This window comes from Microtus pennsylvanicus, chromosome 6, assembly GCF_037038515.1.
Source record: "Microtus pennsylvanicus isolate mMicPen1 chromosome 6, mMicPen1.hap1, whole genome shotgun sequence".
Lineage (NCBI taxonomy): Eukaryota > Metazoa > Chordata > Mammalia > Rodentia > Cricetidae > Microtus > Microtus pennsylvanicus.
Window position 1 is genome coordinate 3,855,238 of NC_134584.1, and position 72,089 is coordinate 3,927,326.

At 38.0% G+C, this 72,089-nt stretch overlaps 1 protein-coding gene across 1 annotated transcript; it reads right to left on the reverse strand.

Annotated features, from left to right (window-relative positions):
- Positions 1-31,461: 31,461 nt before the first annotated feature.
- LOC142852746 (vomeronasal type-2 receptor 116-like) lies at positions 31,462-59,069 on the reverse strand. The gene is made up of 6 exons (XM_075977784.1): positions 58,870-59,069; positions 48,433-48,724; positions 46,941-47,741; positions 45,653-45,880; positions 45,127-45,256; positions 31,462-32,369 (listed from the first exon to the last, which is right to left on the reverse strand). The coding sequence occupies exons 1-6, from the start codon at positions 59,067-59,069 to the stop codon at positions 31,462-31,464; spliced, it is 2,559 nt and encodes an 852-aa protein (XP_075833899.1).
- Between the last annotated feature and the right edge of the window lie 13,020 nt (positions 59,070-72,089).

Here is a 72,089-nt window from a genome sequence, read left to right on the forward strand (position 1 = left end):
GAAAGGGGGCACACACCAGCCATGGATGAGGTTACCCAGCTTCTCCGACCTGGCAACCCAGGGACTGATGAAGCCACCCTTGGAAGAGGGGAGCACAGCATCCCCTGCATGGCTCCCCAGGGCCTGACTGAATCAGCAGAACCCAGGTGTGAAAGAGGGAGAGCAGTGTCCTTAGTATAGCTCCCCAGATTTTATCCAGCCCTGTGAGAGGGATCACACCTTCCTCAGCCTGACTACTCAGTGCATGTCCAGCCCTAGGGATTCCAGCCAGGGAAGAGTGGAGCACAGCATCCCAGCAAGGCTCCTAGGTCCTGTCTGGGTCTAAAGTGGCCAATCATACAAGGGGAGACATAGCATCTGCAGCCTGGCTTCCCAGGGCCTGACTGGATGTGTGTAGTGAAGTCATGGGAGAAGGGGTGCAGTATCCCCAGCCTGACTACTCAGCACACGGCCAGCCTTGGGGAAGCCAGGCAGGGAAAAGTGTTGGGGACGCAGCCCCGCCGCTCCTTATTACTACATGCAGAGACCAGCCACAGTAGCCAGTCTAGCAACTGTAAGTTCCAAGCTAATGAGAGAACTGTCTAAAATAAATAAATAGCAGCTGGAGAGAGAGCTCAGCAGTTGAGAGTACTGGCTCCTTTTCCAGAGGAACCCAGGTCAGTTCAGTACTCACATGGCACCTCATAACCATCCGTAACTCCAGCTTCAGTGAGTCTGGCACCTTCTTCTAGCTCTTCAGGCACCAGGCACACATATGCAGACACCATACACATGCAAGTAAAATAACAAAACTAAGGGAGTCATAGAGGAAGGCACCTCACTCCGGCCTCCAAAACACATGAACACACACTATCGCACAAACACTGCACAAATACCTTCCAACATATGAAAAAAGAAACTGATAGTCTTAATCTTCAACAAAATCTCAGCCAGGGAACCAATCACATGCAGGGTTCCATCTTTCTTTCTAGGATCAAAGTTCAGGCTTGTTTGTATTTGATAACAGAACGCCATCATTTTCGGCAACACCTAAAGAAATAGAAGAATTCACTTCAATCTGCATGAATCTACATCTTATCACCACCATGTTAAATATGATGTGCATTTTCAAATTTAATTTTCAAAATTAAAGACATTTTATTTTGTTTAATTCATCAACTATAAGCTCAAGAAGAAAGGTATCAAAGATAGTTCAATCTTTTATGTAAAAAACTATTTAAAGTCATGAGTTGTAAGTAATAAAGATATAAATTGATAAATATTGAGGACATATTAGAACATCAAATAATACAAGCTACTTTTTGGTTAAGAACAACTGTATACATCTTTCCTTTTTTTATCGATTTTTATTGACTCCTACATTATTCTCTGGTCACCTCCCTGCCTATCCTCTGCCCCCTTCAACCCTCCTCCAAGGTCCCCATGCTCCCAATTTACTCAGGAGATCTTGTCTTTTTCTACTTTCTACTTCCCATGTATATTAGATCTATGTAAGTCTCCCTTAGTGTCCTCATTGTTGTCTAAGTTCTCTGGGATTGTGGTTTGTAGGCTGGCTTTCTTTGCTTTATGTTTAAAAACCACCTAGGGGTGAGTACATGTGATAATTGTCTTTCTGGGTCTGGGTTACCTCACTCAAAATAATGTTTCCTAGCTCCATCCACTTTCCTGCAAAATTCAAGATGTCGTTACTTTTTTCTGCTGTGTAGTACTCCATTGAGCAAATGTACCACATTTTTTCTTATCCATTCTTCAATTGAGGGGCATTTCCAGGTTCTGGCTATGACAAACAATGCTGCTCTGAACATAGTTGAGCACATGTCCTTGTGGGATGATTGAGCATCCTTTGGATACAAATCCAAAAGTGGTATTACTGGGTCTTGAAGAAGGTTGTTTTTTAATTTTCTGAGAAATCGCCACACTGACATCCAAAGGGGTTGTACAAGCTTGCATTTCCACCAGCAATGCAAAAGTGTTCCCTTTTCCCCACAACTTCTCCAGCATAAGTTGTCACCAGTGTTTTTGATCTTGGCCATTCTTACAGCTATAAGATGGAAACTCAGAGTTGTTTTGATTTGCATTTCTCTGATAACTAAGAATGTCGAACATTTCCTTAAGTGTCTTTCAGCCATTTTTTAGATTCTCCTGTTGACAGTTTTCTGTTTAGGTCTGTGCTTCATTTTTTATTGGATTATGTGATCTTTTGATGGCCAATTTCTTGAGTTCTTTGTATATATTGGAAATCAGACCTCTGTCTGATGTGGGGTTAGTGAAGATCTTTTCCCATTCTGTAGGCTGTCATTTTGTCTTATTGACCATGTCCTTTGCTTTACAGAAGCTTTTCAGTTTCAGGAGGTCCCATTTATTAATTGTTTTTCTCAGTGTCTGTGCTGCTGGGGTTATATTTAGGAAGTGGTTCCCTGTGCCATTGCATTCAAGTATATTTCCCACTTCCTCTTCTATAAGGTTCAGTGTGGCTGGCTTTATGTTAAGGTTTTTGATCCATTTGGACTTGAGTTTTGTGCATGGTGATAGATATGGGTCTATTTTCATTCTTCTACAGGTTATGTCAGCACCATTTGTTAAATATGCTTCCTTTTTTCCATTTGATATTTTTTGCTTCTTTGTCAAAAATCAGGTGTTAGAAGGTGTGTGGATTAATATCCAGGTCTTAGATTCAGTTCCTTTGGTGGTCCTGTCTATTCTTATGCCAATACCAGGCTGTTTTCACTACTGTAGCTCTGTAGTAGAGTTTGAAGTCAGGGATTGTGATGCCTTCAGAAGTTCTTTTATTGTACAGGATTGTTTTAGCTATCCTGGGTTTTTTGTTTTTCCATATGAAATTGAGTACTATTCTTTTAAGGTCTGTGAAGAATTTTGCTGGGATTTTGATGGGAATTGCTTTGAATCTGTAGAAAGCTTTTGGTAAGATTGCCATTTTTACTATGATATTTCTGCCTATCCAAGAGCAATGGAGATCTTTCCACTCTCTGGTGTCTTCTTCAATTTCTAGCTATTTGTGGCTATTGTGAAGTTTCTCTGATTTCTTTCTCAGCTCAGTTATCATCTGTGTATAGAAGGGCTACTCATTTTTTGAGAGTTAATCTTGTATCCTGCTTCATTACTGAAAGTGTTTATGAGTTGTAAAAGTTCCTTGGTAGAATTTTTGGGATCACTTATGTAAACTATCCTATCATAAGCAAACAGTGAGAGTTTGACTTCTTTCCGATTTCTATACCCTTGATCTTCTTTTGTTGTCTTATTGCTCTAGCTAGGACCTCAAGAACTGTATTGAATAGATATGAAGAGAGTGGACAGCCTTGTCTTGTTCCTGAATTCAGTGGAATCGCTGAGAGTTTCTCTCCATTTAGTTTGATGTTGGCTGTTGCCTTACTGTATATTGCTTTTATCATGTTTAGGTATGTTCCTTGTATCCCTGCTCTCTCCAAGACCTTTATCATGAAGGGATCCTGCATTTTGTCTAAAGTATTTTTGGTATTTAATGAGATGATCACGTGGTTTTTATTCTCCAGTTTGTTTATATGGCGGATTACATTGACAGATTTTCGGATGTTGAACTATCCCTGCATCTCTGGGATGAAGCTGACTTGATCATGGTAGATGGCGATTCTGATTTATTTTTGTATTTGATTTGCCAGTATTTTATTTAGGATTTTTGCATCAATGTTCATGAGTGAGATTGGTCTGTAATTCTCTTTTTTAGTAATGTTTTTCTGTTATATGGGTATCAGGGTAACTGTAGCCTCATTAAAAGAGTTTGGCATTGTTCCTTCTGTTTTTATTGTGTGTGGAAAATTTGAGGAGTATTGGTATTAGTTCTTCTTTGAAGGTCTTGTAGAATTCTGAGCTTTTTTTGGTTGTGAGAATTTTGATGACTGTTTCTATTTCTTCAGCAGTTATAGGTCAGTTTAATTTGCTTATCTGGTCTTGATTTAATTTTGGTAAGTGATCTTTATCCAGAAAGTTGTCCATTTCCTTAAGTTTTCTAATTTTGTGGAGTACAGGTTTTTAGATTTTGACTGATGATTCTCTGTATTTCCTCCATGTCTGTTGTTATGTCCCCCTTTTAATTTCTGATTTTGTTAATTTGGATATTCTCTCTCTGCCTTTTTGGTTAGTTTGGATAAGGGTTTGTCTATTTTGTTGATTTTCTTGAAGAACCAACTCTTTGTCTCATTGATTCTTTGTATTGTTTTCTTTGTTTCTATTTTGTTGATTTCTACTCTCAATTTGATTATTCCTGCCATCTAGTTCTCTTAGGTGAGTTTGTTTCTTTTTGTTCTAAGGTTTTCAAGTTAATTCACTAGTGTGGGATTTTTTCCAGCTTCTTTATGTAGGCATTTAGTGCTATGAACTTTGCTCTTAAGACTGCTTTCATTGTGCCCCATAAATTGGGTATGTTGTGTGGTCATTTTTATTGAATTTTAGGAAGTCTTTAATTTCTGCCTTTATTTCTTCCTTGACACATTGATGAATCAGGTGAGCATTGTTTAATTCCCATGTGTTTATGGGCTTTCTGGAATTAGTATTTCTGTTTACTTCTAGTTTTAGACCACGGGGATCTGATAAGGTACATTGAGTTATTTCAATTTTTTTTTTGTATTTGTTGAGGTTTGTTTTGTTACCAAGTATGTGGCCAATTTTTGAAGGTTCCATGAGGAGTTGAGAGGAAGATATATTCTTTTCTGTTTGGATGGAATATTCCTTAGATGTCTGTTAAATTGATTTGAGTCATAACTTCTGTTAGTTCCCTTATTACTTTGTTCATTTTTTGTCTGACTGACCTGTCCAGTGGTGAGAGGAGAGGATTGAAGTCTTCCAGTTTTAGTGTCTGAGATTTAATGTATGATTTAAGCTTTGAAAGTGTTCTTTACATATAAGGGTGCCCTTGTATTTGGGGCATAGATGTACAGTATTGAGATTTTCTCTTGATGGATTTTTCCTGTGACTAATATGAAATGATCTTTTTTTGTCTGAATTGATTGAGTATAGCTTGAAGAATATTTTGTTGGATATTAGGATAGATACACTCACTTGTTTCTTAGGTCTATTTTATTGGAAATTATTTTCCCAACCCCTTATTCTGCAACAATGTCTGTCTTTGAGGTTGAGATGTGTTTCTTGTATGCAAAAGGAGGATGGATTCTGTTTTCGTATCAAATCTGTTATCCTGTGCCTTTTTATAGGTGAGTTGAGTCATTTATATTAAGGGATATTAATGACCAACATTTGCTATCTCCTCTTAATTTAGTTTCCATTGCTGGTGATGTTAATTTGTGTGTTTTTCCCTTTTTTGGGATTTACTGCTATGAGATTATCAATTATCTGTGTTTTTGTTGGTGTAACCAACTTCCTTGGGGTGAAGTTTTTCTTCTAGTATTTTGTGTAGTGCTAGGTTTGTGGCTAGGTATTGGTTAAATCTAGTTTTTCATGGAATATCTTGTTTTGTCCTTCTGTGGTAATTGAAAGTTTTGCTGGGTATAGTAGGCTGGGCTGACATCTGTGGTCTCTAAATATCTGCATAATGCTTGACCCTGATCTTCTGGCTTTCATTGTCTCCAATGAGAAGTCAGTTGTAATTCTGATAGGTCTACCTTCATACGTTACGTTTTTCTTTGTAGCTCTTAGTATTCTTTCTTTGCTCTATAAATTTAGTGTATTGATTATTATGTGGTGAGGGGTCTTTTTTGGATCCAGTCTATTTGGTGTTCTGTAGGCTTCGTGTATACATAGGCATATCTTTCTTTAAGTTGGGAAAGTTTTCTTCTATAATTTTGTTAAATATATTTTCTGTGCTTTTGAGTTGAACTTCTCCTTCTTCTATACCTACTGTTCTTAGTTTTGGCCTTATCATGGTGCCACATATTTCCTGGATATTTTGGGTTAAGCTTTTGTTAGATTTAATGTTTTCTTTAACTGATGAGTCTATTTCCTCTATTGTATCTTCAGTGTTTGAGATTCTTTCTTCCATCTCTTATATTCTACTGTTCATGCTTGTGTTTGTTGTTCCTGATCATTTTCTCATGATTTCTGTCTCTATAATCCCCTTGATTTGTGCTTTCTTTATTGTCTGTATTTCAGTTTTCAAGTCTTGAATAGTTTATTTTATATGTTTGATTGCTTTTTCTTGGTTTTCTTTAAGGGATTTGCTGATGTCTTCCAATTTTTTGTTTATCTTTTCCTTCATTTCTTTGAGGGAATTTCTCATTTCATCTTTAAGAGTTTCAAACATTCTCTTGAAGTTATTTTAGGTCATTTTCTTCTGCTTCATCTATATTTGGTTATTCAAGTCTTGCTGTTGTAGGGTCTTTAGGTTTTACTGGTATCGTGTTTCTCTTTGTGGTGTAGCATGTGTTCTTACCTTTTCTACTCATCTTTTCCTCTAATAGGTGTGGGTGGGACTGTCTGAGAGTCTGTTGATTAATTTTCTAGATGCCAGTGAATCCAAAGCTCAGATGGTTGTTTCTCGTGTACAGTCAGTGCCACAGTTCTAGTTACCCTGGTTTTTACTCGGTATTCCTGGAGATAACTCAGCACTCCTGAGCTTTGCTCTGCTCCCTTGGAGTTTGCTGTCTCAGGCTGGCTTTGACCTAGGTTACCTGTTTTGACCTGTTTCTGTAAATCCTGGTCTGGATCCTCTCCTGAAGAAGTCCCTGCTTGGAGTTGGTCCTGCAAAGTTCTCTGGCTCCGGTCTACTGCCTAGGATTTCCCAGGCTCAGGTGCACCCAGAACTGCAGAGATCCTGGCTCAGGCTTACTCCCTCAGAGGTCCCAGATTCATGCTAGGACCTGCAGATGTTTCAGGTTCCTGCCTCTTACCTTTGATGTCTCAGACCAGTGCCCAAACCCACAGAAGTCCTGGTTCAAGCCTACTCCTTCTGAGGTCCCAGACTCATGCCTGACCCTGCAGAGATCTCTGGTTCCTGCCTTGGAGGTTCCAGATTTACACCCAGACTGGCAGAGGTCCTGGCTCAAGCCTAGTTCCTCAGAGGTCCTAGACTCATGCCCAGATCCACAGGGATTCTGGCATAGGTCTACTTTCTTGAAGGTGCCAGATTCATGTCTGGACCCTAGTGGTCTCTGGATACACTCAGGGTTACTCCCCTAAACCTGTTCTGGTAGAGTCCGCTATCTCTGATCTGCTCTGGACCAATCCTGATCACTGGCTCAATCCTGATCAGCCAGCCCAATAGTGTTTTATTTAATCCTCATAAGTATATATGTTTTCTTAAATTTAAATTCCTCTTTTCTTTACTCATGTTCTTTTCAGTCTTGATCCAAGAAAAACAATAGAATATAAAGAGTTGTTTCAATTTTCCAGTATTTAGTGAGACTTGCTTTGTGTCCTCATACATGATCTATTTTAGGCTAATTTCCACTGGCTACTGAAAAATAGGTATATTCTGTATTTGGGCAGAATGTTCTGAATATCTGATTATGTCTACTCAAATTCTGGTGTCACTTAATCTATGTATGTGTGTGTGTGTGTGTGTGTGTGTGTGTGTGTGTGTGTGTGTGTGTAGTTCTTCCATCTAAAGGTCAGAGAGCCATAATGTATCCACTACTATCACTGCATTGAAAGAACAAATTTTGTATCTAGTAGTATCTGCTTTGCAAAACTGGGTGAGTTAGTGTTTGATGCATCTATATTTAGAATGGTAATTATGTTTTGATGAATAGTTCTTTTAAAAGTATGAAGTAACATTTTCTTCAAAATTTCTTCTAACAATTTTTTGTTTTACAACTATTTTCTCAGACATTGGAAGAGTGAACTTTGCTTGGTTTTTGTTCTGAGTTGCGATAAAGATCTTTCTCCACTCTTTTACCATAAAATAATCCCTATCATTGATGGCTAGGTATGTCTTTAGGAGGTAGTAAAAGGAGGGATCTTATTTTCTTTTTTTTAAAATACCAATAGAAATTTCCACAACCTTCCTTCCTCTCGCTCCCTGCACACAACCTGCCATCCCTCCCCCCACAATCCTAAGAGAAGACAAGGCACCTGGCTCTGTGGCAAGTCCAAGGCCCTCCCTACTACATCTAGATTGAGTAAGGTATACATCCAAAGAGAATAGGATCCCCAAAAGCCAGTACATGCAGTAGAGACAAATTTCAGTACCACTGTCTGTGGCCCCTCAGTCTGCCCTAACTGTCAACCACATTCAGAGGGACTAATTTGATCCCATGCTCCTTCACTCCCAGGCTAGTTGATGTTGGTGAGCTTCCATTAGTTCAGGCAAACTGTCTGAGTGGGTGAAGCCCTCATGGTCTTGACCTGCTTGTTCATATTCTCACTCCTTCCACTCTTCAACTGGACCTTGGGAGCTCAGCCCAGTGCTTCGAACTGGTTTTCTGCCTTTGTTTCCATCTGTTGTTGGATGAAGGCTCTATGGTGATATTTAAGATAATTATCAGTCTAAATACAGACAGGGCAAGGCCAGTTCAGGTACCCTCTGCTTTATTGCTTAGGTTCTTAGATGGGGTCATCCTTGTGGATTCGTGGAAATTTTCTAGAGCCAGGTTTTTTGCTAACCCCACAATGGCTCACTCAATCGAGATATCTCTTTCCTTGCTCTCGTATTTGTCCTTCCTCCATCTCGAGTATCCCATTCTCTCAAGTTCTCCCCAACCCTCCCTTTCTCCCCTTCCTTCTACCCCTAACCTCATGCTCCCGAATTTTGCCAGGCAATCTTTTCTGTTTCCGATGCCTAGGCTGATCTATATATGTTTTCCTTTGGGTTCACCTTATTTACTTAGCTGATGGAGGAAGGTCATTGGTTTAGTAATAAAGAAACTGCTTGGCCTCATAGGTTAAAACATAGGTGGGAGGAGAAAACAGAACAGAATGCTGGCAGAAAGAAGCTGAGTCAGGAGTCGCCATGATTCTCCCACTCCAGACAGATGCAGGTTAAGATCTTTCCTGGTAAGCCAGCTCGTGGAGTTACACAGATGATTAGAAATGGGTTAGATCGATATGTAAGAGCTAGCCAATAAGAAACTGGAACTAATGGGCCAAGCGGTGTTTAAAAAATACAGTTTCCGTGTAATTATTTCGGGGCATAAGCTAGAGCTAGCCATGTGGGCGGCCAGGTGCCGGGGAAGCAGCCCCGCTGCTCATATTACAACAGAGTGGCACCAATGTCCTTTGTCTAGTGGCTTGAATCCACTTATGAGAGAGTACATACATATTCATTTTTTGGGGGTCTGGGTAACTCACTCAGGATAGTGTTTTCTAATTCCATCTATTTGCATGCAAAATTTAAGATGTCATTGTTTATTTGCCGTTGAATATTACTCTAATTTGTAAATATCCATTCTTCAGGTGAGGGAAATCTAGGTTGTTTCTAGGTTCTGGACATTACAAATATTGTTGCTATGAACATAGCTGAACAAATACTTTTGTAATATGATTGAGCATTCCCAAGAGTGGTATTGCTGGGTACTGAGATACATTGATTCCCAATTTTCTGAGAAACCACCATACTGATTTCCAAAGTGGTTGCACAAGTTTGCATTCCCACCAGCAATGGCTGAGTGTTCCCCTTACTCTACATCCTGTCCAGCATAAGCTATCATTGGTGTTTTTGATCTTAGTCAGGTGTAAGATGGTATCTTAGAGCTGTTTTTGATTTGCATTCCCCAGATAGCTAAGAAGGTTGAACATGTCCCTAAGTATCTTTTGGCCATTTGAAATTCTTCTGTTGAGAAATCTCTGCTTAGTTCTGTACACCGTTTTTTAAATTTGAATATTTAAAATTTTAATGTCTAATTTCTTGAGTTTTTTTAATATATTTTGGAGATCGGTGTTTTTTCTGATGTGGGGTTGGTAAAGATTTTTCCCATTCAGTAGGCTGCCTTTTTGTCTTATTAACTGTGCCCTTTGCTTTACAGAAGCTTCTCAGTTTCTGGAGGCCCCATTTATTTATTGTTGTTCTTATTGTCTGTGCTACTGAGGTTATATTTAAAAAGTAGTCTCCTGTGTCCATGCATTGAGGGCTATTTTACACTTTCTTCTCTCTTGTGATCAGTATGGTCAGATTTATATTGAGGTCTTTAATCCATTTGGACTTGAGTTTTGTGCATGGTGATAGACATGGATCTATTTTCATTCTTCCACAGGTTGACATCCAGTTTGTTGAAGATGCTTTCTTTTTTCCATTGTATAATTTTAGCTTCTTTGACAAAAATCAGGTGTTAATAGGTGTGTGGATTAATATCTGGGTCTTCAATTTGATGCCATTGATCAACATCTGTTTTTATCCCAATACCAAGCTGTTTTCATTACTGTAGCTCTGTAATAGAGCTTGATGGTGATGCCCCCGGCAGTTCCTTTATTGCATAATATTGTTTTGGCTATCCTGTTTTTTTTTTGTTTTTCCATATGAAGTTGATTTTTGTTTTTCCATGGTCTGTGAAGAATTGTGTTGGGATTTTGATGGGGATTGCATTGAATCTATTGATTGTTTTCAGTAAGATTGTCATTTTTACTATGTTGATCCTTCCTATCCAAGGATGTAGGCATTCTTTCTTCAATTTATTTTTTTCAAAGACTTAAAGTTCTTGTCAAATAGGTCTTTCACATCCTTTGTTAGCGCTACCCACAGATATTTTATGTTATTTGTGGCTATTGTGAAAGGTAATGTTTTTTTCTGATTTCCCTCTCAGCTTCTTTAACCTTTGTGTATAGGAGGGCTACTGATATTTTTTGAGTTGATATTGTATCCTGCCACTCCACTGAAGGTAATTATCAGCTGTAGGAGTTCTCTGGTAGAGTTTTTGGGTTCACTTGTATACACTCTCATATCATCTGCAAATAACTAAAGTTTAACTTCTTCCTTTCTAAATAGAATCCCCTTGATCTCCTTATATTGTCTTATTGCTATTGCTAAAACTTAAAGAACTATGTTTAAGAGATATGGAGAGAACAGGCAACCTTGTCATGTTCCTGATTTTAGTGGAATCACTTTGAAATTTTCTCCATTTAATTTGATGTTAGCTGTCAGCTTGCTGTATATTGCTTTTATTATATTTAGTATGGTCCTTGTAACCCTAATCTCTCCAGGACCTTTATCATGAAGGGGTGCTGAATTTTGTTGAATGCTTTTTCCACATCTAATGAAATGATAATATATTTTTTTCTTTCAGTTTATTTATATGATGGATTATCTTGATAGATTTTCATATGTTGAACCAGCCCCGTGTCTTTGGAATGAAACCTACTTGATCATATGGATGATTTTTTTGATGTGTTCATGGATTTGGTTTGCCAGTATTTTATTGAGAATTTTTGCATTGATGTTCATGAGTGAGATGGTCTATAATTTTCTTTCTTCGTTGAGTCTTTGTGCAGTTTTGGTATCACAGTAACTGTAGTGTAATAAATAGAGTTTGACAATGAGCCTTCTGTTTCTATTATGTGTAACACTTTGAGGAGTACAGATATTAGCTCTTCTTTAAAGTTCTTGTAGAATTCTGCACTAATACCATCTGGCCCTTTTCTTTTTTTTTTTTTTTTTTTTGGTTAGGAGGTTTTTGATAACAGCTTCTATCTCCTCACGGCTTATAGTTTTATTTAAATTGTTCACCTGGTCTTGATTTAATTTTGGTAGATGGTATCTATCTAACAAATTGTTTATTTCTTTTACATTTACCAGTTTTGTGGAGCACAGGTTTTTGTAGTAAGACCTAATGATTCTCTGAATTTCTTTAGTGTCCATAGTTATGTCCCCTTTTTATTTTTGCTGTTGTTAATTTGAGTGTTCTCTGTTTGCCTTTTGATTAGTTTGGATAAAGGTTTGTCAATCTTGTTGATTTTCAGAAAGAACTAGCTCTTTGTTTCATTGATTCTTTGTTGATTTTCTGAGTTTCTGTTTTGTTGATTTCAACACTCAATTTGATTATTTCCTGCCTTCTATTCCTCCTAGGTGAGCCTGCTTTTTTTTCTAGAGTTTTCAGGCATGCTGTTAAGTCACTGATGTAAGCTTTCTCCATTTTCTTTATGTGGGCACTTAGTGCTATGAATTTTTCTCTTAGCACTGCTTTAACAGTGTCCCATAAGTTTGGATATGTTGTGCCTTCATTTTCATTAAATTCAAGGAAGGTTTTAATTTCTTTCTTTAATTCTTCCTTGACCCAAGGGTTGTTCAGTAGTTGACTCTTCAGTTTTCATGAGTTTGTAAGCTTTCTGGGAATACTATTGCTGCTGAATTCTAACTTTACTTTATGGTGTTCTGATAAGACACAGTGAATTACTCCATTTTTTTTTATATCAGTGGATGTTTGCTTTGTTACCAAGAATGTGGTCAGTTTTAGAGCAGGTTCCATGAGGGGCTGAGAAGAAGAAATATTCTTTTTTGTTTGGGTGGAATGTTCTATAGATGTCTGTTAATTCCATTTGATTCATTACATCTTTTAGTTCTCTTATTTTTTCTGTTAAGTGTCTGTCTCTTTGACCTGTCCATTGTCGAGAGAGGAGTGTTGAAATCTCCTATTATTAGTGTGTGATTAAAGTTTTAGTAATGTTTCTTTTATATATTTGGTTGCTCTTGAATTGGGGGTATTGATATCCAGAATTGAGGCTTTACCTTGATGAATTGTTCCTGCTAAATGTATAAAGTGTCCTTCTCCATCTCTTTTGATTGATTTTATTTGAGATCAATTTTGCTAGATATTAGGATAGCCACACCCGCGTGTTTCTTAGGTCCATTTGATTGGAAAATCCTTTGTCAACCCTTTACTCTGATGTCGTGTTTGTCTTTGAGGTTGAGGTGTGTATCTTGTTCCAGTGAAAGGATGGGGACTCCTGAGCCAGAGGAAAGCCACTGCCTCTGCCTTGGCACTCCCAAGCCCAGAAGGCAGAAGAGCCCAGCCTGGACTGAGGGTGGCTCGATGCTCAGCACACTCAGCCCCAGGGGAATCCTGTCCTCTTCAGGGTTCTGCACCCAAAGGACCAGAGAGGCCCCTCCTTAGCTCCTCCAGGGCAAGGTCACCTGCTTCCCAAAGGCAAAGAATCCCAAGATGTGGTCCTGGCTGCCATGCCATCCCCCCTGGTGCCACTGGTGTTTTTGGTGTCTGTGGTGAGTGACTGCAGGGCAGTCTCCCAGAAGACTAAGGTGCCTGGAATGGTGAGGGTGGAAGAGGCACCACCACTGCTCACAGAGTAGGAGCAGCAGACACCTTTCTTCCACAGCAAAGCTGGAATTTCTGACTGAAGAGTGCAGCTGGGCTGACTTCTCCTTCCAGGTTCTGCTCTCCATGCACTAGCAGCTGTGATTGGTAAACTCACAGCTGGAGCCCTGTCTGTGGGTCTTTCCTGAAGAGCCCTCTGGCTTGTGCACCATGCTCTTTGGGGATACCCCCAAGAAGACCAAGCAGGAGATAAATGCTCTGTGTTACCAGGTCCAGGTCTACCTGGGCCAGAGCCTAGACAAGTGCAGTTGGAAGATCATTTCCCAGGTGCTCTTTACCAAGACCCACAGGGAGAAAAATGCAGGGAGAGTGTCTTATGGCTTAAGCATAGGGATTGGGCATTTTTTCTGGGAGACTAATCACTCACCTCTTCTTCCTTTTGTTCAGTTGGTGCTTGCATCTCAAGGGGCTATTCTTCTTTTGATTCAATCAGGTGGTGTTATGTATACAGTTTTCTATGTCCTAACAGTGATAATGTACATGTATGAAATTCCCAAGTGTGGATGGATGCTTAAAAGAAATCCCACACTATCTCAGAATTGAGAAATAGATGGTTAATTATTTAGGACTAGACTCACAAATCAGAATCCTCTGTTTGAATGGAGATCAGAAAACAAAATCCCCAATGGGAACAGAGAGTCCTGAAAAGAGGCTGAAGCATGCTCCACATTGGCATATTTACTATAAGAGGCCACATCCTAGTGGGCTGGTCACCACCAGCTATAAGACTTCCTACAGCACATACCCACCACCACCTCACTGTAAGGGTACTGAGATCACACAATCCTGTCACTGCATTCTCTTTTGTGTTTGTTCTGTTAATCTGAACTCAGGGCCTAATATTTGCATAGCAAGTGCTTTGCACACTGATTGAGATCCAATTCCAATATGAACTTATTTATAATGTGTACATCAATTTAAATATAAAACATAGTAAAGTAACTATCTTAGTTAGTGTTCTGTATTTAAGCTCTATCATATATGCTGTTATTATCTTAATTATGCACAATAATAGAAAGATCATCTGCAAGTCATACCACAATCATACAATAGTTTGTTTGTTGAGCAGCAATCTCCAAACGTGTATATATATATATATATATATATATATATATATATATAAATGTATAAATGAAGGGAAACTTTTTTATCTAGATGTGTAGTTACACTTTCAAATAAGTTATATGTAATTATTGGTCCATGCTTAGTGTATGTCATGACTTTTGGAGAAACAATCTAGGGAAGGAGAAAAAGCTACCTATTGAGAGATGCTTAAGCTTTTCAATTTCATTTGATTTACTTTTTGGTTAGTTTGGATTAAATGAACCTATATTTATTTATTTCTTAAACAGTTAATAATAATTTTCAAGGACTAGAAATTTACATTATATTGTTACATGAGCTGTATAGGTACAATACCTTGAACAAGATTAGAAAAGTATGTACATTATATTTAATTAATCACAAATTAATCACAAATTTGTATCAATATGTAAAATTTGTATAAAATATACAAAAGTAAAACCTATGTAAAAGATTTAAAACTAATAGTTGCTTTTAAAAATTACATTCAATAATCTACCTTTTTATCTTATCAGATTTATATTCCCTTTTTTCCTTTCCTTTCATTTTTTCTTCTCTCTCTCTCTCTCTCTCTCTCTCTCTCTCTCTCTCCCTCCCTCCCTCTTTCTTTCTTTCTTTCTTTCTTCCTTTCTTTCTTTTTTCTATTCTTTGATATAGCATTTCTCAATAGCTTTGGAGCCCATTCTGGAATTTGCTCTGTAGACCAGGCTGACCTTGAACTCACAAAGATCCACAGGCTTCTGCCTTCTGAGTTCTGGGATTAAAAGTATTTATCATCACTGCTAGTCCTTTTTCTTTTTCAAAACAAGAACCAATCTAATTTCCTTTGTTTAGCTTTTTTCCTCATAATTATCCATAACAACTTATAATGGTTACATTAATCAAAAACAAACATCAATTATCCATTTTTTTGTTTAATGTGGGCATAGTTTTCTAGTCTACTTTCTGCTGATTGAGGGCACTGGTAATCTTATCAGTACCCAAAGAAAATATAAGATTATGGTCAAGTCATTACTGTAGCATTCTTTGAGACTGGATCATCTCAGCCAGCAGTCTTGAAGCTTTTCTGGATACAGAACTGAGAGGAAACTGCAACAAATGTACTGTCAAACATTGGGTCATCTGGGTCAACTGCTCCCACTGAAGATTAATCAGGGGGTCTTCTTTGAACAAACCTTATTGTTTTTAAAGAAAGAGTGAATCCACAGTTAATCAAACCTTATTTTTTTAACTAAGAATGAATTCACAGACTCTCATTTCCTGTGGAAGGAAAAGCAAAACTTATTCTCCAAAGTAACATATCATTTCACTTAAATTTTGAAGTCAAGACATTTTGGTCAAACCTTATTTTTCTTAACCCAGAATGAATCCTTGGGAAAGAAAAGCAAAACTTCCTCTTCAAAGAAACATTTATTATGAATTAAATTTTGAAGTCAAGACATTTTCAGAATATATAAATTAGATTAATCCATCAGCATTAATAAGCAAATGACTTTTAGCAGCTGTTGCTTCTTCTTCAGCAAACAATTCAAAGACAACACAATAACATACAGTTTCCAGATTCTCTTTGTGTTTTCCATCTTTACATGGAAGCTAACCTGGGGTAGATGAAAACTGGGAGTGTTAATCTTTCTTCCAAACCCAGGTAGCTAAGTTTGGGTTCCAATGCCTAGAGCTGGAATTTTAATAACTGCCATGGCCTGGGATGGTGGATAAAAAGCCTCAGATAAATGGCTATTTTATAAATTCATACCACAAAAAGTTGGGTGCCAAATTAGGCATGATTAATAAAATCGGGGACAGAAATTGGGGTTCAACCTGAAGATTCAAAAAGCAAAACAGCCAACCACTGACTTTTACCTTGAATTTAGTCTGAAATGGAAATCCTACCTTCTAGAATCTCAGGGTGAGAGCACACTGGGATTAAAGACATGTACCATCTGATTTCCATGGAACTAGTATGGCTACTGTGATTAAAGCATGCGCCATTGTAGTTACTGGGATCAAATGTGTGTGTTACCATAACCTGGTCTGTAAGGCTGACCAGTGGAACTGTTTTATTCTCAGATCTTCAGGCAGTCTTTACTTATTAAAATAAAATGAATGCCACTACAAACATAAGGACCAAAGCTGATCAACATGCAGAGAATAATTGACATCAAAACACTCAACCTTATTGGAGGTCCACATTATATTTCTTATCTCAAGGTGTGAGGATCTATGCAGAAAATGGGACAGAAAGATTATGAAAGCCATAAGAGGTGAATTACTACAAGAAAACTGTTTTCAGACAGGATAGTTGCATGTTAAGAACCTAAAATAGAGCCAGGTGTTGGTGGTGCATGTCTTTAATCCCAGTTCTTAGGAGAAAGAGGCAGGTAAATCTCTGTGAGTTTAAGGTCAGCCTGGTCTACAAAAGCTAGTTCCAGTACAGGTTCCAAAGCTACAGTGAAACCCTATCTCAAAAAACCAAAACAAAACAAAACAACATTACCTTTGAATTTACCTTCACAGAAATTCTCTGCATAGTACTGAATGAGGCCAAAATCATGGTAGAACATACAATGAATGGGCAACACAAACTTTCTGTTTGAATCCTTGCTGCTTTCAAAAAGTTCATGGGAGGCGGACGCGCAGGCGAGCGGACGGCCTCCACAGCCGGCAGGGACTGGCAGGGACCGGCGTGGTGGCAGAGGATGCAGGCTGCAGGTGGCCGGGACTTTCGTGGCAGCAGAAGCAGGCTGCAGGAACCAGCGCGCAACACCGAGAGCAGATCGCCCCACTACAATTAAATCAAAGAGGTAGGCCTTTGGTTGGCGAGGTCCCTGGCAAAGGAGGAGCTGGGTCCTATTCCTGAAGACCCTTCTGAGGGGTGAGAGGGATCTTGGCCCCCTGGCAGGAGCCAGGAAACAGAGTGAGGGCATTTTGTAAGAGGAGCCCCTGGCCAGCAGGGAAACCTGATCCAGTTTTAAAAGTCCCATTTGATAGCATCGATAGGAGGAGATGGGCAGGCTCCAAGGCAAGAATTCACCCAATAATCTGAAAAACAACATGAAAACACCAGAACCCAATGATCTTACAACAGAAGGACTTCAATACCCTAACACAGAAGAAGTGGAAAAAATTGACTTTACGAAAGCAATGGAGTCCCTTAAACAACATGTGAAAAAAGGCCCTTATAGAAATGGATGAGAAGTATAACCAAAAGTTTGAAGAAATGAGTAAATACATACATGATTCCCTGGGAAACCAAGAAAGAAAGATCAAACAGGTGATGGAAACAGTTCAAGAATTGAAAACTGGAATGGAAGCAAGGAAGAAAACACAAACTGAGGACCAGCTGGATATGGAAAATCTAGGTCAACGAGCAGAGCCTACAGAAACAAGCATAATCAATAGAATACAAGAAATAGAAGAAAGAATCTCAGATTCTGAGGACACCATAGAGAAAATAAACGCACTGGTCAAAGAAAACTGCAAAGGCAACAAATTCTCATCACAAAACATTCAGGAAATATGGGACACAATAAAAAGACCAAACCTAAGAATAATAGGAATAAAAGAAGGAGAAGAGTCACAGCTCAAAGGCCCAGAAAATATTTTTAACAAAATTATGGAAGAAAACTTTCCCAACATAAAGAAAGATATTCCTTTGAATATTCAAGAAGCATACAGAACACCAAACAGACTGAATCAAAGAAAAACATCCCCTCGCCATATAATAATCAAAACACAAAATATACAGGTTAAAGAAAGAATGTTAAGAGCTACAAAGGAAAAAGGCCAAGTAACTTATAAAGGTAAACCGATCAGACTTACACCTGATTTCTCTATGGAAACCATGAAAGCCAAAGCCAGAAGGTGCTGGACAGATGTACTGCAGAAAATAAGAGACCATGGATGCAAACCCAAACTACTATACCCAGCCAAGCTATTGTTCACTATCAATGGAGAAAACAAGACATTCCAGGATAAGAACAAATTTAAACAATACGTAGCCACAAATCCAGCCCTACAGAAAGTAATAGAAGGAAAATCGCAACCCAAGGAATCCAACATTGCCAACACTGCCTACACTAACTCAGGTATCTAGCGACCCTTCACCAGCACAACTCAAAGAAGGGAGAAACACAAACTTTACTACCAAAAACAATAAGAATGACCGGAGTAAACAACCACTGGTCATTAATATCGCTTAATATTAATGGTCTCAATTCACCTATAAAAAGGCACAGGCTAAGAGATTGGATACGAAAACAGGATCCAACATTCTGCTGTTTACAAGAAACACACCTTAACCACAAAGACAGGCACCTACTCAGAGTAAAGGGATGGGAAAAGGTTTTTCAAGCAAATGGACCTAAGAAACAAGCAGGTGTGGCCATACTATTTTCTAACAAAGTTGACTTCAAACTTAAGTCAATCAGAAGAGATGGAGAGGGACATTTTATACTCATAACAGGAACAATTCATCAGGATGAAGTCTCAATCCTGAATATCTACACCCCTAATATAAAAGCACCCACGTACGTAAAAGAAACATTACTAAAACTCAAGGCTGCCATCAAACCGCACACACTAATAGTAGGAGACTTCAACACTCCTCTCTCACCAATGGACAGGTCAATCAGACAGAAACCTAACAGAGAAATAAGAGAATTAATGGAGGTAATGAAGCAAATGTACTTAACAGACATCTATAGAAAATTCCACCCAAATAAGAAAGAATATACGTTCTTCTCTGTAGCTCATGGAACCTTCTCGAAAATTGACCACATACTCGGAAACAAAGGAAACCGCCACAGATACAAAAAAATATCAGTGTCCACCTGTGTCTTATCAGATCACCACGGATTAAAGTTAGAAGGCAACAACAATGCTACCCCCAGAAAGCCGACAAACTCATGGAAACTGAACAGTCAACTACTGAACTATACCTGGGTCAAGAAAGAAATCAAGAAAGAAATTAAAGGCTTCCTTGAATTTAATGAAAATAAAGAAACAACATACTCAAACCTATGGGACACGATGAAAGCAGTGCTAATAGGAAAGTTCATAGCGCTAAGTGCGCACTTAAAGAAAATGGAGAAAGCATACATCAGGGACTTAACAGCACACCTGAAAGCTCTAGAAAAAAAAGAAGCAGACATGCCCAGGAGAAGTAGAAGACTGGAAATAATCAAACCGAGGGTGGAAATCAACAAAATAGAAACACAGAAAACAGTCCAAGGAATCAATGAAACAAAAAGTTGGTTCTTGGAGAAAATCAACAAGATTGACAAACCCCTATCCAAACTATTTAAACGACAGAGAGAGAGAACACGCAAATAAATAAGATCAGAAATGAAAAGGGGGACATAACCACAGACACAGAGGAAATTCAGAGACACATTAGATCTGTGTATGCCACAAAACTAGAAAATGCAAAATAAATGGACATTTTTTTAGATAACTACCATATACCAAAGCTAAACCAAGACCAGGTGAATGATCTAAATAGACCTGTTAGTCGCGAAGAACTAGAAACTGTTATAAAAAATCTCCCTTCCAAAAAAAGCCCAGGACAAGATGGTTTCAATGCAGAATTCTACCAGAACTTCCAAGAAGAGCTAATACCTTTACTCCTTGATGTATTTCACAATATAGAAACAGAAGAGTCATTACCAAATTCCTTATATGTAGCTACAGTTACCCTGATACCAAAACCACAAAAAGATCCAACCAAGAAAGTGAATTACAGGCCTATCTCACTCATGAATATCTACACAATAATTCTCAATAAAATACTGGCAAACCGAATCCAAAAACACATTAGAAAAATTATCCATTATGATCAAGTAGGCTTCATCCCAGAGATGCAGGGCTGGTTCAACATATGAAAATCTATCAATGTAATCCACCATATAAATAAACTGAAAGAAAAAAACCATATGATCATTTCATTAGATGCTGAAAAAGCATTCGGCAAAATTCAACACCCCTTTATGATAAAAGTCTTGGAAAGATTAGGGATACAAGGGTCATACCTAAATATAATATAAGCTATTCACAGCAAGTCGACAGCTAACATTAAGTTAAACGGAGAAAAACTCAAAGCCATCCCACTAAAATCAGAAACACGACCAGGATGTCCACTCTCTCCATACTTCTTCAATATAGTGCTTGAAGTTCTAGCAATAGCAATAAGACAACATAAGGGGATCAAGGGGATTCGTATCGGAAAAGAAGAAGTTAAGCTCTCATTATTTGCAGATGATATGATAGTATACATAAGCGACCCCAAAAACTCCACCAAAGAACTCCTACAGCTGATAAACACCTTTAGTAATGTGGCAGGATACAAGATCAACTCCAAAAAAAATCAGTGGCCTTCCTATACACTAAGGATAAGGAAACAGAGAGGGAAATTAGAGAAGCATCACCTTTCACGATAGCCACAAATAGCATAAAATATTTGGGGTAACTCTGACCAAGGAAGTGAAAGATCTATTGGACAAGAACTTTAAGTCTTTGAAGAAAGAAATTGAAGAGGACACCAGAAAATGGAAGGACCTCCCTTGCTCCTGGATTGGGAGGATCAACATAGTAAAAATGGCAATTCTACCAAAAGAAATCTATAGATTCAATGCAATCTCCATCAAAATCCCATCAAAATTCTTCACAGATCTGGAGAAGACAACAATCAACTTTATATGGAAAAACAACAAACCCAGGATAGCTAAAACAATCTTATACAATAAAGAATTGTCTGGAGGCATTACCATCCCTGATTTCAAACGCTACTACAGAGCTACAGTATTGAAAACAGCTTGGTATTGGCATAAAAACAGAGAAGTCGACCAATGGAATCGAATAGAAGACCCTGACATTAACCCACAAACTTATGAACACCTGATTTTTTACAAAGGAGCTAAAAGTATACAATGGAAAAAAGAGAGCATCTTCAACAAATTGTGCTGGCAAAACTGGATATCAACCTGTAAAAGAATGAAAATAGATCCATATCTATCACCATGCACAAAACTCAAGTCCAAATGGATTAAAGAGCTCAATATCAGTCTGAACACACTGAACCTGATAGAAGAGAAAATGGGAAGTACTCTAAAACACATGGGCACAGGAGACCACTTCCTACATATAACCCCAGCAGCACAGATATTAAGGACCTCATTGAATAAATGGGACCTCCTGAGACTGAGAAGCTTCTGTAAAACAAAGGACATTGTCACTAAGACACAAAGGCAACCCACTGACTGGGAGAAGATCTTCACCAACCCCGCAACTGACAAAGGTCTGATCTCCAAAATATATAAAGATCTCAAGAAACTAGACCGTAAAAGGCTAATCAACCCAATTATAAAATGGGGCACTGAGCTGAACAGAGAATTCTCAACAGAAGAACTTCAAATGGCCAAAAGACACTTAAGGTCATGCTCAACTTCTTTAGCGATCAGGGAAATGCAAATCAAAACAACTTTAAGATACCATCTTACACCTGTCAGAATGGCTAAAATAAAAAACACCAATGATAGCCTTTGCTGGAGAGGTTGTGGAGAAAGGGGTACACTCACCCATTGCTGGTGGGAATGCAAACTTGTGCAACCACTTTGGAAAGCAGTGTGGAGGTTTCTCAAGAAATTCAGGATCAACCTACCCCTGGATTCCACTCTTGGGAATATACCCAAGAGAGGCCTTATCATACAACAAAAGTATATGCTCTACTATGTTCATAGCAGCATTGTTTGTAATAGCCAGAACCTGGAAACAACCTAGATGCCCTTCAACGGAAGAATGGATGAAGAAAGTATGGAATATATACATATTAGAGTACTACTCAGAAGTTAAAAACAAGGACTTCTTGAATTTTGCCTGCAAATGGATGGAAATAGAAAACACTATCCTGAGTGAGGTAAGCCAGACCCAAAAAGAGGAACATGGGATGTACTCACTCATATTTGGTTTCTAGCCATAAACAAAGGACATTGAGCCTATAATTAGTGATCCTAGAGAAGCTAAATAAGGAGAACCGAAAGAAAAACATATAGGCATCCTCCTGAATATTAATCTTCATCAGGCGATGAAAGGAGACAGAGACAGAGACCCACATTGGAGCACTGGACAGAAATCTCAAGGTCCAAATCAGGAGCAGAAGGAGAGAGAGCATGAGCAAGAAACTCACGACCGCAAGGGGTGCACCCACACACTGAGACAATGGGGATATTCTACTGGGAACTCACCAAGGCCAGCTGGCCTGGGTCTGAAAAAGCCTGGGATAAATCCGGACTTGCTGAACATAGCGGACAATGAGGACTACTGGGAACTCAAAAACAATGGCAATGGGTTTCTGATCCTACTGCACGTACTGGCTTTGTGGGAGCCTAGGCAGTTTGGATGCTCACCTTACAAGACCTGGATGGAGGTGGGGGTTCCTTGGACTTCCCACAGGGCAGGGAACCCTGATTGCTCTTTGGGCTGACGAGGAAGGGGGACTTGGTTGGGGGAGAGGGAGGGAAATGGGAGGCAGTGGCGGGGAAGAGACAGAAATCTTTAATAAATAAATACATTTAAAAAATATGCAAAAATCCAAACCAATGTAAAATATTTTTTTAAAAAAAGTTCACGGGAGTGATCTCCATTGTTTGAATAAATTTTGAAATATAGTAATGCCAAAATCAAATGCTCACTTAATCTCTGATGATCACAATTCAGGACTTCTGTATCTTGAGTCTCCAATCCCTTCAACACTTCTCTCAGAAACCAGTTCCGAAGGCCTAACAGATACTTGTCTGTGTGTTACAGCCAAGCCTTACTACTCACAGCCAGGATTCTCTATGAATTCATACTCTGTTTTCTGTGCCTAAATACCTGAAAAAAGCAAATTTAAGAAAAATATTTGATATTCAATACCCAGTTGATGTGTTATTTTCTGGCGAAGAATGTTTCTCCCTATCTTAGATCTCCTCAGTTTTCTGTAGTGAGTGGTATGGATTCAGAACTCCTCTACTTTTTCTCAAACACTTTGCAATGTGTATGGTTGTGCTCTTTGTTGTGGTCTTGTTTAGGTGATCATATTGGTAAGAATTTGATTATCTTGAACACTACAAGAAGACATAACTCTTATTATTACTTTAAAAAACAATACCAATCAAAATTCCCATTTCCTCCACTCCTCCCACTTCCCTCCCACTTTCCCCAACATCCTCCCTCACCCCCTCCAGTCCTAAGGGAGGGCAAGGTGACCCTGCTCAGTGAGAAGTCCAAGGCCCTCCCTACTACATCCAGGCTGAGCAAGGTATGCATCCAAAGAGAATAGGATCCCCAAAAGCATGCAGTAGAGACCAATCCCAGTGCCATTGCCATTGGCCCCTCAGTCTGCCCCACTGTCAACCACATTCAGAGGGACAAGTTTGACCCCATGCTTGTTCATTCCCAGTCCAGCTGGAGTTGGTGAGTTCCTATTAGCTCAAACACACTATCTCAGTGGGTGAATCCCTCGTGGTCCTGACTTTTTTGCTCATAGTCAGGCACCCTCCTTCACTGCCCAGGGTCCTAGCTGGGGTCATCCCCGTGGACTCTTGGGAATCCTTCCAGAGCCAAGCCTCTTGCAAACCCCAAAATGTCTCCCTCAATTAAGATAAATCCTTCCCTGCTTCCATATCTGTCCTATATCTGCTCCATTTTAACCATCGCACTCCCCCAAGCTCTCCCCAACCCTACCCATATTCTCTCTCCCTCCCCTTCTCCCCTTCCTCCTACCTCCACCCCAGTTTTCCCAACTTTTGCCAGGTGAACTTGTTTGCTTCCAATTTCCAGGTGGATCTATACATGCTTTTCTTTGGGTTCACCTTATTACTTAGCTTCTCTAGGATAATGAACAATAGGTTTAATGTCCTTTGGTTATGGCTAGAATCTACTACTGAGTGAGTATATACCTTATTCATATATTTGGGTCTGGGTTATCTCATTCAGATAGTGTTTTCTACTTCATTTTTTTTACTCTGAAATAGTACTCTAATGTATAGATTGCCACAATTTCTTTATCCATTGGTCCATTGTGGGGCATATAGGTTGTTTCCAGGTTCTGGCTATTACAAATAAAGCTGCCATGAACATAGTTGAACAAATGCTTTTGTAGTATAATTGGGCATCTTTTGAGTATATTCTCAAGAGTGGTATTGCTGGATACTGAGGTAGGTTCACTCCCAATTTTCTGAGAAACCACCACAATTCTTTCTGAAGTCATTTTACATAGAAGTCTGCATTCCCACGAGCAATGGGATGAGTGTTCCCCTAACTCCACATCCTCTCAAGCATAATTTGTCATTATTTTTTCATTTCAGCCATTCTGAGAGGTATAAGATGGTATCTCAAAGTTGTTTTGATTTGCATTTCCTGATAGCTAAGGAAGTTGAATATGTCCTTAAGTATCTTTTGGCCATTTGAAATTCTTCTATTGAGAATTCTCTGTTTAGTTCAATACCCCATTTTTAATTGGGTTATTTAGAATTTTAATGTCTAGTTTTTTGACATTTTATCGATTTTGGAGATCAGTCCTTTGTCTGATGTGGGGTTGGGGACTATCTTCTTCCATTCATTAGGTTGTCTTTTTGTCTTATTGACTGTGTCCTTTGCTTTACATTGTTGCTCTTATTGTCTGTACTACTGACATTATATTTAGGAAGTGGTATCCTGTGCCCATGCATTGCAGGCTACTTCATACCTTCCTCTTCTATTAGATTCAGTGTGGTTGGATTTATATCAGAGTCTTTAATCCATTTGTATTTGAGTTTCATGCATGGTGATAGATATGGATCCATTTTCATTCTTCTACAGGTTGACATCCAGTTATGCCAGCACAATTTGTTAAAGATGCTTTCTTTCTTCCATTGTATAATTTTAGATTCTTTGTCAAAAATCAAGTGTTCATAGGTGTGTCGATTAATATCCAGGTCTTCAATTCCATTCCATTGGTCAATGTCTCTGTTTTTATGCCAATACTAATCTGTTTTAATTATTGTAGCAGTGTAATAGAGTTTGATGTCAGGGATATTAATGCCTCCAGAAGTTCCTTTATTGTATAGGATTGTTCTGGCTATCCTGGGTTTTTTGTTTGTCCATATAAAGTTGATTATTGTTTTTTCAAGGTGTGTGAAAACTTTGTTGGGATTTTGATGGTAATTACATTGAATCTATAGATTGCCTTTGGTTGGATTGCCATTTTTACTCTGTTGATCCTATGTATCCAAGAGCATGGGAGATCTTTCCATTTTCTGGTGTCCTCTTCAATTTCTTTCTTCAAAGACTTAAAGTTCTTGTCAAATAGGTCTTTTACTTCCTTGGTTAGTGCTACCTCAAGATACTTATGATATTTGTGGCTATTATTAAATGTATTGTTTCACTGATTTCCCTCTCAGCTTTTTAATCCTCTGTTTATAGGAGGGCTACTGATTTTTTTTAATTGATCTTGTTTCTGGTCACCTCACTGATGGTATTTATCAGCTGTAGGAGTTCTCTGGTAGAGCTTTTTCTTTCCGTTTATTTATATGATGGATTACATTGATAGATTTTTTTCTGTGTTGAACAAGCCCTGAATCTCTGGGATGAAGCCTACTTGATCATAATGGATAATATTTTGATCTGTTCTTGGATTCGGTTTTCCAGTATTTTATTGAGAATTTTTGCGTCCATGTTTATGAGTGAGATCGGTCTGTAATTCTCTTTCTTAGTTCATTCTTTGTGTGATTTTAGTATCAATGTAACTGTAGCTTCATAAAAAGAGTTTAGCAATGACCCTTCTTTTTTCTATTATCTGGAACACATTAAGGAGTAAAGGCATTAACTCTTCTTGGCAGTTCTGGTAGAATTCTTCACTAAAATCATCTGGCCCTGGACTTGTTTTTGTTGGGAGGTTTTCAATGACAGTCTATTTACTTGCAACTTATAGGTCTATTTAAATTGCTCATCTGGTCTTGATTTAATTTTGGTATATAGTATCTATCTAAAAAATTGTCTAATTCTTTTACATTTTCCAATTTTGTGAAGCACAGGCTTTTGTAGTAAGACCTAATGATTCTCTGAATTTCCTCAATGTCTTTTCTTATGTCACCATTTTCAATTCTGATTTTGTTAATTTGGGTGTTCTTTCTCCACCTTTTGATTAGATTGGATAAGGGTTTGTCAATCTTGTTGATTTTCTCAAAGAATGAGCTCTCTGGTTCATTAATTTCTGTGTTTCTATTTTGTTGATTTCATCCCTCAGTTTGATTATTCCAATCTTCCACTCCTCCTGGGTGAGTCTGCTTTTTTTTCTAGAGCTTTCATGTGTGCTGTTAAATCTCTAATTTGAGCTTTCTCCATGTTCTTTATGTGGGCACTTAGTGCTATGAACTTTCCTCTTAGCACTGATTTCATAATGTCCCATAGGTTTGAGTATGTTGTGCCTTCATTTTCGTTGAATTCAAGGAAGACTTTAATTTGTTTCTTTATTCCTTCCTTGATCCAGGGGTGGTTTAGTAGTTGACTGTTCAATTTCCATGAGTTTGTAGGCTTTCTGGGGATAGTATTATTATTAAATTCTAACTTTATTCCATGGTGATAAGATAAGACACAGGTGGTTACTCCAATTTTTTTGTATCTGTGTATTTTTGCTTTGTTACTGAGTATGTGATCAATTTTTGAGAAGATTCCATAAGGTGTTGAGAAGAAAATATATTCTTTCCTGTTTGGGTGGAATGTTCAATTGATGTCTTTTAAGTTCATTTGATTCATTACATCTGTTAGTTCTTTTTTTTCTCTGTTAAGTTTCTGTCTGGTTGATCTCGCCATTGATGAGAGAGGAGTGTTGTAATCTCTTACTATGAGTCTGTTGGATGGATGTGTGATTTGAATTTTAGTAATTTTTTTTACATATATGGGTGCTTCTATATTAGGGGCATAGATATTCAGGATTGATGAATTGTTCCTGTTATGAGTAAAAAGTGTCCCTATCCATCTCTTCTGATTGATTTTAGTTTGAAATCAATTTTGTTAGATATTAGTATAGCCACACCTGCTTGTTTCTTAGGTTTGTTTGATTGGAAAACTTTTCCTAACCTTTTATCCTGAGGTAGTGTCTGCCTTTGAGGTTGAGGTTTTTTTTTTTTAAGCAGAATGCTGGATCCTGTATTTTTATCCATTCCCTTAACCTGTGCCTTTTTATTAGTAATTTGAGCCCATTGATATTAAGTGATATTAATGACCAGTGGTTGTTAACCCCATATATTTTTTGTTGGTAGTGCGTGTGTTTCCATTTTTTGAGTTGTGTTGGTGGAGAGTTATCAGATGTTTGTGTTATTATGGATGTTGTTAGTTTCCTTGGGTTGAGCTTTTCCTTCTAGTATATTCTGTAAGTCCTGGTTTGTGCATACATATTGTTTAAATTTGTTTTTGTCACAGACTATCTTGTTTTCTCCATCGATAGTGAAAGAAAGCTGTGCAGGATATAGTATTCTGGGCTTCCATGCATGGTCTCTCAGTTTCTGCAGCACATCTATCCAAGACCTTCTGGCTTTCATGGTTTCTATTGAGAAGTCAGGTGTAATTCTGATAGGTTTACCTTTATTTATTACTTGACCTTTTTCCTTTGCAGCTCTTAATATTCTTTCTTTATTCTGTATGTTTTGTGTTTTTATTATTAAATGGTGAGGGGATTTTTTCTTAATCCAGTCTATTTGGTGTTCTGTAAGCTGCCTGTACCTTCATAGGAATATCCTTCTTATGTTGAGAAAGTTTTCTTCTATAGTTTTGTTGAATATATTTTCTTTCTTCTACCCCTATTAATCTCAGCTTTAGTCTTTTCATGGTATTCCAAATTTCCTGGATGTTATGTGTTAAGAATTTTTTGGATTCAATGTTTTCTTTGATCAATGAGTCTATTTTTTCTATAGTATCTTCAGTGCCTGCGATTCTTTTATCTCTTGTATTCTGTTCATTTAACTAGATTTTCCATATATACCCTCCACTTGTTTTATGTTTTCTTTATTACTTCCATTTTGGTCTTCAAGTCTTGAACTGTTTCCTTTACCTGTTTGATTGCTTTTTCTTTATTTTCTTGGGTATCTTTTAGGGATTTATCAATTTCTTCTAACTTTTTGCTTGTCTTTTTTCCCTTTCCTTAAGGGAGTTTTTCACTTCCTGTTTAAAATTATCCATCATTTTCATAAGGTTACTTTTAAAGTTGATTTTTCTACTTCTTCTGTGTTAGGATGTTCAAGTCTTCCTGTTGTGTGTTCACTGGGTTCTTGTGTTACAATGTTGCTTTTCAGGATGTTAGAGGAATTCTTGCATTGGTCCCTACCCATCTATTTCTTCAAATGAGGCCAGCAAAGTCTTGACATCTTGGTCCAATCTTTGCTGTGGCTGTCTGAGTACTTGGGAGTTTTTCTTGGTCTGCCCTCTCTTAGGTCTCCTAAGCACTGGAGCAGGCTGTGTTGCAGGATTCCAAGGACATCAGAGGTGAAAAGGCAGGATTGGAGGCAGAGTGGTTTGGGGGAAAGCCCAGCAGCAGAGACACTCCCAGCTGGCTGGCAAGAAAAGCTAGGGAGTTGTGAATGGGCCCCCTAGGTTCTCTCCCACTGGTAAGGTCCTGGAGAGTGGGGTGTCTGGCTGTCTGGGTTTGTGGGTTCTGACTCACCTTTCAGATTCCCTCAGCACTGAAGCAGGCTGTGTTGCAGGCTTCCAAAGACTTCACAGGCAAAAAGGCCAGCTCAGGGGCAGGGTTGAGATGGGATAAAGAAAGCCCAGAAGCAGAAACACATCCCACTGTATGAACAGAAAAGCTTAAGGAATTGGGGGGTCTGGTTTCTGACTGCTCCTGGGGTCATGGCAAAGCCACTCCTAATGACAGGAGCAGGCAGAGGAAAGCCAGGGAGGGGAAAGCAAGATTGCCTCCCCTTCCTTTCCTCTGTGCTGGCCCCTCTGCTACCAGTTCTGACTGCCCTTGTTGCTGCCACAAGCACAGCCGCAGCTGTGGCCATGACTCAGATAGATGTCCTCTGGCAATTGGCTCAGCTTGGCTGTGAATGGAAGTATCGGGGCTGTGTGTGATATGAAAAGTTTAAAGAATTGTCTAGCTATATTTTAGGTAATTGGTCTGGTGAATTAGAACAACAACTGGAAAAGCTGCGAGTGACGATTGCAACTGCAGATTCCACACGCATGGATACCAGCCTGGCAGAAGGACTATCTTCCTGGATCACTCCATGGGTCATCTGAAGGAGTGGGCGGGATAGGAGCCCTAACAGGCTTAATGGTGCTTGCCTCCCTGGTATGTCTGTGGTGCATTTGTCACATAAGGGTTTCACAGCATCGCAATGCACTTATGATCATTCAGGCCTTCACGGTCATTGAAGCAGGACAGTCTCCCCAAGTTTAGCTATCTACCTTAAAAGAGATGTAAGCAAGCACAGGATGCGAGGCTTGCGCACTGCACTTGAGGTAAGCATACATCAGCCTCAAGAAGAGCAAGTCTGATTGCATGTGTGTTGGTGTCTAACTCCCACCTCTGTAAAAGGCACCGGACAGGTCTAGTGTTCTCTGAGTGGATGACACCTGGACAAACACTAGTACATGTTTCATTTTTAACAGAGATCAGACCTCTACTCTTACCTGTTTGCTTTAAAAAACAAAAGGGGGAACTGTAGCGAGCTGCATGGAATCACACCTGATGGAGATGTATAATCAACTCCTGAGATGGCTAAGGCCTGACCTATGCTATGATCACGCAATGATCATCAGCTGCCTGTATATGTGTGAACCTATGGGCAGTGCCCACCTGGCAGTTCGGGGTTGGCAGCCCATGCCTACTTAAGGGCTGAGAGAGGTCAGAGAAAGGAAAAAGGAGAAAGAGAGAAAGAGAGAGAGAGAGAGAGAGAGAGAGAGAGAGAGAGAGAGAGAGAGAGAGAGAGAGGTAAAAGAGAGAAGGGAAAAGAGAGAGAAGTGTATAAAGTCCTGGAATAAAACTGCAGTGAGAAGAGCTCCAGTGGTCGCGTCATCCTTGCTGGATGAGGTGGGGCATGACACTATATTTTGATTTGATATGATTTTATGAAATGTTAACATGTACACATGTAATATTATCTGACTAAACCGATTGTACTCAGTAGTTAGGCATATATATTTCTATACATATACATAGTTGTATGCTACATAAAATAATGAAAAAATTGAGACCTAGGATTTTAAATACAACAAGGTTTTGAAAAATGAGAAGATTATAAAATAATATTAAAAAAATAAGAGTCATGATTTTATGTTGTTTTGTTTTGGATTATGATAAAAGGCAGTAGTGTGGGGAACCATATCAATAATTATCTGAAGCATCTGTTCTTGTATCAATGTTTGAAAATAGAGATTTTTGATTATTGGTGTTTAGATTACTTTCTCTATGTTATCCTTAAGACTCTTGGTTCCTAGGCTTAAAAAGAATTATCTGCATTTTTGCTAATCTTGTCAGTCGATATGATCATAGATGTACCAGAGTTGTGAGGTCGTGGTGCTGTTACATTTAGTCAAATTTACAATATGGAGAAATCACCACCCATATGATTAGTTGCATCCTAAGACTGGAATAGATAACCCAATTAGTTTGTCCTCAGTTACAGACAACTTTTTTTCCTCAAATATGGCTAGAAAGAGTTTGTATTGGGGTCAAACCTGAGTAAACAGTGGCTAAGAACACAGGTTACTGAAATTAAAATATGATGATGCATTTGGGTGATTTTTACAATAATAGAAAAGATTAATCCACAAGTAAAGTTACCTTCAAAACACATTTTTGGATAAGTCGTGTGGTAAGTTAAAGAAATCCTTGTAATTATGTGTTATACTAAGTGATGTCATCCTTTAGTATCTTAGTCTTGCTTTGGTGGGAGCTAAGATCAGTTTGTACATTACAAAGTATTTTTTGGAAGCCACAATCAGGTCTATGTTATTGTTGGCTGATTGAAAGAATAAGAAAGTCAAAGATAATTTAGCCTGGATAGTCAACATCCCAATGTTCTACAAATACAGAACATCTAACCATCTAGTAATCCTTGAAGGATTTATAATCAATGTGCAGCAGGTTAAATCTTAGAATGTCTGCTAACACTGCTCAAGGCCCTAAAAAGGAAGAGTGGGTTATCTTACAGACCACTTATTTCCACTGAACTCTATCTCTCATGGCTTTTATTGAATTTTTATCAGGTCTCATGAGAATGATGTAACACTTGGGGAAGAATATGCAGCCTAAGAGCCCTGCACTGGAGGCCAGAATGGAGAAGACCTCCACAGCCACCATGATCTTCCCATTAGTGCTGTGGTAGACAGGGAGGAAGGTGACCCAGACACTGCAGAACACCAGCATGCTGAATGTCAGATATTTGGCTTCATTGAAGATGTCTGGCAGGTTCCTGGCTAAAAATGCGACTGTGAAGCTCCCCATGGACAGGGCCCCAAGGTACCCCAGGACACAGTAGAAGGCTGTGACTGAGCCCTTATTGCACATTAAGATGATCTGACCATGTTCAGAATGTGCATCTGTGTCTACAAAGGGAGGAGATGTTCCCAGCCAGATTCCACAGAAGATAATTTGTGTAACTGAACAGATGGGAATGATAAATTTGAGTGCCCCTGATTTAAGCAATCCCCTCATCCATCTTCCTGGTGTAGTGATCTTGAAAGCCAAGACCACAGTGATGGTTTTGGCTAAGACAGTAGACACAGCCACTGTGAACACTATTCCAAATGTGATCTGTTGCAGGATGCAGGTGGCTGTGTTGGGCTGACCAATGAAGAGCAAGGAGCAAAGAAAAGAGAAGGTGAGGGAGATGAGCAGGGTGTAGCTGAGAGTACTGTTATTGGCCTTTACAACAGGAGTATTTTGGTGCTTCACAAAAATCCCAAGGATAAGAATTGTGAGCATACACAAGCACAGGGCCATGCCAGCTAGTGCCATCCCCAAAGGGTTTTCATATGCCAGAAATGTCTCAGATTTTTGGAGGCAGTGTGTTCGCTCTGTGTTGGCATACTGATCATCTGGACACTTCACACACTGATCAATATCTGGCAAGAAAAGTAATGTGACATCAGTACAACTTCAGTGATTTTCATTCATTTTAACCCCACCCACTGAAAGTAGAACACTGGGGAAAGTAATCCAACTATTCTTCTGACCACTGAAGACTGAATAATAGGCTACTGCTTTTAGATTTTGCCCAGTTATTATTCCATATACTCTTTAGTACTAAGTAAATGAGCAGATATTGTTTTTGTCATAAAATATTTTTTTACTTTTATATTAATATAGCATATCAAATATGAAAGAAAACATGAACATCAAAACTAAATAGAGCAAAGCAAAAAAGCAAAAAAAAAAGGGGGGAAGAAAAGAAAACTAGTCAGGCATGGTTGCACACACCTTTAATCCCTGCAATCATGAAGCAAAGGATTTGAACCTTTGAGTTCTTGGACAGCCTTGTTTACAAAATGATTTGAAGGACATCCAGAGACATAAAGAGAAACCCTGTCTTTAAAACAAACAAACAAACAAACAAACAAACCAAACAGACAACATATCTATTCTCATTGTATATTTAGTATGTTATGGTAATTTAGGGTGGGATTTGATAAAAGCAAGCTCCTATTAATCTTATTTTTATAACTGAATGTTACTACAAGCAGGGCATTTGATGTGGGCTGAACTATTACTCATTCTTCCCTTGGCAGACACAGACTTTAGAGCCAGATATGGTGAAAGTTGTGTTATTCCCACTGACAAGTTTGAATGTATCATCCATTAGCAGCTATCCAAGATTACATTTTCAAATCATCATCTCATGATTTTCATTTCAACTTAACAGGAAATAAAATCCTTTTTGAAAAGGATGCCAAGTGAGAAAATGTCTCAGCTGTATTAGCCAATGGATCAATCTGGTGGAGGATTTTATCAGTGATTGTTTTATTGTGGGCCCATATTTCATATAAAATAATTTACAGACAGGTGCACTGGCCACTAAGCAGATGCAACCCTGCCAAACAAGTAAGATAGCCAACTAACAAATCCAAAAAGTATTGCTCCTTTCTCCTTTGTTAAAAATGTAGATCGCCTGGGGAGGGCTGTTTGCTGAAGCTGGTGACTAAGTTGCAGGTGTTTCCCTAGCCCTGTGTCCCAGGTAAAGAGAATATTAATGAGTTTCCACCTTGGTTTAGCTGGGAGAACAAAAGGTGTTTGGTATAATAAATGCGGATAGATCTTCAGAATGGAGAGAAGCCTGAGATGCCCTTCCAAGATGACTGTGTAAACTGTGTCTGGTTATTTCTTGTGCCTCTGTACCAATCCAGATAGGGAAAGATAGTTTCTATTTTGGCCTCTATGGTCCCTGACATTTTAGGGCAATATAGCTTTATTGGGCAGTGTCAATGAGGGAAATTGGCTTTAGTTCCTATTAACAAAGTAAGCTATGTGAGCCATGGGAACAATATAGTAATCAAGTCCATGTTGTTTGCTTCAGTTCCTGTATCTAGCTTCCTACCCTGAGTTTCTTCCATTACTTGCCTTCACGACAGAGTATAAGCTGTAAAGTAAAATAAACGTTTTCCTTCTGAGGGTGTTTTGGTCAAGGTCTATAAATATAATTGAAAGCTACTTAATGCATCACCTTTCATGTAAGACATAATCTAACATCAACTTTGGGAGAATACAAAGCACATTTATATTGCACTAAATTGGATCTCTAGAACCTATACTCTGGTTGCTTTATTATATAGCATGTAGTCATCAAAACTATCCAAAGAACAATAATTTGCAAATCAAGGAAACAGAGATGATATAGAAAATAATTTGCTGGAAGATGACCTTCTTATGAGTAGGGTTTAATTTCCACCACAGAATGTTAAATTTTTGATTTTGGTTACATAGAACAGGTAAATAAATCTTGTTTATCTTTTCCACTTCCTCAGTCACAGTTAATGTCAGCTACCAGCAGTTTTTTCTACAGGGTTGGGAACTTGTGGTGTGTGTCCAATCCACTTTAGTTTGTTGGTGTCATTCTATTTCTGTTTACATTTGCGTGCTCATGTTAATGAGACTTTATGGTGCAGTTTCTGATGTTCCTAGTATCTGATATGTCACAGCAAACTTGTAGATGGTCTGGCTCTTACAGTCTTTCTTTGCCCTCTTCTCAAATCTTCTCTGGTCCTTAGGTGTGGGATTGTTTCATAGATATAGCCAACATTGGGCTGGGCATCAAAACTCTGCATGTTGATTGGCTTTGTTTTTCTTTAGTGGATTTCACCTGTTACCAGTAGAAGCTTACTTGATGAGGAGCAAAGACCACACTTATTTGTGGGTAACACCACAAATGTTTATAAATTATTGTTAGGGATTATGTTGCTTTAGTGAAGTAGTGGTTGTAGATTCTCATCCAATAATAACAATTTCATTAGCATTTAGGAGTAAACCAGACTTCAAATAAGAGACATAGTATCTGTCTTTCTGAGAAGATTGTAAGTCCAGTTAAGGAGATGTTGTTTTCTATTCATAAATGTGTAGTGTTGTAGTGTTACTGCACTCTCTGGGTCATAATGTCTTTCTGGTAGTTGATGTAGTTTATAGATATTGTAGCTAAGTATAGCTGTTGGTTGCCTGCTTCTTCTGAAACCTGGCATGATGCTTTCTGGCATCATGAAAGCTATTACTCAGGAAATACCACTTACCTAACTGGCAACTTAGGGTTCTCTAGGTCCTGTTTATGGATGGTATGGTAGCATCAGCAATAAGCGCTTAACTTTTACTTCTTTGGGTAACCTCAGGTAACAGCAATAGGCTGTATACTTCAGTAGTCTCCTGGACTTCCCTAATCAACAACTTAAAAAAGATTTCTTATGTTTGATATTGACAGTTTTAATTAGGTGGTCTTTAGCTTTAGGATGAACCACCAATAAACCAGATTAGTAAATTTCATTAAAAGTATAATGTGGTTTTCTACAGGCCTACCGAATGTTTGTTCCTACCAAATGGTTAGCCCTGAAACCTTCCTACTGGTAATGTTAAAGGAACTGACAATGTAACATTTAGCAATATGTTTGTGTATACATATGTGCAAGCCATAACTAATTCCTGAATAAAGAAACCATGAACTTGAAGGAGAGCATTGAGGCAATGTATGGTAGGTTTGGAGTGAGGAAAGGGAATAGAGAAATTTTACAACTATATTATAATCTCAAAAATTTTAAACAATCCAATATTTAGACTTTTTTAATTTTGTGAATCTTAAATATCATATGCATAGTTACTTTGCATTATGTACGTATTTGTACCACACATTTGCCTTGTGCATTTAGATTCCACAGAGGCTCCTGTGTCTGGGGTTATATCCAGTTGAGAGACAACATGTCAGTCCTCATTACTGAAGTCTGCTCCCCTATAAGAAAAGCAAGTACTGACAACCAGAACTTTATCCCTCCAGTCCCCAGTGTGGAGACTTTCCAGTCGTGTGTGTGTGTGTGTGTGTGTGAGTGTGTGTATGTCTCTGTGTGTATATATGTATATGTGTGTGTGTATATTTACACACACTTACATTGTTTAAATTTGTTACAGCGTAGCATTTTGTATTTTCATGTTTCATGGCTGAATCTCTTTCACAATTTCCATGAAATTATAGTTATTTCATAGACATGTTCAAAACCTACCTAGGTCATTTTCAAAATGCATCATTGGCAATTAGAAATGAAAATTTGCCTATTATTTCTGTAGTGAATCATAAGCAATATCAACAGAGATTGTATTTTTAAATAAATTTTATATTTATACAAATATATCATCTAAAATATGGCATATTTTTGTTTTAAGCATTTAAAAAGAGACTGTGTGTATTTAGCTTATGGCCTACAACTCATCACTAAGGAAATACAGACAAAATTCAGGGCAGGATTCTGAAAGCAGAAACTGAGACAGAGAACATGGAGGAGGTTTCCTACTGGCTTCATTTCTCTGGCTTGATCAGTTATCTTTGTTTCATAGCCCAGGTCAGCTGCCAAAAAATGGTGCTTCCCATAACAATATAAGCTCCTACATCAATTATAAATTCATGAAGTGCCTTACATACATAGCTACAGGACACCTCAATGAGAGTCCCTCTTACCAATTGTGTCAATTTGACAAAAAAGATTAGGCATCATGTTGGCCAAGAACCAAAAGCCTGTTTCATTGGCCAAGTTACTCTAAGGCTCTAGCTAGTTAGTATAGATAGCATCCTAAAATAAACAATTTCTTAGTAGTGTAACAGGGGATTTTGATTCTATAATTTACTTGTATTCTAAAAGGTTTTTGTTAAATTTTCCTTAATTTGATGTGATGTTTTTTGATCACATTGCTAACAATCCCCCAACTCTTCCTAAATGTCTCCATGACTTCCTAGACTATCCACCCAATATTCATGCTCTGTTCCTCCCTTCCTTCCCTGTCCACAACAATTCCAGTTTATGTCAACTAATTGTTGATCGTTCTGTATAGTATGGTGTATACACTACAAGTCACATTAAAGAAAACTGACTCTACCTTTCACAGCAGCTAGCACATATCAACATATTTTCAGATAATGGTGGAACTATGTATCCAACTCTTGCCTCACACCCATGCCTGAATTATGCCTGGCTTGAGTTTATATTCATATTTGTATTGGTCCTGTTGTTTCAAGAAAAGATTTTTTCCTTGAAATCATCCACCATCTTATATTTTCCCACCTCTTCTTCTATGAAAAACTATAATCCTTTAATTGTGGATGTACCATATACATCCCATTTAGCATTCAGCATTCTACAAGTCTTTCACTTCTCTGCACAAAGGCAGGTTATGGTCTTACTTAATTTCCTTGAATTCCAAGAATAAGATTCTCTAATGAGGGGTCAGTGATTCTGTGATTAGTATTAAAATATGTCTTATTTTAATGCTATATTTATTTAGCATTATTTAAGGAGATTTTTTTCATAGTACCTATGACCAACTAGAATCCTGATTCTAGATAAAATTTCCAAATATGGATACTATATCATTGAGATGGCCTTAAATCCAGTCAGAAAGTGTCTATTGACACCTTTATCATTCATGCCACTACTGCATCAGGGACCACGTTCTACCAGGCAAGACAATATAGCAGCTTTCAGGGTTAACACTCTGTGAGGTCAATAATTGCACTTCCTCTCCAGTAGCATGCCTACTAGCTTCCACCTTTGTGAATCTTGCCAGTGGGGATGAAATTTCCACATCAGTAACTACTTTAATTCTGCATGTTTATGACTCAAGTATGTGAATTCAAGAAACAAGGTCCTAATAGTAGAATCTGGAGCATATTTAAGGGTAATGATAATATACCATAATATATGGAGTATATGGGGGGGACACATCTCAAAACAATAACCCATTCATCGTATTAGGATTTTATTTGTTCATGTGATGTGTCTGTTTGAGATATGCTACATCATTACAGGGTAACTCAATTTACATTTTCTTTACATGTGTATGTACTGTGCAAAGTTCTAATGTATCAGGTTTCAACATGGGGTTTTCAAAACACGTTTTTATATTGTTTGTCCTTCCTTAATTTTGCCTTCTAACATTTGTTTTCATTTTCCACTTAATCCTTTCCTATTCCACTTCCCACATTCCCTGTTTAAAGAAAAACATTTTATTCCACCTTGCTTGAATGATTGCCTGCTCACCCATAATTTCTTTTTAATAATTTCCTAATCTTTATGAGTATCTCAAATGAAACATATCTAAAGTTGAAGAGCTTAAGACCTATTTTCCACATATTGGACAAACATGTGTTATCTGTCTGGGTTTGTGTTACCTCACTTAGGTGGACATCTAGGATATTTCCATTTCCTACACATTGTGAACAGAACAGCAATTAACCCAGATGAACAAGTATACTTGCTGTAAGGTATCACCTTCTATGATATATACCCTAAATAGGTACTGCTAAGTGATGGAATAGATTTATTTATAACTTCTTGAGGAATCTCTGTTCTGATATGCATATGGTTATAGCAGTATGGATTTCCAAAAAGCAATGAATAACTGTTCCTCATTCACCACATCGTCATCCGGATTTGGCGTCATCTGTACTTGCTGTTCTTGTTTTTTTCTTTGTCATTATGGTTTGGTGATATTAATTCTGAAATTAATTATAATTTGTATTTCTCTGATATCTATAGTAATTTGAACATATTTAAAATTTTCCCTTTGATCAGAATTTCATCTTTTGAGAACTCTGTGTTTAGTTCATTGTTTCAATTTTTAATTGGGCTGTTTATTTTATTCATGCTTAGGGGTTTTGTTCTTTCTATATTTTTAATGTGCTGGAGAGATGACTCAGTGGTTATGAGCAATGCCTACTCTTCCAAAAGTTCTGATTTCAATTCCCAGCAACCATATGTTGGCTCACAACCATCCATAATGAGATCTGCTGCCCTCTTGAGAAAGATACTTGGTCAGCTTAGGTTATGAAACCTGATAAATACAAATTCAACAGAACCTCCATATATGGGCTGCTGACATATGGTTCAGCATTGCCTGGGCATAAATTTTTATTTTTCTATTTTCACATTCTATATTCAACATTTGTCAGATGTAACAAGCATAAATGTGTTTTTCCATTCTTTAGGCCATGTCTTCTCAAAAATGATGGTGGTTTTTATTGCACATAAATTGATACCTGCTTCTATAGGATTGGACTAATGTGTTCTCCAGTCAGCAGTAAACAAACACTCACTTTTGTGCAAATTTTCAGAATGATTTTTTTATTTCTTGAATGGCTACCATTTTAACTTATTTAAATATAGGATAGAATCTGAATAAAGCTGTAATCTGTGTTTATTTGACACTTTGTGAGGTTGAATACTTTTCATCATTTATCAGTCATTTCTATTTCATTTTTGATACATCATCGCTTCTTCCATTAACTCATTTCTGAATTTCCAAAATATATAAAGAACTCAAGAAACTAGACCTTAAAATGCTAATTAACCCAATTAAAAAAATGGGGCACTGAACTGAACAGAGAATTCTCAACAGAAGTTCAAATGGCCAAAAGACACTTAAGGTCATGCTCAACCTCCTTAGTGATCAGGGAAATATAAATCAAAACAACTTTGAGATACCATCTTATACTTGTCAGAATGGCTAAAATCAAAAACACCAATGATAGCCTTTGCTGGAGAGGATGTGGAGTAAGGGGTACCCTCATCCATTGCTGATGGGAATGCAAACTTGTGCAACCACTTTGGAAAGCAGTGTGGCGGTTTCTTAGGAAATTCGGGATCGACCTACCCCAGGACCCAGCAATACCACTCTTGGGAATATACCCAAGAGATGCTCTATCATACTACAAAATTATTTGTTCAACTATGTTCATAGAAGCATTATTTGTAATAGCTAGAACCTGGAAACAACCTAGATGCCCCTCAATGGAAGAATGGATAAAGAAAGTGTGGAATATGTACGCATAGAGTTTTACTCAGTGGTAAAAAACAAAGACAACTTGAATTTTGCATGCAAAAATGGAAATAGAAAACACTATCCTGAGTGAGGTAACCCAGACTCAAAAAGATGAATATGGTATGTACTCACTCATATTTGGTTTCTAGCCATAAATAAAGGACATTGAGCCTATAATCCGTGACCCTAGAGAAGCTAAATAAGAAGGTGAGCCCAAAGAAAAACATATAGTTATCCTCCTGGATATTGGAAGTAGACAAGATCACCAGGCAAAAATTGGAAACTTGGGGTTGGGGGTGGAGTGGGTGTAAGGGGAGATGTGGAGGAAAAAGTGAGAAGGGGGATGAGGAGAGCTTGGGGGAATGGGATGGTTGGGAGGGAGGAAGGGTGGATATGGCAGCAGGGAAGTATATGTCATAATTAAGGGAGCCATTTTAGGGTTGGCAAGAGACTTGAATCTAGAGGTGTACCCAGGTGTCCATGTAGATGTCCCTAGCTAGATCCTTGGGCAGCTGAGGAGAGGGAGCCTGAAATGGCCCTATCCTATAGCCATACTGATGAATATCTTGCATATCACCATAGAACCTTCATCTGGCGATGGAAGAAGCTAGAGACAGAGACTCACAGTGCAGCACTGGACTGAGCTCCCTAGGTCCAAATGAGGAGCAGAAGGAGGGAGGAATGAATTTCAAATAAAATAAATTGGAAAGGCTCTATGATATTTCCTGGGTCAGAGCCAACTTGATACAAGAAAGAATCATATTTAGGGAATAGTACTCAGAATTGAATAAATGATCCTTTAGATTTTCTTGTAGATAAGTATTTAGTGAATTTTCTTAGCTAATGGCTTTTAGTGGAAGGTTCATTACATTGGGAATGGTACAAGTCCTGGGAAGGTGGTTCTAAATTGTATAAGAAAGCAGGCTGAGCACAGTATAAGGCAAAATTCAGTATGCAGCAGCACTCCTCCATGACTTCTGCTTAGTCATGAGTTCCAGCCCTAGCTTCCCTTCATGATGAATTATAAATCTAATGCAAATAAACCATTTCTACCTTTAGTAACTTTTAGTCATGATTTTTTATATCCTAACACTAGAAAAGATCTAACTAAGACATAACCATAAGACTTTCAAAACAAACCTGTTACCACTCCTGAAATAATCCCAATGATTAACAAGGAGAGCTTTATGAAATTACAAACCTTGTGTGCATAAATGAAAGCAGTAAATTTAGTAAAGAAACTTACTAGAGAATGTGATAAAACAATTTCTTGCTAGATATCTGACAGAGGTTAATACCTAGACTGTACAAAAGACTCAGAAAAAATAAACAAGAAATCAAACTATCTACTTCACCACTTCAATCAAGAAATATGTTATGTGTCTGCATGTGTATGTTGGAGTGTATTTTCTAATTTTTTTCTTAACGTTATCCAGTAATTACTGGTAATTCATGATCCAATACCCCTCAAATCAAGGAGTTTGCGTATGTTGACCTAGCCCAGGTCTTATGCATGCAGTCACAGCTCCTCTGAATCATGTGTGCAGCATCACCGTCACATCTGGAAAATAGTTTCTGTTGCATCTTCTACCTTTTGTCCCTACAATGTGTTTGCTAACTCTTTGATGATGATATCTGAACAATTTAGGGGTTGTCTTACTGGTGTATACGCAGATTCTTATTCACTGCTTACTTATCTTTTGTAGTTCTCTTTATTAACTGCCATATACTTAAAATGAGGTATCTCTGATGAAAGTTGAGAGCTACACTAATCTGTAAGTATAATGACAGCAACTTAGGCAGAACTTTATTACTATGCACAGTTAGCTCATAATATTCCCTTCTTCCCTAAAACATAGGACCTAACCAGCTACATATTTTTGGTCAAGATAATGGTATGAGACATAAATTCTAACTTATAGTGTGGACTTTAAATGAAAGCAGATAGTGGTTAGCTTCTTCCATACCTATTGATCCTCCCAGGTAAATCATTGTTTTAGCTCAACATATTTAAAGATAGCTTAGTGTTGTGTGACAGTATTCATAGAGAGATATGAGCAAATTGCGCACCCAAGAGAAGCACCCACAACAGACCATGCTAAATCTTTGTTATCAAAGCAGTGAGTTTTACTTGTGTTACTCACAGGAGTGATTATTTATAGCAGATATGACTTATGGGGGTTTGAAGGAGAATGGCCTAACTAGTTTTATATTTCTGAATGCTTGGTTTGTTATTGGTGGAAATATTTGTGTTTGGGAGATTGCAAAATGGTAGAAGTGTATCATTAGTGTTTGAGTTTTCCAAAGACCTCAACATTCACTCTGTCTCTGACTCTCTCTTAATCTTTCTCACTGTCTCTCTCCCTCCTGCTTGTGGATGATATGTAAGCTCTCAGGTATGTCTCCAGCACTGTGCTAGCAGGTATCCTTTCTTTCTTCTGATTGTCACACATGATAAAAGAAGTGTTTCATTAGGGGTGGCCTTTGAGTATTCAGAAAACCACCACTTCATCCTCTCTCATTTCCCTCTCTCCATCTCTGCCTGTTTTTCCTTCTATGTCCCTTTCTCCCAACCATCTCCATCTCCCAGCTTATGCCTGTGAATCAAATGCCAGTGCTCAGCTTTCTCTAGGACATTGTGATTATCTGTATACTGCCCTGCTCCCCACCATAATAGTAATGGCCACTATTACTATCTGGAAACCTGAGTCCAAAATTAAATTCTTTCTTATATAAGTTGTTTTAAAAAGATGTTTTTTCACATCACTAGAAAAGTGAATAGACCATGAGTAAATGACCTCCAACATTATAAGCCCACCCAATGAGAGGTAACACCTCACACAACTTGGAAACCAGCAGCCTTACAAGTTGTATACTCCTTGTAGCTTCAGTTTGCTCAAGCTTATCTCGTCTTATTTTATGGAGCTTCCCTTGTTTTAAAGATTTTTTTCTCTAATCCTTCCTGCTTATTTTTACTTTGACACATTTGGTTTTGCTGTCTCTGATCAGTTTCAGAGACACTGAAGCCTTTTAGTATTTTATCCCTTGAGCTTAAGAAACTTTCCTGTGTGATAGGATGTTTTACTGCTTTTAGAACATCCCGTGTCTTAATGAGCTTCCCTCCATATTGGAATTTCCATCTAGAAAGCAACTGCTATACAACAATAAGATTCTTAATGAATTTTCTCCCTAAAATTGTTCATAGAATACTACCCACATTCTTCATGGTAAGTTCCTGCCTGCTATCTCCATGTCCTTTGAGTCAAATATATTTCGTCCACAACAACACTAGGATTTTACCATCAAGTTCTGTAAAATGACCAAAAATAATGGAAATCACTTGTAATCTTTGGGGTTGTCTATGGGACCCAACTGACCACCTCTTAATACAAATAAACAAATATATTAAACTCAGGATTTTATTTGGTAGCCTGTGGTAAATCAAGGAGTAGTGTTGCTACATACAGATTTTTTTGTATTGAAACTCTCCTTTTGCCTGCAAATTACAGTTACTGTTTTAAAGTATTTTCACAGAAATACAAACTCCAACAAAGTAGTACAACAGCCATTTTTACTATGTGTAAATTCTTCCCATCTTCTGGTGTCTTGTCAAATTTCTTTCTTCAATGTACTACTCTTTCTCCATGGTTTGATTCACTATGAGACTTTTAAAAACTAACTGAAATAGTAGTGTTTCCCTTATTTTTTTCTTGGCATATTAGATGTTGATATAAGAAAACATTTTTCTAGGTTAATTTTGTGTCTAGTTACATAACTGAAAGCTTTTATGACCTGTAGATTTCTGATGTGGTCTTTAGAGCATAGACCCACATCATACGTAAGTAAAGATCCTTTGACATTCTCCTTTTCAGCCCTCACTGTCCTTGTCTACTTCAGTGCCTTATTTTTATAGCTAAGACTTAAATCATTATGGAAGGAAAATGTAAAGAGTGAATCACATTCCCTTTTTTCTGATATGGAAATACTTTGTGTCTCTTTTTGAGGTTAATGCTGTGTCTTGCCTTTATTATGTTAAGATATGCTTCCTAAATAACTATATTATCCAGGAATTCTATCATGAAGAAATTTTGGATTTGTTTCATGACCATTATTCCAGTACCTAATTATATTATCACAGAGTTTCTTTCCTTGAATCTATTTTTGTGATGGATTACAAACAACAACTTATATATGCTGATGAATCCGTACCTCTAAAGGATGAAGACAATATTATCATGTTGAATAATGTTTATTTTTTACTTAGTTTATTTAATAAGTGTTTCACTGAGAATTACTGTACCTGTGCTCATTGGGGAGATTGACTTTTATATTTATGGTGGTGAGATTATTGGTTTTGGTCAAATAATTTATTATATACTGCATAATATATGATCTGATTTTTTTTAATCCTTTGTCATTCTCAACTGTGCTAACAAGAATTTTGTACATCCATCCTTTTGTCATCTTATGTTCTGGCACAGTCCTCCTTAAAGTTCCATGATTTACTCTCAAAATATACGTAGCATCACTTACTTTGCGCTCCAGGACATTTTGCATACACTTATTCAGCTTAATGGCATAACCCTCAATATGCATATCCACAGACATTCTTCCCTACTCAACTTTGAATTACAGAGAGTAGGAAACATAAGTTTTCCATTGTAATTAATATATGCCACACATTGTTCATATAAGCATATAAAATATATGAATTTCTTATTCTACATCTGTTTGGTTTGTGTGTATTTTGTCTGAAAGTATGCCTGTGGAGTACTTGTGTGTGTTGCCCACAATGCCAGAATATGCTGTCGGATTCTCTGAAACTGTTGTTACACAGAGATGTGAACCATCGTTTGTACTCTGTGAGATAAACCCAGGTGTTCTATTAGTGCTCCAAAGCCATCTCTCCAGTTCCTGAATTTCTTAAGAAAAATGTACTTTATCTTAATATCTGATCTATTTCAAGAACAGTTATGGGAACTCTCAGAGCAGTCCTGTACCAGATTAATAATTTCAATTTCAAGTTAATAGATACCAAAAAGTTGGCATAGAGATATATGTGTGTACATTCCACATTTAAATTTCTCTGGAAATAGTGAATATTATACTCCTTTCAAGACATTAAAAAGCATTAAGTAAATTATGGCTTGTAATCATGTAAAGCCAACAAATGTAGACTATCACAAGAGTATATGTAGCATAAGACTATTAATTATGAATGCAACATCTCAAAATATACTATAGCAATTCTCTTTTTGCATAATTTCTTCTTCAAATCATAAATTAAAAACAAAGGTGGGTAAACTCATATGTAATCCACACACTTGCCTGTATCATTGGAAATTTCATTATTTGGGCAGGGGCTGCAATCAAAACAGCAGATTGCCTTGCCCTCCTGAAGAGATTTCCTGAATCCAGGACCACAACTTTCACTGCATACAGAGATTGGAGTCTAAACAAAGGAAATCAGAAATGCTAAAGACATATAATAATTAAACTGATGACTTAATTTTATCAGAATATTGGAACATTGCTAAGTTGAAAGTTAAAAAACCATATCTAATTAATTAATGAAAGCAGAAACATATCATTAAATAGGATATATATGTAATGTTCATATAAATATGCATAAAACACACACATTTAGAATCATGTATATTCTTGGGGAAGAATTGTTAGTACTTTGCAACAAGTCTTATGAAGAAAGTTTTGAAGTAAAGAAATTTTTGTAAACATGTCAGTGCAGTCATCTTTTAATGTATGAGGAGGTTTGAAGCTCACTAAGGGTGATTTTGTTTGTTTCTCAGTGATCTGTGTTCTGTAAAGCTTAATGTGACATGCCACCTACCTTTCCATCTCCAGTGTTCCACTCTATCCTGTCCTCCAACAATGACAATTGCTGACCAGGTGGAGAAGATGGGGAAAATGTTCCTACTTTCACTTTATAACCAAGGCCTTGTGGAAAATTCCAGAAGTTCAGAATGTCATACTCTACATCCAGTTTTTCTGAAGGATTCAGGGTAACTGAATCTCCACTAGGATTTGTGAATTGCACATTCTTAATGATGCTGTTCAGCTAAGAAAGATGCATGATTTATTATGGGCATTCTCTTTGTTAAGGGAAAAGGCTGAATTGTGTCACACTCACATAGACATTAATGAGTTTTTCAACATGAATCATTACAGGTATATAACAAAAAATGAATGATTACAGTGAACAAAAGCACAATTATCCTAATCCTATGTGAGCAAAATATTCAGATACATCACTAGTTCATTATTCATTCTACAGGTTTTCAACAGTGATCACCAAATTTCATGATGGTTAATTTAAAGATGAAAATGATGCAATCTAAAATCACAGGGGGAATTAAGTTCTAGTAAAGAACTGACTAGATAAATTTGGTCTCTGAGCACTTCTATGAGAGATATTGTAACTTGGGTTAACTTAGGCACAACTACACTCTCAGATTTTAAGCAGATCATTTCAAGAGCTTGGCCTGGACTGAATATATTGGAGCCAGTTGAGCCATAGTATTTGTGCAATTGCTTATTGTTTTGCATTCTTGACAGTTGATGTAGGTGTGGAAAACTGCTTCAATTCTGGCTGCCTTGAGATTTCTGGGATGAGGGAGTATAAACAAGAATGGTGAGTCATGTAATCCCATTTTTATTAAGTTACTCTTGTCCACACAATTTATCACAGTAAAAGAAAATAAACTTAAGACAGTGTTTCTAGCAGATATAGTTTGTGAGATATTTTAAGATTACTTTGTTTAGTGCCCTTATACACTATTTAGAATTCTGAAATATCAGTCACCCCTTGGTCATATTTAAAGATTTCAGGGGAAGAGGTTAGAAGTTTCTTGTAGAGAACATTAGAAGGATAGGATACTATTGGCCTCTTTACCATAAATTTTTGTCCTCATTTCTTAATTATTTACTTCTATAAAAATGGCATCTTGATTAAGATATCCACCAAACTATACATTTTACTTTTTCTCAGTAAATCAGTTTACAAAGCTTCTCCTTGGAAAAAAAATGCAAGATAATTAATTAATTAGTTAATTAATTAAGGGCCACTTAATTGATTTCCTTTGGTGACATTGTGTGCCATCCAAATAAAAAGGCCTTACCTTCCAGGGGGGATATTTCCTTCTTCCATTTTTCATTGCTTGCATATCTACTTGTTGCACAAGCATCTTATGGAGGGTGTGGGCCAGAATATACACAGCATTGTATACATGGTAGCTGCCATCACTCACGGCAGTGTCAAAGTGGTACCAAGGTAACAATTCCAAGGAACCTCTAGATGAGCAATTTTCTACTGGTTTACAGGAAGCATCAGAGAGTGTGCAATTAAAATATTTCTCCCACAATCTTGCAAGAAAAATATCTTCTGGGTATTTGGAAGGGGTAACTGTCTTTACAAAATCTTTAAAAGTAGAAATCTCACCATGGTGTTGTGAAAAGATAAGAGTCCCATGGAATGAGTCAAGAATAAAATGTTGCATAGAAGTAGTGACTTCCCATTGTGAAGTGGTGACCCAGATTCTCCATGGGAGAACATGTTCCCATCTTCTGAAGAAGACACCTAAAGATGAGTCAGTGTCACCATAAATGATAATTATTTTTGCTGAGTTTGTCCCAATCTGGCTACTGTAGACATCATTGTCATTCATGTCTAACATATGGTTGACTGGGATCATTTCCAGGAAGGCTACACAGACTCTGTTTCTTTCCATCTCTCGTACCAGTTCTGAGAGAAACTGAACATCTTTCTCTTCTGAGATGACCAGCCCCACCCAGTTCCATCTGAAATGGACCATCAATGATACCATGCCTAAGGCCAGAGATGAGTCCTTGGTGGCCATCTGATACACAGAAGGAAACTTCCCAGGGTCATTCAAATTTGGTTCAAATGGTCCAAAGGTCAGCTAAAGAAAAGAGAACAGGGAGTGACATGAAGTTAGGAGTTTCCAGAAATCATGGACTCAATGAGTATGAAACAGGAACTCAAGTTTTAGAATGTCAGATTTGTATCTAAAGTCAATGCCAATATCTGGAGAACATTATAGAAATGAGGTTAATGTTCACTTTTGTCATAAAAAATGTGTGTATCTCATTTCCTTAATGTACATTTCACAAAGTCTATGTGGCTATACCCACAAATATCAAAGTGTAAAGCCTCAACAGTTACATATTTTGAAAGTTTGGTTGGTTTGGTCTGTGTGCACATGTTTGTGTGTGTTTGTCCATGTGAGATTGTGTGCCCATTTTTGTATAGGTGCATATACATGTGTGTACATATAAAGTCCAGAAGAGCGCATTGTAGGGTCTCTCTACAACACTTGAATTCATTACTGTTGTCTTGGCTAGAAGATAACAATTCTCAATGCCACATGGGTCATCCTGTCTCTTTAGCCTATCTAGTGGACATAGGTGGTCCTTGAACCCAAACTTCTGTTATCATGATTCCACAGAAAGCACCTAGAATACTGAGTCATCAATAAGAATAAGGCTATATATTTTGAATAATACACAAGTGAAGTCTTCTTTATGTTTTTTATAATCAAATTTTGACATTAAGGTATGTTTTTTCATTTATTCCCATTCATATAATCTCACCAGTGGATATCTATAAAGTCCCAAAAATGTGGCAAATAGGGAAGAAATGTCCCATTTTGTTGCTGTGATTGCAGCCATATATTTTTCCTCTCTTCTGCAGGTGTAGTTTGGGATGACTTTATCCTCCCCTGTTAGCCAAGAGACGATATTAAAAGGTATCCATTGATCATGCGGCCAGGCATTGTAGATAACATATCCCAGAGATACATTAGGTAAAAGAAGGGAGTTCTTGTTGATCTCCTCAATGGCAAAAGTCAAAGCTATTGCATATTGGTAGTTGTTAGGTCTGATCCTGTGTAGGGGACATAAGGATTATTACAGAACAATATTGAAACATTATTGTCTGAAAATCAATACAGTAACTGTCATGCACTAAATCAAAGTTTACCCTGTTTCCATATTGAAATCATTTGTTGTTCAATGGTTTTGCAGCATTAGATTCTTTGGAGGTCAGTAGCATTGGTATAACCATGTTTATTAAAATAGATCAAAGACCTCAAAATAATATCAGCCACACTGAATCTTATAGAAGAGAAAGTAGGAATTACACTTGAACACATTGGCACAATTGACCACTTCCTAAATATAACCCCAGCAGCACAGACACTGAGAGAAACAATTGATAAATGGCACCTCCTGAAACTAAAAAGCTTCTGTAAAGCAAATGACATGGTCAACAAGAAAAATCAACAGCCTACAGAACGGGAAGAGATCTTCACTAACCCCATATTAGAGAGAGGTCTGATATCCAAAATTTACAAAAAAACTCAAGAAATTGATCATCAAAAGAACACACAATCCATTTTAAAAAATTGAAAACAGACCTAAACAGAGAACTCTCAAGAAATCTAAAATGGCTGAAAGACACTTCTTTAGTTATCAGAAAAATACAAATCAAAACAGCACTGAGATTCCATCTTACACCTGTAAGAATGGCCAAGATCAAAAACACTGATAACAACTCATACTGGAGAGGTTGTGGGGAATAGGGAACACTTCTGCATTGCTGATGTGAATGCAAGCTGGTACAAGACCTTTGGATGTCAGTATGGCTATTTCTCAGAATATTAGGAAACAACCTTCCTCAAGACCCAGTAATACCACTTTTGAGTATATTTCCAATCGTGTCACAAGGAAATGTGCCTGCAATACATGGACACAGGAGACAACTTCCTAAATAAAATTCCAGTAGCACAGACACTGAGAGAAACAATTAATAAATGGGACATTCTGTAACTGAGAAGCTTCTGTAAAGGAAAGGACATTATCAAAAAGACAAAATGGCAACCTGCAAAATTGGAAAAGATCTTCACCTACCCCACATCAGACAGAGGTCTGATCTCCAAAATATACAAAGAACTCAAGAAATTAGTCAGCAAAAAACAAATAATCCAATAAAAATTGGATATATATCTAAACAGAGAACGCTAAACAGAGGACTCTCAAATAGCTGAAGGACACTTAAGGAAATGCCTTTAACATCCTTAGCTATCAGAGGAATGCAAATCAAAACAACTCTGAGATTACATCTTATACCTGTAAGAATGGCCAAGATCAAAAACATTGATGACAACTTATGCTGAGAAGATGTGTGGTAAAGGAAACACTCCTGCATTGCTGGTGGGAGTCCAAACTTGTATAGCCCATTTGGATGTTAGTGTGGCAATTTCTCAGGAAATTAGGAAACAACCTTCCTCAAGACCCAGCAATACCACTTTTGGTATATACCCAAATGACACTCAATTGTACCAGAATGACATGTGCTCAACTATGTTCATAGCAGTATTGTTTGTCATAACCAAAACCTGGAAAGAACTTAAATGCCCCTCATTTGAAGAATGTGTAAAAAAAAAAATGTGGTACATTTAAACAGTGGAGTACTACACAGCATAAAAAAATAATGACATCTTGAAATTTGCAGGCAAATGGATGGATCTAGAAAACATCATATGGAGTGGAGTAATACAAACCCGGAAAGACAGATGTCATGTGTCCTCACTCATAAGTGGCTTTTGACATAAAGCAAAGTAAAAAAAAAAAGCCTACAATTCACAATCCCAGAGAATACAGACAAAAATGAGAATGCTAAGAGAAACATGCATGGATCTAATCTTCATGGGAAATAGAAAAAGACAAGATCTTCTGAGTAAATTGGGAGCATGGGAACCATGGGAGAGGGTTAAAGGGGGGGAAGAAGAAAGAAGGGGAGCAGAGAAATATGTATAACTCAATTTAAAAAAAAAAGAATTGCCTTGGAGCACAGTTTAAGAAAGCAGCTGTAGTTCTTCAGCTGGCAAGATAGGCATATAGTATCAACTGACATAAAATTATGAAGTAGCTTTAGATTAGACCAGATGTCCTCCTTATGGATTTTATGATAAACTTTTCCCAGAAAAATACAATCTTATTTATAAGAATATGTAGCCAGCTATCTGACTTGTTGAGTCAAGATAAGTAGTGAAAAATTATTTAATCATGGGGCCAAGGATAGTAATTAACTCTTTGAACCGATTCCTAACCTCAGTTTTATTGATTTATATTTAAGTTTCACCATGGGAAAAAGATTCCCTATTTGGCTAGAGCTTCAAAAATTCAAATAATTTTATAGTTTCAAGAAAGATTTACAGGTTGTCCTTTTCATGATCATGGTGAACACAAAGGACAGAAAAATATATTTTATGATTTAAAATGCCTTTTAATGTCCCTGTGCTTCAGATATTGCCTAGTAAACTCATCTATGCTTATGTGTCTTCTCCCTGCCTTTTAGCTCAGAGCTGTAAAGAGTCGCTCAGCCATGCCTCTCAGCTTGTGGCTCAGCATTGCAGGCTCTCTGAAGACAGTTGCACTTAGTAAATGAACAGTATCCAGTCTGAGAAAGCTGCCTCTTATAACCACTAGCCACAAAAGATTTAAAAATGTTTATACAGTTAGAAGAATGGGAGATAGAACACAATTAACTCCCTTATTTCTTTTAGTTTACTAAGTAGTTTAGTTTTATAAGCGTACCTCTATAGATAAAATAACAGAGAGACTCCCCTTTTTGCAGCTGTAAGTTATAACCTACTAGTTAGGGAGGTGACTGAGAGAAAGTACTCTTTTCTTGATATGTAACAAGTCTACTAAATTTAGATGTAATGCTTGAAAGATTTTGTGGGTCTTCATTAGCTGTGAAGAAGAAAGAGAGAAGGGAAGAATTCAACATGAAAGAATAAAGAGCAAAATAAGGAAAATGTCTGTCCATTCTTTCTCCCTTATCACTCAGATAGAAATAATCTAGTTTCATGACATTCTGAAGTTTCCTCCAAAATCTTGCCTACTGTCCAGGAGTTTGATCTTCATGGACTGTGATAACATATATTTATAGAATATATATTTTCTAGATGCAAATGTATGCTTAAATGTACAAATACGAGCTGTTCAATATATTTCTTGTATGTATGTTTTTAGGTTAAGATAAACAATAAATATACTAACAAGGAGAAACCAAGTATGCCTCATCATTATACAAAGAAACTGATGTAAATGAGGAACACTGAGAGCAGGAAGAATTGTCTTCCCCAGGACAGAGCACATCAGTTGGTTATCCAATACCAGATGGTCACCCCTGTAAATGTTAATATATAAAAGCTAGTTCCAGGACAGGCTCCAAAGCCATAGAGAAACCCTGTCTCGAAAAACCAAAAAAAAAAGCCTGTAGGGTTTTTCTAAGTTGATAGTTCTACAGTGATCATATCTCTCTGGGAACACCCTCTACGTGGACATTCTGTGTTCTGAATATCATCCATTGCATAGGTTAAGGCTTAGGTTCCACCAGTTTACATTGAGTGTGTTTAGATCCACTCTAGTGAACCATGCTATATTTCCATGTTTATCTATTATCTTTAGTTGTGAGATTGTGTTTGGAGGGGTAAATCGATGGAAAATACGAAGAATGTTTTTTATCTTTTCCTTCATAGGAAAACTTATTGAATTCTTAATCTCATTCTTTCTTTATGCTGACATGTTGAGTATTTTCCTTTCTGTCTTTCTCAGATAATATGAGATTTACCAAATGTATTGAGTTCTTTGTAATCATGTGAAAAAATACTAATGGTTGAAATTGTTTTGAAACTTTACACTGATTATGAGCTCAGGATTTCATGGGACTTTATTCATTTGGCTGTATTTTTCAGACAATTCTTTACTCAAATTCATAAAATAATTGAAAATAATAAAGATTCTATATTTTCTGAAAGAATTATGAAGTGCATCCAAAATGTGTGTAAAGTGTCTCATATTTGTGAAACAAGAAATGGAAGTCTTAGAACCCTACTATGTAACTACTGAGGCACTACAGTCTTATCATGGCCTTCCCATTAACTCTGTTCTTTCCAAATGTGTCTCTTGTTGCTGTAATACATGACAAAATTTATATTCATTATTTGAGAGAAATGATCGTATTAACTATATGAATTAATATTTCTGGAAACTTCTACCACAATTATGCATAAGGTTTTAGACTGTGGCTCACAAATTTTTAAATTATAAAATTCCTTACAGGGGGATCAACCATCTGAAACATTTCTAAATTCATATTGGGGCTGCAGAAATGATTCAGCAGTTAAGGGCATTGGCTCCTCTTGCAGAGGACATGGGTGTAATTCCCAGCACCTTTATGGTATCTCATGAATGTAATTCTGCATCTGAGGATTCCAACAACTTTTATTCTGGATTCCATGAGCACTCTTTACTGGACAGGCATACATGCAGGCAAATTCTCATACACAAAAAGTATTTAATAAAAAGAAAAGAAATAGTTTATATTATACAAAGTTAATCTTATTCAGGAGAGGAAAATGTGGAGTTAATGAATGAAAATTTTTAATATGGCTTCTGATGAAAATGCAACCTATTGAGTACAATAGCAAAAGAGATAACAAAAGAAATCTCAGAACATCAACTATGTCATCTTTCCAAAAAGCATATTATATTATGTGTAAACTATATATTAAGCTATCTATGTGTGAAAGTAAATTAGACTTTGGACTGAGTAGTGAAAGAAGAAAAGCAGATCTGTGGGTAGGGTGAGAGGAAAGGGTATAAATGGGTAAGGATGTTCTCATTGTTGTGGTGAGCACTATGACCAAAAGAAACTTGGGAAGGAAGGGTTTTCTTCAGCTTACAATTCTCAGGTCACATCCTATTTCGGAAAAAAAGCTGAGGCAGAAAATTAAAGAGAAGGCATGGGGGAATTCTGTTCACATGACTTGCTCCCTATGCAATGTTCAGCCTGTTTTTTACTGCAATTAGACCAGCAGACCAGCATCAACAGCACTCATAGCATCCTAGGCCATCCCATGTCAATCATCATTCAAGGAAGTGCACAACAGTTTTCCTCACAGGCCAATCTAGAGATGATATTTTCTCAAATAAACTCCTTCTTTACAAATTACTCTAGCTTGTGTTGAGTAAACATCAAAATAACAAGCAAATATGATCAAAGCAATGGCATAGTTGACTGTAAATATCTTTAAGACGCAATATGGGGGATGAATGTATTACAAATAAAAGAAATGAAAAGCTGGATGGTATTATTGTTGAATGTGAAAATATTTGCTCCTGAGATTAGGCACTGTTGGTAAATATGAAATTTTCATGGGAATGCTCATGTAAACAAGTCACAGGCCAAACATATTATGTGAAAATATTTGCTCCTGAGATTAGGCACTATTGGTAAATATGAAATATTCATAGGAATGCTCATGTAAACAAGTCACAGGCCAAACATATTATTTAGTTTAGTATGTATTATATATTGATCAATGATGCCTTCTAACTCCTCCCAAATTCCTCTCCCAACTTCAAGACTTCCTGTTTATAAAACTAAGTCAATTTAATGCTGCCCATATGTGAGTAGACATAGGACTATTCACTGGATTATGGCCAGCCTGCCATGATTGATATTCAAAGCACAGTGAGTCTCACTCTTCCAGCATATCACAACCCTTTCCTTTCCCCAAAGCTTAAAAAACATCATGGAAGAGAGGGCAGAAAGTCAAACTAAAATGTTTAAGGAAATAAAAATAAAGAAGTTTAATACAGTATTCATATAGGCTAGTACACAAAGTAAAGATTTTTAGCAATAAGTATTTTAAAGAAGCAGACTCAGCTATGGGAAGAGCAATAAGCATAGTCTCAAGTTCTTCAACATCACAAGTTCACAAAGGAAACATGTAGGGCTGTGAGCTTACTAATCTACTATTGAAAATCAAACTTATGCCCACAATAATGACTTCTCATTCATGTTAAAATACATAATTAGTTGAAAAGTGAAAAATCATTCTTTGCTTCACAGATTTGTAGACATTCTGCAATTTATTGGTGCTGTTTCTCTTGGGTATGCGCTTGCATAGGATGTCATGGTGATTTAAAAAGTAGCCCAGGTTTTAAATCTATGGTTGGGATTTGAAAAATAAAAGGGAAAAGGCAAAGGTTTCTCCACTTCCTTGCTGGTTGTGCCCTAGATGTCCTGAAATTGCTCACTAGTTCTTACTTATTTCTTCTGCAATCTAGTACCAAAGCAGATCATCTAGCAGTGTAAAGCTATGCTTTGGGAGGAGAGTTCAAACACAGAAAACACCAAATCCTTAACCTCAGAGAAGTGTAAATGAGTAAACAGAAGTGTCTCATCTTCTACTGAGCAACTTCTACATGACAGAGAACTTACCATGTTATCATGGGACAGCTTCTTTGCTCAATCACTGAGACTTTGGCTGATTAACTCTTTGGGAATCCAGTTGTATTTGAAACCCAATGTGTTAAGTCAAACACTAAGAACCATCTTCATTAAAGTGAAAAAAATGACTTTAGTATGTTCTGTTACGGGAGGTCCTCCCACTCCTCCAGCCTATCGCCGCTGAGATACCAGCCCCTTGGGGCGTGGTCTCTCTCCCTTTAAAAAAGCGGCCACTTCCCTCTCCTCTCTCTCTTCACTTCCTGCTCCGCCGGTGACTTGACTTCCTTCCTGGTTACGCAGAGGGCTGACAGTGATCTGTAAGTTTTTTCCCCTTTAAATAAATATCACCCTATTAATCATAATCCCAAATTGGTGTGGCATTGTTTGTGACTTACGCCTTCAATGTTCAGCATTTCACAAAACAATAAGCATCCAGATAAGTCATATTAGACTGACATGGATATGAGATCAATGCTCTAATATAGTTAAAAGATTTCCAGAAGTATAGGAAAAAGAAAATGTTGAAGGGAAGATTATCCTACATGAGAGGAAACTTCTCAGAACTGAAGTCCTCAATGTGTATGATAGAATATAATCTTTGTACTATACATACTATATTAAAAGGAAAATGAAGGTAATACAAATCTGAATCAGATCAAGCTGCTTTATTGTGAATGTGAGCTAGGAAAGGAGACTGAGAAGACATGTTCTGGCATGAGGAGATGATTTTGTGTTCCCAGGACATGGCAGCAAATGTTTCCTATCTGGTTGGTCTAATGGAAAGATGGGATATAGATATAGGAGAATACCAGGAGATTGTGATTCTACCAGTTCATGTGCACAGTAGTCAACAACAGAGTCTTTCTCTCAAACACAGTGGAAAATGAAGGACAACACCCAAGATTCTCTTCTGAACTCCACACATACACATACACTCGGTTACCCCCACATACTCACATCCCCTCATTCACACACACAGACACAAACACACACACACTATCAAAAAACTCATAGTCACACACAATCACATGTACATCTACACACAAGTTTTCAGGCACACATATGTATGCACATAACACACTCCAACTTGCATTCAGAAACATACCCTTCACATGCATGCACACAACCACCCACACACTCACACATACAAAGATTTTTAAGGCTAACGGTAATTGAGAAGAAAACAGGAAGTGGTTTTAAGGACAAATAATAAATCAAGCTCTTTGGAAAGTGCATTAAAATGCACATTATTGAGAGGAAATTAAGGAAATTTATTTTGGAAACCAATATTTCACATTACTTGAGTGTTACCCAGGGATAAATCTAAATTTCTTTTTTTTTTTTTTGGTTTTTTGAGACAGGGTTTCTCTGTGGCTTTGGAGCCTGTCCTGGAACTAGCTCTGTAGACCAGGCCGGTCTCTAACTCACAGAGATCCACCTGCCTCTGCCTCCCGAGTGCTGGGATTAAAGGCGTGTGCCACCATCTCCCGGCAAATTTAAATTTCTTTATGATTTCAGTCTGAAAACTATGAAGCAGAATGGAAAACAACAAATCCTGGACTTTGTGGGTGGCTTATATAATCCTGCATTTCTACAGGTTAATGTAAGGTAATTACAAAAGAACTTAATTGGTCAGCTAGCTTGGCATACACAACATTGAACACAAAACCATTTCTGAAAGAAGATGGAAGTCAGAGAAATATATGAGGCTTTCCTCAAATGTGCTATTGCCTGTGTGTGTCCACACTGAAACACAATCATATGCAAGAACTTAAAAACACACATTAAAAGTCACTAAAGTGATAAAACATAACTCATTTAAGTTTAAAAATAAAGAAATTGAAAAAGTTCACTGAATATACTCATCTTTGAGGCAAAATGAATATAAGCATAACTAAGTGGTTTATAAAGAATCAGTAGGATGAAAATACAACTGTCTGTAAAGTTAAAGATTAGGATAGAAACATAGAGCATATAAATATATAATAAAACTTAATTAATATCTGCTAAACAAGAGGTTAATCTGGACTGGCATGGGAACAACCCACTCTAAAGCTACTAAAGCCAAGAAGCTTAGAGGAGACACTATAATCACCACTTTAGAAACCTTTAAAGTCTTCAACTGCATGTGTTCTTTCCCTGTTCAATACATCACACTCAAAAGTATTTCAAACAAACAACAAACACAAAGTCATTTTACAACCCTTTAAAATCAATGTGTAAGCATGATTTAAAATAAAAGATGAAGAGATAGGACAGATAGCCACCATTCAAAAATATATTCTTAATGTAGTATTTATATATACAATTTTTCCAAGAAACAATAAAGTATTGAAGCCATAATCTACAATAAGTCATGGGCTCACTTTGAATTGGAAAAACTTTTGTAGACAAAAGATAAAGACACAGTGCCCTACATGGTTTGTAAGTCTATCACTAAGGACATGTCAGGCAGTTAGAATAGGCATGATTTATAAATTTTGGAATTGTAGATTTGCCATAGAGCTTATTACTTAATATGATAAATTTTATTCAGTTTGATATCATCACACCTTCTGGTTAACACAGTGCATCCCTTTACATTCCCTGAAAATACAAAATTGTGATTGGTCCATACAAAATATTAAAGAAAATTCCAATAGCTTTATACCAGTATTTATTATATCTCAGCTTCAGAGTATGAAGATTTGCCATTTGCCTTCTTAACTGGTAAGCTGTGTTATTACCATATTCAACACATGCTAAAAATGACCAATCTATCTAGATACTAAAGGGAGTCAGGTAAGAAACTCATAAAATCAACATTAAAGTAGTAGAAAGCTACTTCATCTCTCCAAGAACTGGTAATTAGCAGGAAGCCACAGGAGTCAGCAAAGATGGTATCACAGAGACTACAATGTATACATCTGCCTGGAAGAGTTACAGTAGTCAAAAGGGAGCCAAAAAAGGGGGAAAGGAAAAGAGAATGCAATAATATTTCCCAACACTTAGGTCTGTCTCTCTTCCTCAATGTGCCCAGAAGTTATGGGTAACACCTGACACATCAGCATCTGACTGAGGTATAAGCTGTGCTCCCATTGACATCTGCTCAGAGGAGCACAAAGTTCTGTAGAAGTCTCTCTTAGCCTTTTATCAGGTATTTCTTTGATTGCACTAGTGATACTTTTAGCCAACAATTGTATTTGCACCTGTATTACTCAGAAGCCAAAGGGACTGTAAAAATTTGAGCTGTCTGACTGTATCCCCTGGCCATGCAAGTGTAAGCAAGGTGCAAGGGCTCAACTTGCAGAAATACTGGTCTACAAAAGATTTGAAGTCACTAAACACAGTAGGTTGTCTCCCCAGGAATGTGTCATATATAGTATCACTCAGTCTGTATGGATATTAGGAAGTACACAAAGGAAGCATCCTTGGACCCTATTTTGTAGAAGGAACAATGTTTTATCACATTTTAATACTGAATTGTACACATACCTTCAGCTATGTTTTTAAGTTATACCATTAGGCTTCTGCACAAAAGCCGAAAGAGGGACAGATATACTAGATCTGGCTGCAGAGTGGTTTTGTGCTCAGTTTTCACCCATGAAAATAGAGTTCAATAGATGAAAATGAAAACCTCTTACCAACTTAAAAGAAGCACATTGCCAGAAAGGAAAAGATGAGATGGATTAAGGGTGCATTCTGGAGACTAGGGTTAGAAAGAGCAGGCTTGAAACACTTACTGTGGAGAAATGTGTGTGCTGTCTGTCTCTTCAGAGTTTGGAGAGGTTTGATAGCCATAGAAGGGTAAGAAGGCACTGATCACCTGGTCTCCATCCTGATATACATTGTCTGTCACTGAGTACAAACACCTTGGTATACCAAAATTGCACTGGAGCATAAGAAGCTTCAGGGTCAAGAAGAAAGAAATCAAAGTCAGCATTGTCAATGTTTCTCTGATCACAAATGGAACCTGCAGTGGTGACAAATGCACACTCTCAGCAGGGAAATGTGTGATACTTCCTGTGGTTTATAAGTGTTCCAGACAGAGGAGGCCTCTCAACTACTTATTCTCTCCACATCAGATTGCTACAGTCCCCTGGAGAAATCTTCAACAGTGTCTACCCTCAGGCTTTACATCTGAGGACTTCTGTCCAAGTGGCAAACACATGTCTGAGGATCATACTCTCATGACATTTGTTTATTATGTCATCCAAGTCTAAGAAAAGCAAAGCCACAGGGACAAACCCAAATGAGGAAGATTAGCTGTAAAATTGTATGCATAAGCTTATAACTCAAACACCATTTGATATGATGCAGTTAGATCAGGTCGGTCTGAAGATAAAAAGTAGATGAATAGAGAAATGCCCCACTCTGGAAGGGTTCCTGTACACAAATAGAGCACAGTGCCTACAGTGTCCAAGAGAGTGAAGGTCAGCTCATATTTAGAGGATATAGTGGAAGCACTTATCATTTAGTATAATGTCTTTTAGTATCTTCAAATACCTCACAGGTACATATTCTCATTGACTGCTGCTAAGAATAAATACACACCCACACACACATAGATATACACTCTCATGCAATATAGTGTCATGATTCTTCTGAGCATAACTGACTACTTTTCTACTAAGCATGAAATCCATGCTACAGTAAAGATTATATGTCTGAGACTGTATACCCAGTCAAAGCATTGGCTAGGAATGGATTAAGTTCATAGTGATGGATTTCATTACAGAGATGGACTGATAGTTAATTTTATGTATATTTTTATGTTAACTTGAAAAAGTTAATGTCATCTGAGAAGAAAGAAACTCAATTAAGGAAATCTCTCCCTAAGATTGCAATGATGCTGGTCATGTAAGGCAATTTATTAATTAATGATTGAATAGGCAGGTCTCAGATCATTGTGGGTGGTGCCATACCTGATTCTGTGGATCTAGGTTCTATGAGAAAGAAGACTAAGTAAGCCATGAAGAGAAATCCAGTGAACAGAACCCATTATTTCATCTGTACTAGCTCCTGCCTACAAGTTTCTTCACTGTTTGTGTTCCATTCTGGTTTCTTTAACGATGGTCAGGAATATGAACTCATAAGATAATAAAGATTTTCCTCTCAAACTTGATGTTTTTATCATTACAAGCAAAATAAAACCTTAGGCAAGTTTATACCTGGAGTGGGGAACTGAAGAATCAGATCTGACAACACTGTTTTGGGAGAATTGTTGAAAGACTTTGTACCTTTGGGCTAGGAAAGTCATTGAATGTTGAGAACTCCATGAACTGGTTTGGTAGAAGCTTGGGAGATAAATAAATGTCAAAAGGAGTACATACAATGGAGGACTGACTTATGAAGTTTTAAAGGGAGGCAAACACTACTGGGATTTTTGTGTGAAAAAATCTGTAGTAATGTTTAGCTGGGGCTAAAGAGCAACTTTGAATAATAAGGTATAAGAACTACTAAAATGAAATCTTTCCCTTGCTGGGATACTTTATGATGGACAGTTGGAGCTGGGAAATATGTGGTGATAAAGAAGAGACCTGCATCTTTGAGGTAAAATATTCTGTAAATAGTTTGGAGAGTGTCAGCACACAACACCGGCGTTTTTATCATGGCCTAAATTTTACTTTGGGCTAGCGGCCAAACCTGGCAAGGTAAGAGTTAGTTAGGTGGTTTAATTCTTGAATGTTTTAAGGGTTCATGAAAAATGAATAAATTTTGGCAGAGAGTGCCCCCAGAAAGACTACTGGTGAATTTCGGTCATGCTGCTATACCATTTCCCAGCAATTTTGGTTATACCAGTATCATAGTATGGACAAAAGGAATTATAAACAGTAGAGAGGAGCCAGGTGGGGCCTCGAAGAAAAGAAGTGTGTGTGGAAGAGGGGAGAGCTGCAGAACTGACCCAAGCACCTTTGCAGAGTTCAGAAGTCATATGTGAATCCCAAACAATTGTACACTGAGTCATTTATACTGTTCAGTTTTGTTTTGCTCAGTTTATATTGCTGCTGTGTCCTGGTTCTTCTGTCTTGATATGAAGGCATAAGTCACAAAACAATCCCAAACCAGTACAAAAAAGGGGAAATGGTGTAGAAGTTCCTTCTGTTTGTGTGCTGCTTTTATTGGTTAATGAATAAAGAAACTGCCTTGGCCTAGTTGATAAGGCAGAACTTAGGTAGGCGGGAAAGACAGAACTGAATGTTGAGAGGAAGAAAGGTGAAGATAGAGAGAGAAAAAAATGGAGCTGCCAGAATCTGGCATGCCAAATCTTTCTTGGTAAGCCACTGCCACATGGCAATATATAGATTAATAGAAATCTGCTAAATCAAGGTATAAGTGTTAGCCAATAAGCTGTTAGAGCTAATAGGCCAAGCAGTGACTTAATGAACATAGTTTCTGTGTGGTTATTTCTGGGCTAAGCTAACTGGGTGGCCAGGGTGAACAAGCAGTCCTCTTTCTTTCTTGCAACCTTGATATAAGAAAGTATTTAATTAATTTTTTATTTCCAAGGTGTCACATTGTAGAGACTTTGATTTTTAAAATACTTTGTATTTTGAAGATATTGGCTATTTTACAGGACTGATTAATGTAGTTGAATTTGGGAAGACTGGAAACTTTAAAGTTACTTATATTTTCAGTGTGAAATCTTGGAAATGAATGAAAAGGAAAGGTTGTGGCTTAACAGTGATGTGTATATGTGTTAAGTTATTCTTTTCTTTTTAAAATGCTTTTAATTTTAATTTTATTTTTAAAGCAACTTTTTATATTTTACATATCAAATCCCAGTTCATTCTACTTCCCCTTCTTCCACTTCTCACAACTTCTCCCCACTGCACCTCTTCATGGGGATTCAACAAAGTCTTTCATATCACCTTGAGGCAGGACCAAGACCCTCTCCACTGTATCTAGGATGATTAAGGGAATGAGCTCCAAAAAGCCAATTTATGCACTAGGGATAAGTCCTAATCCCACTTCCAGTGATCCTACATACTGCCCAAGCAACACAACTGTCATTCACATTTTGAAGGTCTAGTTTAGTCCTGTGTTGGTTTCCCAGCTATCAGTCTGTTTTCTATGAAACCACCATAGTGATTTCCAGAGTGGCTGTGCATGTTTACATTTCTACCTGCAATTGGTGAGTGTTCCCCTTATTCCACATCCTGGCATACATTGTCATCAATGGTTTTGATCTTAGCTCTTAGGACAGGTGTAAGGTGGTATTTCAGAGTCATTTTGATTTGCATTTCATTGACGACTAAGGGTGTTGAACAGTTATTTAAATGTCTTTTAACCATTTGAAAATTTTCTTTGGAGAATTCTCTGTTCAGACCTTTCCCCCCTTTTTTAATTGTGCTGTTTGGTATTTTGAGGTCTAGTTTCTTGATTTCTTTTTATATTTTGGAGATTAGCCCTCTGTCCAGATGTGGGGTTGGTGAAGATCTTTTCCCATTCTGCAGCATGCCATTTTATCTTATTGAGCATGTCCTATGCCTTACTGAAGCTTCTGTTTCAGGAGGTCCCATTTATTGTTGCTTTCAGTGTCCATGGTACTGGTGTTATATTTAGGAAGTGGTCTTTGTGCTAATGCCTTCAAGACTACTTCCCACTTTCACTTCTGTCAGGTTCAAAGTAACTGGATGTATGTTGAGGCCTTTGATTCATAGACTTCATTTTTGTGCATGGCAATAGTTATGCATCTATTTGCAGTCTTCTACAAGTTGACATCCAGTTAGTCCAGTACCATTTGTTAAGATGCTTTTCTTTTTTCCTGTACCATTCCCATTAAAAATCATATTTTCTTAGGTTGTAGATTAATGTCAGGGTCTTTGATTTTATTCCATTTCTCCACATGTCTGTTTTTGTGCCCATACCCAGGTGTTTTTATTACTGCACCTCTGTAGTAGAGTTTGAAGTCATGAATTGTCATTACCCATGGATGTGAATTTGTTCTACCTTAACCAAAGTTCAGAGAGTTCAGGCCTATTATTGCTTCTTCAAGGTTATGGCAAGATGTTAGACCCAGGGTATGGTTGCCTGCAAGATGCTTGGCCTATAGTGTGGTCACAGCAAGTTCTGCCTAAACAACCGAATACTTAACTAAGAATATAGCCACTTGATATTTCAGGTCTTGAAGAGGTAATTACTCTGTTTGTTCTTGGTTTTATGATAAAGGAGTCTTTTGCCTCCTACCCCCATTTTGAATTGGGGTTTATAAAGCATATGTAAATGTGGGCAGATTCAGTGTTCACTGGGCTGCCCTCCCATGTCTATTCTGTGTTGTTGACCATTTCTTTTGTGTCTCTGTTTTTTTCTGCCTAATATTTATAATAACTTATATTATTTCCTACACTGGAACATATAAAGCCATTTGTATGACAGATGGGCCCAAATGTGTTGTGAGTGTTACAGGTGGAGAATGTGACGGACATCACATGTGCATCTCACATCACAAGTGTAGAGGTGAGAAACGAATGCTCAAATAATTAATAAATATGAGAGGTGCACTGAATAATTTGAGAGTAAAAATGCATATGATTGTAGAAATGAGACAAAAAAATAGTTGCCACCTGGTTGTTCATTTACTTGGGTATATTTTGAAAGCCAGAAAAACTGGGGTAGAGCAGCAACAAGGTAGAAATGTTTAGAGATTTTAAATAGTTTAAACTCTCTGCTCCCATGCTCACACTGGTGGTACAGCTGCTGCCATTTCAGTTTGTCCTGGGCTCAGGGAAGAGAAAGCACATGGACCTGACCATCTGCTCCAAAGCTCAGGGATAGGAAAGTGAGGCTAGTGAAAAGAGTGTGGCAGCACCTGTCAAGCTCCCAGCCAGCAAAGTCTGTGCTGTAACTAAGTTCTTCAGCTGTCACCACCTCTGGCATCTTGCAGGACTACCAAGTGATGGAGAGCATGTCCTGTGCATCACCCAGGCCCAACAGACATCAGTGAACCAGAGGCTGCTGGTCCCCAATGGTTTTCAGTGGAATGGAGAGCACTCTTCTCCTCCACAGGTGATCACTTCTGCTGAGCCAAGAACACAGGAGACAGAACACTTTCCACAGCAGTGCATTCCAAGACCTGGTTGATGGGGAATCACCAGTAGCAGCATGGCCTGTGAGACCAACAAATCACTATAAGTAGATCAATAGCTTTTAGTGGAGGAGAGGATATAGGAATTCTATTTTGAGGTTAAAAAGAAACCTGGAGAATGGAGATTGGTGTGTGATTTGAGTGGAGTTAATAAGATCATGCAGTCTCAGGGAGATGCCATGCCCAGCTAGGATTCTATAAAAATGCAAATTGCTGCATATCAGTTAATGGGAAATTTGGAGCTCAGATTGAAAAGCCAGCATTAGCTTGTTTAGTAGAGAAAAGTTGGATGGAATCTAGGTGATTTTTTGGTAGAGAACCTAATTTGATCATTGTTTCTTATACAAAGCAGCAGATTGTGGAAAGGACATGGTACTGTTTTAATATGGAGACTAGGGCATGTTTGTGCTTTTTCATAGGAGTAGAATAAAATTTGATGGCTTTCTGAATATTTGCTTCAGTGTTTGGAAGAGAGAAATAACAGGCCTGATGGCACAGAAGCTGCTGAAGACTTTCGAGAGAAGTTGGAGTGAGTGTTTGCTGAACTTGTGTTCCTGACTCTCTCATGTCATCGTGCTGCAGTCTCAGAAGGTAAAAAGATCATGGTAACAGTTGATAATTCTCACCTTCCTGATAGACATACCACACATATTTTCAGACCCTAATGCATCTCATTTACTCTGAAACCAACCCAAGAATGCTCACTGAATGTTTGCCCATATATTTACAAACTATATTTAGATGCAGACGTTAACATTTCCTGTTTGGTGTTTAATTTGCTGTTGAAATAGAGGACCTGAAAACTGAGACATCAGAAATTTCCACTGAGGGAAAGAGACTTGTTAAAGCAATAGAACACTATTATTGAGTCAATGTGTGACTGAAGCATTTCTTCAGAAAATGATGAGAAATGACACAAAAGTTTTGGTGCTATGTAGATACTGGGACAGTTCAAACTTACCTTTGAGAGTTAGACGCAACAATGCAATTGGACTATAGGAGAGCAAAAAGACTCGTAGCTTTTCCATCACAAAATTTTTCCTTGTTTTTTGCTTGGAATAAAGCTATAAGAATTGTGATTTGAACACATTGTATATTTATTGTTAATTTTCATACTAGAATCATGCTATTTACTTGTTAATATTTGTATTTGCCTTGGTTCACTATGAAGATGTTATTTGTTAGAAAAAGGTTAGAGCTTTAATACTTTCCACGAGTCCTTAAATTTTACATGTTTAATAAGACAACTTTGGATTTTGATGCAGCTAAAAACTGTTAAAGAAATCTAGTCCAATCTACAATTGGCGAACCTAAAGAAGCTAAGTAAGAAGGTGAACACAAGGAAAAACATATCGTTATCCTCTTGGATAAGGGAAGTAGACAAAATTGCCGGGGAGAAAAGTGGGATCTTGGGGGTGGGGTGGGAAGGGGGTAAGGGGAGATGGGGAGAGAAAAGGTAGAAGGGAAGGAGGGGGGAACTTGGGGAAACAGGAGGATCGGGATAAAGGAAGGTTGGATAGGGGAGCACGGAACCACAATCCTTAGTTAAGGGACCCACTTTAGGGTGGGCAGGAGAATTGACCCTAGAGGGGCTTCCAGGTGCCCAAGCTGAGGTCCCCAGTTAGTTCCTTGGGCAGCTGAGGATAGGGAACCTGAAATGACCCCATCCTAGCGCAATACTGACGAATATCTTGCATATCATCTTAGAACTTTCATCTGGCGATGGATGGAGATAGAGACAGAGACCCACATTGGAGCACTGGACTGAGCTCCCAAGGTCCCAATGAGGAGCAGAAGGAGGGAGAACATGAGCAAAGAAGTCGGGACCACGAGGGGTGCACCCACCCACTGAGACAGTGGAGCTGATCTACTGGGAGCTCACCAAGGCCAGCTGGACTGTTACCAGAAAAAGCATGGGATAAAACTGGACTCTCTGATCATGACGAACAATGAGGGCGGATGAGACGCCAAGGACAATGGCACGCAGTTTTGATCCTACGCAATCTGCTGGCTTGGTGGGAGCCTAGCCAGTTTGGATGTTCACCTTCCTAGATATGGAGGGAGGGGGAAGGACCTAGGACTTACCACAGGGCAGGGAACCCTGACTGCTCTTTGGACTGGAGAGAGAGGGGGAGAGGAGTGGGGGGAAGGGGAGAGGGGTGGGAGGAGGGGGAGAAGAGTGGGAGGAGGGGGAGAAGAATGGGAGGAGGGGGAGGGAAAGGGGAGGCTGGGAGGAGGTGGAAATTTGTTTTTTTTTCTTTATTCTTTTATCAATAAAAAAAATGTTAAAAAAAAAGAAAAAAAGAAATCTAGTCCAATTTAAATAGGCAATCCCATCTTGGTTATTATTTACTCCTTTATTAGGAGATATTTTGGCCATAGAGCATATTTATTGCAAACATTATCTGCTTGCCCATGATTGCCAAAAGAGTTATATGTAAACTCTTTTGGTGGAAAATTAGCTCAGAGGTGCATGGCAGCTAGCTATATGCTCTCCCCTAACTCCTTGTAAATAGAAGGTGGTAGCCAATGATAGGCAAGACCTTTCTTCCCTCCAGGCAATCTAAGATGGGATATGCATGATGAATACATGATGATACTGATGATGGGTAATACTGGAGGATGGAAGAAGACAGCCTAACATAGGCACAGTAGTCTTCACTGTAGCAGAAGAACAGGCTTTAATAATTATATTAAAATATGGGGAATATGTTGATTTTCTCTTTTTTGCTCTTTCCTCTATAACCTCCTTCCCTTGAACCCTTCTAAATATCCACTAAATAAACTCTATACCCAAGCTCTCTTTCTGCAGTGCATAGCTCTCTCTCTCTCTCTCTCTCTCTCTCTCTCTCTCTCTCTCTCACACACACACACACACACACACACACACACACACACACACACACACTGTGGTTTCCCACCTGCCAGGGAACCTGCCAGGGATAACAAAAATTGTATGTGATTCAGCCAGGTTCTCGCTGTGTTTTCTCCCTCCCATGGGCAGTCAGGCTGAGACACATGGGAATCCTGGACTCTGACCACTTTTCAAATTTCTGTGCTCAATTGTTGCACATAACACAAACTAAATGCCCCAGCATCTGGCTCCTGAGTCTTTATCGGAACTCTTAGCAGTAAGAAGAGGGCATTAGATCTCCTGGAACTGGAGTTATAGTCAATTATGAGCAGCTATGTGAATGCTGGGAACTGAATACAGGTCCTCTCCAAGTAGAGTAAGTGGGCCAGTGACCTCTGCCAGAAAAGGCCTAAGGCAGTGACCTCCACAGGAACAGGCCTGAGCCAGTAAATTCCACTGGAGCAGGCCTGAGGCAATAACCTACACAGAAGGGAATAACTGTTGAGGTAACAGGCCTGAGCCAAAGACTTCTGTGAGATAGGGTGTGAGTCTCAGAACTCCAAGGGAGCAGGCCCAAACCAGAGAACTCTGTGGGACTGGAACCAAGTGACATCTGCCAGCGCAGGCCTGAGGCGACAACATCAACAGGAGCAAGTACAAGGGAGTGACCACTATGGGAAAAGGCTTAAGCCAGAGACCTCTGCAGGATCAGCTGCAAATCAGCAACTTCCATGGGAACAAGCCCTAGTCAGTGATCTCTGCCAGAGCAGGTTCAATGCAGTAACCTCAATGGGAGCAGACCCAAGCAAGAGACTTCTGTAGGAGCAGGTCTAAATGACCCCTAGGATTTCAGAGCAACCCCCAGAAACACTAAGCAACCTTCAGGAATAGTGAGTGACCTGTGACCTCCAGGGTGTCTGGAACTCTGGCCCTGACTGCACCATAAGAAGCAACACTCTGAGCCTTGAATTCACTGGCACCTGGAAGATTGATCACCGGAGGCATAGCCCCAAGAAAAAGAGAGGTAGACACCACAAAGAGCAACATGAAACCAACAAAAACTAGTGAACTTACAACAAGAAGACTTGAACACTCAAATATAGATGAAGCAAAAGAAAATTACTTAAAATTACCTTAGGAGAATGATTGAATCCTTTAAAGAGGAAATGAAAAATTTCCTTAAAGAAATGGAGGAAAAGACAAACAAAAAATTGGAAGAAATCAACAAATCCCTTAAAGGAAACCAAGAAAAAGCAATCAAACAGGTGAAAGAAAAGATTCAAGACTATAAAACCAAAGTAGGGATAAAGTAAATACAAACTGAGGGAATTATAGGAACAGAAATTATGAAACAATGATCAGAAACCACAAATACAAGCATAAACAGTAGAATACAAGAGATGGAAGAGAGAATCTCAAGGGCTGAAGATACAATTGAGGAAATACACTCATTGGTCAAAAAAAAAATTAAATCTAACAAAAGCTTAACACAAAATATCCAGGAAATACAGGACACTATGAAAAGACCAAACCTAAGAAAAATAGGTATAGAAGAAAGTGGACACTGAAAGCAACAATAAATGGGACCTCCTGAAACAGAAGCTTCAGTAAGGCATAGGACATGCTCAATAAGATAAAGCCAACATCAAACTAAATGGAGTGAAACTCAAAGTGATACCAGAGAAATCAGGAACAAGACAAGGTTTACCACTCTCTCCATATCTATTCAATATAGTACTTGAGGTTCTAGGTAGAACAATAAGACAACAAAAGTAGATCAAGTGGATGCAAATTAGAAAAGAAGTCAAACTCTTGCTATTTGCTGATTATATGACAGTTTACATAAGTGACCCCAAAAATTCTATCAAGGAACATCTATAACTCAAAAATACCTGCAGGAATATACAGGATAAAAGAGTAATTCAAAAAATCAGTAGCTATATGTTATTCTTTGGGTTCACCTTCTTATTTAGCTTATCTAAGATCACAAATTATAGGCTCAATGTCCTTTATTTATGGCTAGAATCCAATTATGAGTGAGTACATCCCATGTTCATCTTTTTGGATCTGGGTTACCTCACTCAGGATAGTGTTTTCTATTTCCATCCATTTGCATGCAAAATTCACGAAGTCATTGTTTTATACTGCTGAGTAATATTCTAATATGTATATATTCCATACTTTCTTCATCCATTCTTCCATTGAAGGATATCTAGGTTGTTTCCAGGTTCTGGCTAATACAAACAATACTGCTATGAACATAGTTGAACAAATGCTTTTGTAGTATGATAGAGCATCTCTTGGGTATATTCCCAAGAGTGGTATTGCTGGATCCAGGAGTAGGTTGATCCCAAATTTCCTGAGAAACCACCACACTGCTTTCCAAAGTGGTTGCACAAGTTTGCATTCCCACCAGCAATGGATGAGGGTACCCCTTACTCCACAACCTCTCCAGCAAAGGCTATCATTGGAGTTTTTGATTTTAGCCATTCTGACAAGTATAAGATGGTATCTCAAAGGTGTTTTGATTTGCATTTCCCTGATCACTAAGGAGGTTGAGCATGACCTTAAGTGTCTTTTGGCCATTTGAACTTCTGTTGAGAATTCTCTGTTCAGTTCAGTGCCCCATTTTTTAATTGTATCCTCCTGGATATTGGAAGTAGACAAGATTGCTGGGCAAAAATTAGGAACTGGGGGTGGGGGGATGGGGGTAAAGGAAGATTGGGAGAGAAAAGTGAGAAGGGGAGGATGGGGAGAACTTGGGGGAATGGGATGGTTGGGATAAAGGAAGGGTGGACATGGGAGCAGACAAGTATATCTCTTAATTAAGGGAGACATTTTAGGGTTGGCTAGAGTCTTGACTCTAGAGGGGTTCTCAGGGGTCCAGAGAGATGTCCCCAGCTAGGTCCTTGGGCAGCTGAGGAGAGGGAGCCTGAAATGGCCCTATCCTATAGCCATACTAATGAATATCTTGCATATCATCATAGAACCTTCATCTGGCGATGGATGGAGATAGAGACAGAGACCCACATTGGAGCATGGGACTGAGCTCCCAAGGACCAAATGAGGAGCAGAAGGAGGGAGAACATGAGCAAGGAAGTCAGGACCATGAGGGGTGCACCCACCCACTGAGATGGTAGGGCTGATCTATTGGGAGCTCACCAAGGCCAGCTGGACTGGGACTGAAAAAGCATGGGATGAAACTGGACTCTCTGAACATGGTGGACCATGAGGGCTGCTGAGAAGCCAAGGACAATGGCACTGGGTTTTTATCCTACTGCATGTACTGGGTTTGTGGGAGCTTAGCCTGTTTGGATGCTTACCTTCCTAGACCTGGATGGAGAGGGGAGGTGTAGTGTGGAGCAGCAGGCTGCGTTCCTGCCACCCGGCCACTTGGCTAGCTTATGCCCAGAAATAATTACATGGAAACTGTATTCTTTGAAACCCTGTCTGGCCCATTAGTTTTAGCCTCTTATTGGCTAATTATCACATCTTGATTAACCCATTTCTAATAATCTGTGTAACACCACAAGGTGGCTTACCAGGAAAGATCTTAACCTGCATCTGTTTTGAGTGGGAGAATGATGGCAACTGCTTGACTCGGCTTCTTTCTCCCAGCATTCAGTTCTGTTTACTCTGCCTACCTAATTTTCTCTCCTATTAAAGGGCCAAGGCAGCTTCTTTATTTAACCAATGAAATCAACACAAAACAGAAGACTCCCACATCAGGGAGGACCTTGGACTTCCCACAGGGCAGGGAACCCTGACTGCTCTTTGGACTGGAGAGGGAGGGGGACAGGAGTGGGGAGGGGGTAGGGGGAGGGAAAAACGAAGTGGGGAGGAGGTGGAAATTTTTAATAAAAAAAGAAAAAAAAGGGAGTTGAAGGGAAAAAGGGTAGAGATTTGATCCTATTTAATTGTATACATGATAACTATACAATCTTTTTCAAATAAAGAAAAAATAAAAAAATCAGTAGCCCTCCTTTACACAGCTAATAAATGGGTTGAGAAAGAAATCAGAGACATATCACCTTTTATAATACCCACAAATAACATAAAATATTTTGGAGTAACTCTAACCAAACAAGAGGGAGACCAGTATGACAAGAAGTTTAAATCTTTTAAGAAAGAATTCAAAGACACCATAAAATGCAAAGATCTCCCATGCACTTGGATAGGTAGAATTAACATAGCAAAAATGGCAATCTTTCCAAAAGCAATCTACAGATTCAATGCAATGCCCATCAAAATATCAGCAAAATTTTTCACCTTGAATGAAGAATACTCACCTTTATATAGAAAAGCAAAAAACCTAGTATAGCCAAAACAATCCTGTACAATAAAGGAAATCCTGGAGGCATCACAATCCATGACTTCAAACTCTACTTCAGAGCTACAGTACTGAAAACAGCCTGGCATAAAAACAGACAGGAAGATCAATGAAAATGAATTGGCGATTCAGATATCAATCCCCACACCTATGAACACCTGATATTTGACAAAGAAGCAATAAAGAAAGAAAGAAAGAAAGAAAGAAAGAAAGAAAGAAAGAAAGAAAGAAAGAAAGAAAGAAAAAAAGAAAGAAAGAAAGAAAGCATATTCAACAAATGGTGCTGGCATTACTGGATATCAGCATGTAAAAGAATGAAAATAGATCCATATCTATCACAATGCACAAAACTAAAATTCAAAGAGATCAAAGGCCTTAACATAAAACCAAGCACAATGAATCTCACAGAAAAGAAAATAGGACATACACATGAATGTACTCGCACAGAAGACCACTTCCTAAATACAACCCCAGTAACACAGACACTGAGAGAAACAAATAATAAATGGGGTCTCTTTAAACTTTAAAGCTTCTGTAATGCAAAACATAATCAGAAAGATGAAAAAGCACCCTACAGACTGGGGAAAGATCTTCAAAATCCCCTCAATGGACAATGGGCTGATGTCCAAAATATAAAAAGAATTTAAGAATTTGGTCATCAAAAGAACCAATAATCCAATAAAAAAATGGA

What these genes read in the sequence shown, in the direction of transcription:
- LOC142852746 (XM_075977784.1), bottom strand. Translation starts at nt 59,069, where the DNA reads ATGCTGACTTTGATTTCTTTCTTCTTGACCCTGAAGCTTCTTATGCTC. An exon ending in AGCACACACATTTCTCCACA is followed by an intron (nt 48,725 to 58,869) that starts GTAAGTGTTTCA and finishes TCCCCTACACAG; the next exon opens with GATCAGACCTAACAACTACC. An exon ending in GGAAATATCCCCCCTGGAAG is followed by an intron (nt 45,881 to 46,940) that starts GTAAGGCCTTTT and finishes CATCTTTCTTAG; the next exon opens with CTGAACAGCATCATTAAGAA.